Genomic DNA, 72,089 nt, shown 5'->3' on the forward strand with positions numbered 1-72,089 from the left:
CCACCCTCGAACCTCAGACCTTGACTCACCCCAACGCTTAGAAATGCCCACAGTGGATCATCTACACGCTACGATAACACAAGCCTTTAAGGAGGCAACTGCACATTTAAAACAGGCGAAGGAGAAATATAAGAAAGATGCTGATCGGCATAGAAGTGATACATCCGCAGTACCAGATAGGGGACCAAGTATGGTTGGCCACAAAACACATAGCTCTCAAGGGAACGCGGACCTTTAACCCAAGATATTTGGGACCTTACTCTATTAAGGCCATTATTAACCCGGTGGCCGTCAAGTTGGACTTACCTGCTAATATGCAAATTCATCCCATCTTTCATGTGTCACTTTTGAAGCCAGTGCAACCAGGGACAAGACTAACCAAATCACCAGACCCCGTCCTTATAGACGGGGTACCCGAATTTGAAGTTAAGAACATCCTGGACTCCAAGATGATGAAGTCAAAACTTTTTTATTTAATTGACTGGAAAGGTTACGGACCACAGGAAAGGTCTTGGGAACCTAGTGACCACGTGCATGCACCTCGATTAGTGAAAAGATTCCACCGAAATTTCCCAGACAAACCAAAACCACAGGGAAGAACGACTTTAGGAGGGGCCTTGGGGGGGGGGAGTGCTGTCATGATGCCTACCCCCGGGGAACCAGACCAGGTCCAGCAACCGCGGAAGCAGGCATCACGTTATTTTGAGCAAGCCCAAAAACCCATGCTAGGGGCTGTTTGGGTGCGGTCCTGGCGCCTATGGCGCCAGGCTCATATGGAGATTCAGTCCTGGCGCCATAGGCGCCAGGCTCATAGAATGGAACTTACCTGATGCAGACCATGCTGCAAGCTTACCTGATGCAGACCCTGCTGCAGAGCTCCAAGCCAAATGAGGCTTGGAAGGGACTATTTTACCTAGGGACTATTGTTTTACTCGGTGGGGCTGGGGAAGAATACTTACCTGGGACTACTTTGGAAGCTATTTAAACCATGCCCAAAGAGCAGCACACGCTTCGCGTTATTCTGCATCCAGCAGCGTAACGCTCATCGTGTCTGCAAGCCTGTATCCAGTCTTCTGCCACGCCCGCCTCGAGTCTGCAGCTCCTAGAAAAAGGGAGGAACAGAAGGAGAAAAGGTTAGAAGAAGAGCAAAACCTTCGATCCTTACCTGAATTCCGGATCCACCGTGCCTTCGAACTGGAAGAAAGAAGCATTTTATGCGCGCCGCCTCGCCTGCTGCAGCGCCGCGCTGAACTCACCGGCCTTCGCAGCATCCTCACGGTCCACCGCATCCTTCTGCACATTCCTGCCGCACTCTGGCATCTAAGGGGAACACAAGAACAGCAAAGGTGAGCCAAGGGAATAAACAGAGGCAATAGTAACTACCCCCATAGACTTACCTGATTACCGCTGGGGGTACTATTCCTCTTCACGGGTCGGCGCAGACTCCATTGCATCCTCGCCGTACCCCGGCCCCTAAGGGGAACAAAAGGACAACAAGGTGAGACAAAGGGACAAACAAGGGGAACTCTTCTCACTGCAATAGACTTACCTAATTTTACCGCCGGAGGCATTATTCCCCAAACTTCATATTTTCTCTCCAAACCTGAATAAGGGAGCAAGCAACAGGTTACATTCTGGCCTTATTTTATTGAACTGTGTAAGATAAGCCAAATCCTTACCTGAACTTCGTCAGCTACCACGAAGAACTCTTCGCTGGGGTCAAGCTGCAAACTGCAAGGAATCGGGCAAGAGTGAAAGTCAGACATGTGAACTCTTACGATCTACATACTTTTTGGCGTCAATATTGTTCTGGAACTCACCAATTCCTTCGAGACAGTGAAGAAACTGGTTATCAACGTGCCCCTGCGCTCAATGCAGGATGGAGAGCTCATCTTTTCAAACCATCAGGTGAGACTATAAGAGGGGACATCAAAGGTGATCTGTGGGGAGAACAGCGGGGGTGGGGGAATTTACGCTCAACTCCATGGGTGGTTAATTCCCTTTCTCCATTTGCAGAAGAATATTCCTAAGGGCCAAGCAAACGAAGCTAGGTGGGCCAGTCCAGTCCGTCATCTCGGCCCTGCGCGTCACATTGGTGGAGACCGCAGCTGTCCAGTTCACATCGACGCCTCTGTGGGAGCCAGGTGAGCGTAACAGTATCACATAGATTTGTTATGTTTGCTTATGTCTTCCATAGCAGTTACCTCAGTGGCCAGCCTTCCAGTCTGACATCGGCCTTTGTGAATTGCTGCGTCAAGCATGATCCTGCCTGGAGTGCAAGGGATGAGTATTTGTGTACTTGCCTTCTTGTGCTTTGCATCATGGGCTCCCATGACTGTGTTCAGTGCACTGTCCCAATACTACGCATGTGATGGCATGCCTTTTCTTGTCATAGATAGTCTTCCAGGGGTGTCCCGGATTTTTTGGGGGCTCAATTACCTGCATATGTGATGTTTTCTCATTTTCATGCAGCATGATGACTGATGAGTGTGTTGTGTATGTGCCATCATCTTGTGAATGGGGATATGAGGCATGCACATTTTCTGCATGTCATTCAGGGGGACAAGCAGTGTGGGGGTTGTTGTTGATTGTCTGTGTGTGTTTTGTGTGTTTGATTTGCATGCAGTGTGCAGGTGTTGCTTCATGTGTGCTGGGACACATGTTGATGGCTGTCTTGTGAGTTGTTGTTTGCATGTGTTGTATGAAACTGAGGTCTTTAGGTTGTGGGTGCATGGATGTGTTAGCTGCACTCTGGTTCATTTTGTTCATTGTCTGCAGATCCTCCCATCAGGGAATGATGGCTATGTCATGGGATGAAATTTGACTGTCGAGAGCATGTCAAGGGGATAGGTAAGATGTGCATTTATCTTGTTCATTATGGAATGGCTACGTTAGTTGCTGCATATCTGGATGTGGCGATTCTGGTGTGTCGCCCACTTTCTCACAATTGTCAATTACCTCTTGTTAATTAGTGTTTTTGGAATGGGGTTTATTGTGGTCATGTTGCCAGGTTGTGTCAGATGTGGATTGATACTGCACTGCTTTTATAACCCCACAATAGGGGCATGTCTGTGCACATCATGCACATTCTAGGACATGTGTGCATCAATATGCCATTCTGCTGGTTGTATTTTGTGTCCATGTCAATTATTAGAGCCATGTATAGCTTTCAGCTCAGACATGTTTCAGAATTTATCGCTGCTTACACATTTGACAGGTATGTTAATTAGTCATATGGGATGTTTTTGGTGCCAAAGGGGTGATTTCATTAAATGGTTGGCATGGTGGTAATGGTGTCCTCCCTCTTCCATGGGTTTCTTTGTGAAACACAAAATGAAATTTCTTTTTAGTTCTTAGGAATGCACACAAATTTGTACTTCCAAGAGCTCTTTCTCAGGGTGGTTTTGTGGACACAGTGGATTGACCCATTGACATCATTGAATGGCACCTGGGATTTTGTGGGATTGTGTGCACTCCACAGGGCAAGGATTTTAGGTGAAAAAAGATTGCACAAGATGGGTACTTGCAGCCTCTCCACGTGCCCTTTGCCCAACCATACGGAAGTGGTGTACCTGTGGGTATGGATGGTGTGCCACCACCATGTCCACCGGGACACCACGCCATGTTGCAACATTGTGCAGGCCACATGATGCCACAATGATCCTGCAGACTACTGGTGGTGCATATAGCAACACACCACCAGAGTGGTCAACAGAGCGGAAATGTGACTTGAGTACTCCAAATGTGTGCTCTCCTATGCCCCGAGTTGCTAAATGGGCAGTGTTGTACCTTACCTCAGCAGGTGTGTTGGCGTTGCATATGGGCATCATCGTGTATGTGCTCAGAGAGTAGGCACTGTCCCCTTTAGAGGTGAGAATGGTTGTCATTGACATTTGTTGACAGTGTCTATTGGTCTGTGTGCAACATGCATGCATGTACATGGCCATTCATACTCACCAATGAGCCATGTGTTGCCATGATTCCCAGCTTCCAGGGCCCCGTGTAGTGGGGACATCCTGAAGATGTAACTATCATGTATGCTACCAGGATAGTTGCCATACACTTCAGTAATGATGCCCTTGAAATCACACAAACCTGAACATTGATGGAGTGCCAATGTTTCCGGTTGCAGTAGTTGTGCTCTGTTGCTCTAGGTGGACGTAGCACAACATGGGTGCAATCAATGGCACCTAGTACTTTTGAGAAGTGCGCCACCCTATACAAATCATGGACCACTGCTTGCCTTTCTGCTGATGTTCTGGGCATATACATCCGCCGGCAGACAGAAGGATGTGCAGCTATGATTGCCAACAACTGGTGTAAGCAGCAAGACTGCGTGGCGTGGCCTGGGAGATGCCACCTAATATGGCGGTGGACCACCGGAATGAGCCAGTGGCCAAAAAATGCAGAATAGTGAGCACCTTCTGCAAGGGGTTCAATGCTTGGAAGCACATAGTGGGTGATGTGAGGTCATCTTCCAACTCCGTGACCAGGACTAGAATGATATGGGGGGGAGGGGGGATCTATACCTGACATGGACTTGGTGGTTGTGGGGGGTTTCCCCTGCTCTCCTTGGTCACAGTAATGGGAGATGGGGATTGCCGGGGACACCAAAAAATAAAAATGGAAGACCCAGCGGTGTCAGCACTGCCCCACATAAGTGGGGGGAACTGACGCTGCAGGGATAGAAGGCAGTCGGTGGCACACACAGAAGTGTGCAGCAGAAAAGGCCAGTGGGGGTGTGGAAGGGATTGCGGGCAAAATTGAACTATCTGATCACTGTGCCGCACCGTAATTGGAGTCGACATTTTCGTCGGCGGATTTACGGGCAGCGCACTGATCTCATAGATTCACCTTAAGTGATGAAGGAATGACATCTTCTGCCGGGTAATGCCTCAGACAGGTATTGTCATCCTGGTCACATTATACGTTTAAAGGCTCAGGTACTACACCCATACGGTTAGGACGATTGCGCGGGGGAAACGCATGTGTCTTGAAATCAAAACAACGCAAAGCAACACAGGTTCGAATGCCGGGCTTGCTCTTAAAAACTGGTCTCTGGTATTAAGCACGTTATCAAAGAACAATTATAAATATGTGTAGCCTCAACTTGTAGGATGTGCAAAGTTGCCCTTGCCCCACCACATGCCAATAACGCCAATTCTTACCTATAGTTCTAATGCAGGGAAGGAATATAGATTTACACAATGTGTAATGATGGTTCATAAAGGACTCTGTTAACATTTATGTTATCATTCTGTATTCATCCAGTTCCAAAAGATACTGCAGTTTCAAGACATCAGATAAAAAGATTAAAACCATTGTACTATAGTGCACTTAACACCCGAATACCTCCTGTCAAAAAATAGGCACTTAGTAACTATTTAGGCATTTGTCAGTCACACACAATGAGTATACATTGACACATTCATTGCTCACCGCAAACGAAAAATGAAGTGTCCATCACTCAAAGAATAATGCCCTCAAAGTTATGCTGAGCTACCTCCTTCTGAGACAGAGGTCTGTAACCTTTGGCTCTCCAGATGTTTTGTACTACAATTCCCATGAACCTGGCTATTGACTATGCGTGTTGGGAACTGTAGTCCAAAACATCTGGAGAACCAAAGGTTGAATACCCATGCTCTAAGGCGACATCAACCACTTTTTAATGAATAGGCCGATACTTTTTTCTTTTTAACCATCTTTTGGATTAGACGGTTGCACTGAATAAATTGGACACGGGGCAAACATTAACAAAACATGAAAGACATGTAAGAGGCTGTGAGTTCCAACATCTGGGTTTATTGGAGAAGTAAACAAGTCATTCATGTGTGGATTCTCCCAATCATCATGCCTACTGCCCCATGAAAGGTGGAATAAAAAAAAGGAGAAAGAAGGAAATATTCGTGCGGCACCTGTTTAGTCTATTGTTCTTTTTTAGAGTGACCCAGTATAACATACATTGTTACACTCAGGGATCGGCAACCTTTGGCTCTCAGCTGTTTTGGACAACAACTTGCATGCACTCTAGCCACTCTGTTGGATCACAAGCATTGTGGTCCAAAGCATCTGCAGAGTCACAGGTTACAAACACCCATCAAAAAAGCCAAAGGTTACTTTGCCAGTGCGTATTGTTGTATTTTGTGTAACAGAGTAAATGAAAACAAAAACAGACAAGCTCTGAGCATTTGCCATGCGCATGGCATACTGTGATATGGTGCAATACAATGATCACTTTGTGTGGGTGCATGTTGTATCCAATTGCCAATCCAATGCCATGTGAGTAAAGCAGGTGGAAGCATAGATGAGCGTCAACACATCCGCAAACATCATAAAGGAGAAGGCAAATAAATGCTCTATACCGTTAGCTAATGGCACACACCAGTACACAGTTATAAGATCCAGAGTGGTATATTTATTTGACCCCTGAACTTGTGAAAGCCCATGATCAATAAATGGGAGAGGCCCCCTTGAAACAAGTACCCTCTTGTTTAGTTTCCTCAAATCTGCACACAAGCACCATTGGCCATTGTGCTTTAGTACACCTAATATGGGAGTATTTGAAGTACTGTGAATAGGGCTGAACATGCCTCTGGATTCCAGATTTGTAATTATTACCAGCAGGGACTCCATGCAGGCCATGGATAACCTATATTGTCACACGAACACTGTCTCCCTACCACACCCTTGTGGGAGCATGTAAAACGGTAAAGCCGCAATCATAGGCATCTTCAGCAAAAACCTCTTTGAACTCCATAAATATCTTCCCCAACTGATCTCTCTCTTCTTCATTTGTGAAAGCATCTGCAGCTTGGATTTGTTCCTCTGGTATCTTAGAACATTCTGGGAAATACTCCAAAGGAGGAATCTCTGTGATTTCCTCTATTTGTGTGACAGTGTCTCTTAGGAGGGCCGCCACCCTTAAGTATCGTGGAACATTAACCTCCATTTCAATTTGCAGTGTTTCACCTGGCTGCTTTTCTCTATCAGATCCACATACTTCAAATAGGATGTTATTGTCCTGATGACAGCATATCACATCTTTTGTTTCATTGGGGTACACATAATGTATTCTGAAAATCCCCTATGGTTTAGAATCCAGTGACTCGGGCAATTCACTCCGTGAAGTTGCATAATTTTCAGGGATGTTCCCGATCACTGTGTTATTTAAAGCAGCTCTGTAGTGCGGCTTATGTATTTCCATCCCTTATGCTGTATTTTCTTCCGAATTAATGTTCTGGCATCCCTTGTCATTCGCCAGTAATCAAATGGGGCCATCCCCAATCTCTACTAATGGTACATATTTGCATTCCACCCCGTGCTGTTTCACAAATTCATTGAGGTAGATACATGCATCAGGCCCTTCCATCTGTTGTGCTTTCTGTATTTTAATGCTATTGCAAATTGTCTGGAGAAAAAGCAGGAATGGTCACATCATTCTTGGTATCTGGTCATTGCATCTAATGCCATTCCATCAAATGTTTTTCATCTAAAAAATGTGCATCGAATGCATGTTTTTGGGGGGTAAGGGGTTAATTTTTGTTCAGGCGGATTTTAAAGGGTAGAAAATGGGGGAATTTGATGCAATGACCATAAACCATCATTCTTTACTTCAAGCTCAACTGCATGTGGCATCCTTTGGGCACAATGATAAGCTTGTCTTTGGTTCTCAAATTCAGGTGCCGCTCCACTCAGCATAGACCAAACCTTTTGGTTCAAGAAATCTTACACCACACACATTCTGTGCATGATGCACATTCCAAGTACAACTTATTCTTGGTCCCACTTAAAATCCAAACATTGTGGTAAATGCTTTTGGAACCAATTATGATTGTCAACATGCACCTTTCCACAATTCTGTGCCCCAATTCAGGGTCATCCAGCCCAGAGATTTGTTGATTTTGTATTATAAAACATGGTATTTCCTCTCTGTCAAGTATTTGTTTAAACACACTTTCATTAATGAAACTCTCTTCCTGCTCTAGGGCCAACACCGCCTCAATCATTTCTGGATGTCCATTTACACGCACTGGGATAGAGGCCGTCTTCCATGTGTATCTCTGCAATTGTTGAGATATATTTTCCTGATCTGACTCTGCAGAAACATTTGGTTTACAAATTTCCTCATTTAGGTAAACACACATTTGTGTTTTCATCAATCTGTGTCTGCCAATTGTTCTTGGGGTCCAGAAAAATCTCAACAGATTGCTTTTCCTTTTCTCTTTGTGTTTCACTCTGGCACATGAGAATGACAGTGAAACTAGGCACACAGCCATTTTGAAGATCAACATCCCCTGCATTTTCTGATCTAGCAATGATGTGACATTCTGCACTGTTTCTCTGGCTCAATACCTTTTTACGTTTCAGGGTTTTTGTTGGCCAAAGACCACAATAACCCATTTACCCTATCAATAAGAGGTGACAGTCTACTAAGGCAGTTTGTTCCCATTAGGAATGGTATCTCATCTATCAGTGTGACAACCACTTCCTTTCTCATTTTATGTCTCCCTATCTTGATGTCAACTTCAGTGACACCCACCAGTGGTATTTCGTCCCCATTGAAACTATGCACAGGGCCTTCACTCTTCCTCAATATCAGCATGTTCTGTGGGGATTTTCCCTCATTTTTTCCATGGATACATTTTTGGGACATCACAGTTGCCTGGGCACCTGTGTCAATCATTGCCAATCCATTGCACCTCTATTCGATACTAATAGGGACATAATATCTGTCCTCATATTCTTCTAGTATACATAAGAAATGTGAATTGTTACTGATTTCAGGGCTTACTTTCCGTAGGGCTGCCTGACTTCTTACTAGTCAAAGGGGCATATGAAATTACACTTTACCCCCCCTTTTTGCCCATCTTCCTTTGTATCTCCTTGCTTATCTTGTTGGACTCAGAACCTGTTTGCAGCCACTGACTGCCCCCCTATCTCGGAACCACCATTGTTCATTCCCCATTCCTTCATTGTTCTTTCTCCATTGTCTTGGTCCTCTCCACTTACCTCCATTCTAGAACCTAGTGAATCTATTTATTCAGAAGTGTCATGTGGCAGTATGTCAGTATCTGCTGTGTGACACTTACCTACATTTTGTACTGCACCTGTCCCATCTGTCCCTTGTAACATCTATGGCTCAAAATATTCTTCAAGTGACTGGCCTGCATCTGTCTTTTGGGTCATTTTCATTTCTGTGGAGGTATGAACAGTATATTGTTTATCAAGCAAGGGTAGGACACTTGCTTCTTTCTTTTCATTTATCATTGCTGATATATTCAGTGTACCATTAAACCTGCAGTCATCCACTTTGTCACAATCCATTGTTTGTTTGACAGAATGTGTTTCATCATTTTCATATTGCACATTCTTCTTAAATTGCCTTCTAACTCGCTGGCTTTTGGTTTTCCATGTTCATTTCTTTTTGCCCTGTTCCTCATTTTCACACACCTGAATTGTCTGGTTCAAATCTACGTTAAACCACAACCCCTTTTTGTGTGTGTATTAATTTTCCTACCTCACTTTCATTTGTTTGTTTTCTTGGTTTTAAATCGCTAAGCAACTCAGTGTTTTCCTTCAAAGGTAATTCATGGTCATCTGTGTTCTCAATGTGGTAAGTATGACTAACAGATCACTTGTCGCTGCACGTAAGAATACTCCTGTGACGTTCTGCACTTTCATTTGGCTGATGTTTTTGTACTGCATACAATTTCACTATTTGCTCAAACAACATTTAAACCTGGGCCCCTACGCATTGTAACCTGTCCATGTCCCTAAACTCATTCCTCTGTGCTTTAGGCCAGTAATGGTTGGATTCACCCTGTTTAGGCCTGTTCTAGTACCTTTCAGAAGATTGATGATTTTTGTGTGAGTTTCTCCTGAATTCCTGTGACACAGGAGGTGGGGAGAATGGAGTGACCATCCATGGTCAACCTGTGGTGGGGACTGACTATACTGGCTAAATGTATAGTTCATATTCTGTCTCTCATATGGTGGGAATTGTTCCCTCTGTTGACCTACATTTTCAATGAACCTATCTACATATCTTGTTCGCGCTTATTTCCATATACCATAGTGGCAGGGTCAAACTTACTCTGGTCTCCTAATGCCTGAAATGGCCCATTGTACATCTGATTCTGGGTGTTATTTAGCCCAGGCATATCATAACAAAATCCTGTCTTGGGAGAATTGACAAGATACCGAGGACTAATGCATATGCTTCTGTCACTGGGATGCATGGACTGGAACATAGGAGCCTGGGGTGGTTTTCTCTGTGGAGTCACGCCCCTTTGATTGTGTGGTTGTCACTCTTTGCTTGAATTTGGGCTGTTTCTAATGGCATCTTTACAGTCTTTATCTCGAGAACCGCCAGTGTGGATTATTTCGCTTTTCGTATAGGCTCTCTACTCGTCGCTGTCTCTTCCTTCTCATTAGTTGCCTATTCATCGGTCCCTTCTAGTGGCTTTTCCCTGTCATATTCACTGAGTAGCTGAGATACGAAATATTGCTGGAGCCATAAAAATAAGCAGTTTTTAATTCTACTGAATGGGGGTTAAAGGTTACATTGAAATATGAGAATGCCCTTTTTAAGTTTTGAAAGAATTGGTGAGGAGATTCATTTAGATGTGCTGACAAACTGCAAGCAGCCTCTTTGGCCTGTCGCATGGAATGATATGGTGAGAATTGCCATCTAATCTCTTTCTCAAAATCCTCCCAAGACAAGCTCTGTTGCTCATTTAGGCCTTGAACACCACTGGCAGAGTCAGAGTCTAACGTAAGGTGAAAATAGCAGCCATATTGGGCCCTAGGAATTTGGAGTATCTGGAAAATCTCAGTCACAACTTCGATGTGATCTTCAATACAGCTATCTGATCCCTTTTTGAATGGTTTGATCAAAACCACAATAGACTTCATTGGGCCTCATTACGACCCTGGCGGAAAGTGACTGACCGGACCGCAACAGCGTAAATAGCGTTTCCGCCATTGCACGAAGGAGCAAAGTGCGGCTAATTACGACCCATCGGGCACGAGCATTACGCCATGGCGGAATCCGAAAGGCTGCGATGGCGGAAATGACCCCAAAACGGCCCTTACCGCCGCCGTACGCTGCACCAGGTGCAATACCGCCACCCATCTTAGCGGTCACCGTAATGAGCGGTCACCGTAAGGAGCGGGCACCGCAAATTACGGGCACCGTAAATATACGGAAACGGAAGTAAAAGCATGTGGCCGGAACGGGAAACAGCACGCCGCACAACTATAAAATCCGAATCCCAACACAACCATTAAAAATCCGACCCTGACACACATCCCAACCCGTTAGCAACCCCAGTTAAAAAAATAAATATGGGAAAGGTAGCCAAGAAAGCGTGTGATCGCAAGCGGCAGGTCCACTTCTCCCGAGAGGAACTGACCGTGCTCACCGAGACCCTCCAGGAAAATGCCGCCGTCGTCTTCTCCAGTCAAATGACCAGGACGGCCCTTGCCAACAAGAAGGCCATATGGGCCCTGGTGGCACAGCGCGTAAGTGCGGTGGGGACAACACCCCGCACGCCACAGCAATGTCGCAAGCGGTGGGACGACCTGCGGATCCGCGTACGCAGCATACTTTCTGCGAACAGGAACATCGCCACAGCTACCGGGGGGGGTTCAGAGTCGCCCATCAAGTTGACCCCCTGGGAGGATATCTGCGCCTCCACCATAGGAATGGAGAGCATAGAGGGAGTCGGAGGGATGGAGAAAGGAGTGCCGACATCCGGAGAATCAGGTAGGTTGGCCAAGAGAAACAATGCGAAATCCACAAAACACGAACATGTGCAGTACCATGTGACCCCATAGTGCAATACATACTTTGCCCTGACAGCGCCCTCTAAAAGTCAGAATGAATAAACAAATCAATCAAGATGCCATAAACAACCCCTACATGTGCAGCATGCACCCCCTAACTGCAGGCAGCCAAATGAATGCATCCTCAATCCACACGAAAATGAGACCACCTCCAAGGCCCAGTCCCAAATCAGCCTCATGTACCACCCCAATGCATTTGATACGTTGCCATTCCAAATCCGACAGACCCATAACTAACGCTCGCCCCTCTTTACTCCACCACAGGGTCCGATACCAACGACGAGCTGCAGGACACCCCTACCAGCACGCCTGCAAAGAGGGCCAGGAGCAACGTCCCAAGAGCCTCCACCTCAGGTGCAAGGATCAAGACACGGCAGCAGCAGGAATCAAGTGGCAGCACACTGGAGGGGACTGCAACAGGCACCCCAGCAGCCAGCAAGTCCACAACCCCAGCACCACAGGTCCCCCCAAAGAACGTATCTGATGGCACTGCCTCTGGTGGTAGCAGCACCATAGGTGACACAGCTGTCATGCCAGCATGCTCCGACACGGAAAACAGTGCTGGCGACGTAGGTACCATCCATGACCTTTCCCAATCCCCCTGCATGTTCCATCCCCTACACCATGACGAAACCACGCAGGGGCACCCTGAAGACGACGACTGGCCAACCCCCACAAGTCCTGTGCCAAGGCAACATGTGTTGAGCAGCCCCCCTGTCACACCACCGCAAATGTCCATGGCCCAGCAGAGGCAACAGTCCCTCGACCTGCTGATCGAGCAACAGCAGGAAGTGTCCACGCTACTCAAGGACCATGCAAATGAATGCGGGGGTTCCAGGGCAGCCATGGAAACATCCACCGAGACACTCAGGGCACAAATAGAGAAAAGTAGTGAGAGCCTCAGGGGAGAAATGGAGAGAAGCACCGAGAGCCTGAGAGCACAAATGGAGAAAAGCACCGAGAGCCTGAGAGCACAAATGGAGAAAAGCACCGAGAGCCTGAGGGGGGAACTGCATGCGACGTCCAAAGACGTTTGTGCTGAACTTGCTGCTGTGCGCCGTGTGCTCTCGGAGCTCTCACAAACCCTCAGAGACATGCATGGACGCGAGCAGGCAGAGACATCATCCGTGGCAAGTTCCGTCCAGGGCAGCCCCCAACGCAGATCTGGCAGGAACCTGCGCTCCACGGGCAGGGGTGCCCCTGATACCCGTAGAGGGGGCTTGCAATAGCGTCTACCCACGGACAGCATGCATATTTGGACACTGGTGTTGGGGGGGGAGGTAGTAGGGTGGAGGGGGTGTGTTGGGCTTCACTGGGTGGCGGGTCCATAGGGTGTATAAATCAAATCACATTAACAATACAGCACCTCATTATCATCCAATGACATGTGTGGACATTGATATTTGCGTACGAGGCCTTCATAGGCGTACAGTCCACAATGTGCCTGTACTACACACACACAGTGCCACAGGTCCCCTTTCCGTGTAATAGGCACCATGCGTGGTTGCTAGAAGCATGCATCTATGATGCTCTGTCGGATTGCACGTGCATCCTGTGCCTCATGGACTCCTTGAGGTGCCTCCACATCCCCACCCTCATCATCATCATCTTCAGGTGCATGCAGTACAGCGTCAGGGGGCATGGGCACATTCCTACGTATGCACATGTTGTGCAGCATGACACATGCCATGACCATCTTAGAAACCTTCTCATGGCTGTACATGAGTGCCCCGCCAGACCTGCTGAGGCTGCGGAAACGAGCCTTCAGTAGGCCGAATGCCTGTTCAATGACCACACGGGTACGTGAGTGGGCATGGTTGTAGTCCTCCTCATGCTCGTTCTGTGGGTTCCGGATTGGTGTAAGGAGCCATCTCTTCAGTGGATACCCGGCATCACCTGTATGAGACGAATAAAGGGTGTCAGTGGAATGATAGTGCTAAGTAGCCCCCCCCCCCCCTGCAAGGTCATTGACGCATCAAATGGGCCACGATGTCATGCATGGAATGAGACTCACCGAGTAGCCAGGATCTGTGCCCTGCGTGTCGCTCCATGTAGCGTGGTATTCTTGTGTTCCTCAGGACCATAGAATCATGGGTAGATCCTGGAAATCTGGCACAACAATGCGTAAAGATCTTGTTGGAGTCACACACCATTTGCACATTGATTGAATGAAATTGTTTCCGGTTGCGGTACTGGACCTCCATGGCATGTGGGACAACCAATTCAACATGGGTGCAGTCGATGGCACCAATGCAACCCGGGATGCCGCCAAGTGCATGGAATCCCACTTTTGCGTTGGTAATCTCCTGGTACGTGCGTGGTAGTGTGATGTGGTCGTTGGCGTGCTTCAGGAGGGCATCGTGCACTTGGAAGAGTGTCCGTGAGAACAGTGGCTGTGAAATGCCATGCAACTGTCCCACTGTGTGCTGGTAGGTGCCTGTGGCCAGGAAGTGGAGTACAGACACCACCTTCAGTAGGGGTGGGATGGCGGTTGGGCTATCTATCATGCTCACGAGGTCAGCATGTGTCATGTCCACAATGGCGATTATGGTGTCCCCGTCCAAACGGTAGAGGGTGTGGATCTGCTCAGCAGTGAGGTTGAACGGATCAGCTCGGAGGCGTGGGATTGCGGGCCGCCTGCGTGGTGGTAGTGGCAGTGCTTGTGGGCCTTGCTGACCCTGCCTTGCCCTCCTCCTCCTCCTTCTCCTCCGTCTCCCCTGTGCGCCCGGTTGTTGTACCTGTTGTTGTTCGTCGTCTTCTTGTAGTTGTAGCACTTGCAGTGCTATCTGGTCCCCCAGGCCCAACATCGCTAGTCCTGCCGGTAGCATTTTGGAGTGGGAGTGGTTGTGGGAGGGGTTTGGGTCTGCTATATATGTGCTGTCGGCCTGTATGGCCTCCACCTGTGCTGATTGAATGAATCTGTGGCAGATGCAATCCCTTCTGCCCGAGCACGTCCCGCACGTAAGGCTGCATTTGGCCGCATGGCATCTTGGGATTGGAATCATGTATCAAATCCCGATGGCAGTGTGATGTACTTTGACTGATTTTCATGCTATGCTCCCATTGTTACACATGCTATAATTGCAGCCGCTTACATACCTGTGAAGAGTCAGTGGTATGTAGGGCTCGATCGATGGCCGACCCTCATGCAGCACAGTAACGTACTTCACCGACGGGCGTGGCGTCCCATTTGTGATTCCAGCCAGTTAGCATTATGACACACAGCCGCACTACATTGATGTAATTGTGAATGCAAGCGTTCACAGAAGCCTTTTCGACGTAATGTTGCAAGTGAGGAATTCGAAGGCCAGCATTTTTGGTTTTGAAGTAGCGGCGAGGATACGCCCACAGGTCTGGCTGGAAATGTAACGTTCTATTGTAGAATGTCCTTGGGACATGGCCCATAACGAGCAAGCAATGAATGATATGAATTGAATGGGATGCGCAATAGCGTAGTGGACGATAAGGCAGGACGTTCCCAAATCCATCTTGCTTCACAACACTACAGATCCGGCCAGGAGCACAGTGGTTTTTGCAGACTGCATTACGCACAGACGCGATGGAAGTTTCACATATTATGTGAGTGAATATTCATGCGTTTTCATTGCGGGATGAGGGAATGATGAATGGATGCATGGACAGATGATTCCATTTAGGGTCTGCCATGTACATGGGTTTTTTGAATCACTCCCCTTCCCCTGCGCTATGTGATGCAAGGCTGCCATAGTGGGACTTACGTCTATCTGCCCTTGTCGGATCCTCCCTGTCTCGACGCGCCTTCATACACTTGTTTCTAGGCACGTTACTAATCCCATGTCATGGGTTCTATCTTGACGGACGCATGCACAGTAACCGACGTTGCCAATGGTGTATTTACCTCGATTGATTTCGTTATGAATCGATACTGATTTAGGGGTGTGTATATTCCTTTGGAGTGGGCTAGCATGCATATGGGTGTGGATTTGGTGTGTTGAATGAAGATTGTAATGCATCATGAGTCCCGTAATGCAATCGGTTAATTTGTGTTTCATTTGGGTGACAGGTATCTCCTGCCCTATTGCAGATGCCATCTCTACGCCACTCCTCCAGATGGGTTTTACTCTCGACACCTGCAGCTTCGGGTGAATCAGTGGAGCACCATTACGATCTTATGGGACGATCGCCAATGGGCCACATGCCCTTACGCTGTACTGGTGGCTAGGTGCAACATTTCGGCCTTTCAGCTCGACTAGTGCCTGCCTCATGGGACGGACCTGCGGTTCTTGCCGCTTCCATGTTGCCTTTTGGAACGTTGATGTAGGCCCTGTGTGCCATGATGGTACAGGGCGTCACACAAGTGGAAGCTGGTCATTTATTGCAGATGCAGCCCTCGGTGATGATGGATGTTTTGGTGTTATTTTGCAAATTGCTGTGGGGCCTTTGTCATTTGGATGTGCATTTAAATTGTATTCCGATATTTGTCGTGTTGCGTTATTCTTTGCAGGTGATGTGGCGATTTTCGATTTGTGGCGGTATGTATTGCGAGATGATCTGCATTGTGTTCCGCCTTCTGAGTTGAGTTGTGTGGTACAGTACTGGCCGCGTTTGCCTACGTAGCACAGTATGGTCACGGATAGGGGCTGCCATTGTGACTGTTTACATGATGTGCTGTTCAGGGGCGGGGGATTGGCTTTTGGCCGACTGGTGCCTGTCAGCCAGGTCGATTGGTGGAATGATGGGATGTTCAGAATGTGGCTGGTCACAGGTGCCTGTGTTTGCGTGCGTTTGTTGGAGGGGGACTGGGGTCATGTCCATTGGAATAGCTTCTGTATTCATGCCATCTGTGCCCTGCAGCTCCCATCGGCCCCTCTTGGGATGAGCCTGGCTGCTCAGTCACTCTGCCAACTTGTGTGGTACATGCTTCTGCTGATGGTTGGTTTGTTTACTGGCAAGAGTACAGGGCTGGTGCAATCCCCCTCAGGATGCTGTTTTGGATGTTGCCTTGCGCTGGTGGCAAGCGATGGGGGACTACTGTTGTTTTGTGTCATGTGTTCTTGATTTTCATTTTGATGTATTGTACCTTCACATGCCTGTGCTGCATCAGTACGGCTATGGTGACATGCCGTACATGGATGCCCACTCACGGGGCGCTTTGAGCCCCTGCATGCATTTCTACGTTGGCATGCATGGGTGAATTGTAGATTTCACTGGTTGCATAGTGTGAGTACATTGCGCCTGCCAGGAGTTGTGCAATGTGGCCAGGGAGTGGAGTACAGGCACTCAGTGGGCCATTTACGGTTGGTTCACGATGCCGTATTTCTCGCCATGGCGGAATGGTACTTTACGACGTGCTTGATGGCGTTCAGTACATGTCCGCTAGGGTCAGAATTCGCGTACCGTTGCGCCATGGCGGTGATTCCGGTTTTGCAAGGCGCGCGTGCGCGTACTTGGTGCAGTTAGCGTTGCCGTTCACTGCGGTGTCGCTAATGGCATCGTACTTTACGGTGACGGGTCATAATCGCAACGAGCGGTGTTCGATGGCGGTATTGCATTTCCGCCATCATTTTTCCATTTCCGCCAGGGTCGTAATGAGGCCCATTGTCTTTGATTCACAGCATGGTGCATTGTGCGATGTGTCATTTCCCCCCCTGTTTTCTTTTGTGAGGGCATGTGGGTGAGCAGTTGTGGGTGGTTCAGCCTTGAACACTGGGCCATAGCCAGACCTTGTTGAGTGGACAGATGCTGGCAAGTTTCCCTGACAAGAGCTGCGGTTAAATTCAGCTTCAGTGAACGTGGTGCGCTTTCGCTTTTCTTGGGATTCAAAATGTGAGACTTATCACTTCATTATTTTGCACTGAGCATGAAGATGCTGGGTTTCATTTTCATGATAAAGGGCAGAATTCTCACCCCTCACTTAGTAATTACCCCGTGCAGTTCATTAATTTGTGTCTGGTAATGATCAACTGTTTTGGTCTTTCCATCATTTTCATCCAACAGCTTAAATACTTTATTTTCCATTGCCAGCAATTCCTTGACCTTTTCACTACCATGCTTCCTAAGTGTCTGAACTTCTGAAATTGCCACGTCTCTATCTTTTGTCTAACACGGTTTTAAAATGTATTCATTCGTCCTCACTCTCTGCAGCTGTCTTTCCGAATCAACTGTGCACTGCGATCAGTACATTTAGTTTGAAGCTGCGTGTCCAGCACTCTATGTTTCAAATCTGCTTCCAGCTGTATGAACCATTCACATTCTGCATCCAAACTAAACTGTAACTCAGCAATGACATCAGAATATTTCCTCACAGCCTAATAAGCTTATGCAAGGAAAGCTACAACTTTGCACACAACCGAATAATACAGTCAACCTCTTGTTTGCATTATTTTGCGTGAAATAGTCGAAGGAGACACGTTTGTAAAATGCCCCCTTTTTCAAAAATGTCTTTGGGGGTTACTTTCTCCACTTCAGTGCTAATGCTATCTCGCCAAGTTGACACATTTCCCGGGGACCACATAGACCACGTAGAAAATGCAGCTTCTATTTCCGACATGTCAGGACCTAGTGCTAACAAAACAATAAAGAAAAATTCAGCTTGCACACTGCACAATCACTGCCACTTCCCTTGCAATGGACTTCAGGTTGGGGAAAGAGCCCACAATATGACTATGCTATCCTATTCAAAGTCACGCTCAGTAATTGTTTTACCGCTCCCCGGTAAATACACCTTAATTATGTTGGGGTATTTTGTGAGCCCCAGGACACAGGACTACATGGTGTTTTTCTTATATTGGGATCATGAGTGGCAAATCAAAAACAGGACCTGGTGCGCACTCACGCACAATTTCTCCACCTTAGTGGTATTGCATTGGTGGTATTTCATTTGTGGTAGAGGCTTAGAATAGACTTAGCAGGTCACCTGGAAACTGCAATATGGGGATTCAGCTCCTTATTATTTGGACCAGTTCATAGTGTTTTTGTGTACGTTATTTTTTACTGCGGGCAGTAATAGAAATACCTCCTTTGCTTTGTATCTGTCTGTGCGTTATCACAAGTGATTATGGCACACAATAAATAGGCCATTCTGATCTACTTCTTTCAATCACTTTATAAGCAATTGAAATTCAGGAACAGCAGAACAGCATCTGCAATGTAATGAATTCAACATGACAATTTTTGTAATACAGAAATGAAAGCACACCTCGCCATCTCACATTTCCCCTTGCAGTGATAGCAGATTCCACACTTCAGGCCAAACAGAACTGTGAGCACACTCCACGGTCACTGTTATACCCATGATAAAGCCATCTTTCCCACAATAGATTCCAGTTACACTTCTAGCGCTGCGTTCCAAAACACTTCTTTCTAATAGCCTTGAAATGTATTGTTCATTTTAGCAGAGCCTTGAGCTTTCAGTTTTGATATGTGAAATCTGATTTTTGGACAGAGCAGAAAACACATGAAAATAGCTATCTAAATTTGTAAGTGAAAAGGTTTGCTTGCCAGCAGCCGCCCACAATATGCAATCATACAGACACACACCTCACTTAGTACTTTTTCCTCACCTAAAGAACCCTTGAAATATTCTTGGCAGAAAATTCAGGGAAGGATCGGTTCTGTGTGCCCTCGGTCTGCTGGCCTCGGATCACCCCTCCTTCCTCTGCTGCTGAGAGTCTCTTCTCTCACCACCGGCTCGCACATGGAAGGCCCTCCTTATCTGCTTCTCTCCCTTTCGGCAGGACAAACCCAGTAAACACAGTCGGCAAGGACACCCAGAACCTCTCGGAGACAGACCCTTTCTCTCTCTGCACTTCCCTTGTAAGGCATCTCTCTTCAACCTGCCCCTTCACATACAGTCCCTATGGAAAGTCTAATAACTGCCTGCCCCTGACTGTTATTTCACATGCCAATCAGACACCACCCCTCAATTGGCCAAACCTCTAGAAGGTTCCAGGGAACACGTGTTTTGCCTGTCATCTGTCCACAAAGATTCACGGCAGCAAACAGATGCCAAAGAGTTACATTTCTCTATGCTGGCTTCCTGCAGCAGAACATGAAGGATCTATGTGATCACTGAGACCACACATAATTGCGACATCCGACAATGCCGACTTTTTTTTAAATTAAACCCTCTTTGCACCACATAGATATAAAAAGTCGGCATTTTCGGCGTCGCAATTCTCAGGCCGACATTCTTGTATGATTCCGAACATGAACAAAGGGCCTACTTTGAGCAACGTGACTTTTCACATTCCTCAGCTCAAATCTTCATTGCAGAAGCAGCCTTATTTCCTGAATTTTTCAAATAATGCTGCACACCCTGTGCTTGCAATCTCATGCAATGGGCCAATTTGTACCAATGATCTGCACCAATGATTTGCACCAATGAGCTATGGACTGACCTACCTTCATATTAGTAAGGGATTAACATTAGTAGGTTAAGGTATTAATGGATTGTTAGGTTTATGCTTCATTTCAACTCAGTCTATGCTATAGCACGGTGTGGTGCACATTCCTGTAGTATTTGCTACTATATAAAGCTGGGTTCAGACGCCCCTTTTCCCTTGTTTTGTATGAATTCACAGTACTGACTCATACCAGATGCACGTCAGAGTCTCGCACCAGGGTCGAACATCAGAGTCTCACGTCAGAGTGTTTTACAAAATTCTCCCCCAGCTGAAATTCTGAGCCTCGCTTTCCCTACAGTGGGCACCACCCCACCGCGGAGAGAGCAGGGGGGTGCAGTTATGTTGTCTTTTGCCATATTGGCAATGGTAAAAAGAAATTAAGCAGAAGTCACTCAACAAGGCAATGGGTCTTGCATCAAAGCAAAGGGTGCATCTTGTGTCAGACAGTATTACAAATGTCAATGACAGGTACTCCACATTACAGTGCTTTGGCAATGTCCACATTCATACAGTACAGGCATTGGGGGCCCACATCCCAACAGGACATTGCAACATCTGACATTGGCCCTTTCGAGGTGTGATTCAGATTTCGTAAGTGCAAACTATTGATTAAAGCTGTCTTGCTTGAATTCCCCTTTCGTTATCTGACTATTTCATTACCTTCAGTTGTGTATTGCTAATGGGCATCAAACGTGTTACACTTTCTTTGGTAGATTTTTTAACAGCTTTAAAAGAATACACAAGAATTTTTAGTAGAACATATGGCCCCATTTCTTGCCATTTGCTGCCCTTTTTAGCATTTACCATCCTAGTCTGGTCAGTGTTTAGTAAAACAGATCATGCATGCAGAGAAAGATAGCGTCTTAGCCTTATGCAAGGTACAAGGCTTTGTTTGTCGCGATTGCCAAATGAACCATGTTCTTTGAAACTACTTTTAAGATTTAGAGAGCACAAGACCAGTGTTTTTGAACATACAGATGCTAAATAATCATAGTGATTGTGTAGCAGGATGTTCTTGTTGCTTTAAAATATTCCTATTATTTTTTCACCAGTTGCATCAATGTGAAACATGGGAGGAACAACATTACAATGCACAATATGTCATTGATAGGTGTAAAGTGTGTGTGATAAATCCTTGTAAAGATCATATCAATTTCAATGACTTTTGATGTAACAATGAATGCACACAGAGCACCGCAATTCATGCTTGTGGCTACTTTCTTTGGCAAAAGGTGTTTCCCGTTCAACTACTGTCCCTTGTTAAGCTCATTCTACATCGCGCTGACTTAGATACAAGGACCCGCAGGGCATAACGCGTAGTGGTTTGGTAGTGGGTATGAGACAATGTGACAGAAATCAGAAGACGGTTCGGGTAGCAGTTGACATGACAATTAAGGGGCTACTGAGGAGCTAGGATTCTTGTAGCTGGTTGTAAGAAGACTTAGGGTGAAACTTACTTAAGACGAGTGTCTTCTTTGCAGCAAGTGCTCGGGGGATTGTGGGATGCTACACTGTGTATCTGAGATCATACAGCCATGGCGGCAAGTGCACAAGCATCTGATAGCAGTGAGCCCACGGCAAGGCACCCTGTGGGACTTGTTGGTCTGATCCACCGTGGGGGAGGAGCAGAAGCAGACGGACAGGGTGATGCTGCAGTCAGACTGACACCGTGGCATGCCACCATTAGGAGTGGAGACCGTGAGCAACAGGTGTTCCGCTCAGTCACAAGATCCGCCACAGAATCCGATCACTTACCGCCCGGCCAATACACCAGACTGCTCCCCCAGAACTCTACATGTGGAGTATGCATTGTGGAATCATAATGCAGGGAAATAAGAGGGGAGCTGACCACTAAAGGAGTTACGGACCCATTCATAATAAAGAACCTTAACATGGAATCGGCCAGGTGTACACATTGGCACGCAAAGTAAACGTGAATGGGGCAGAACTCACTACAGCTCAAATTAAAGCAGAAAAGCGCCTTTGTCTGTGACACCAGTCATTCAAATAATAAAAAGCACCCAGCCACACTGCACAGGAATTGTCAAAATTGTGCAAAGCATCACTCCTCTCTCATTGTTTTTGCCTAACCCTGACTCCCTAAAGCTAGAATGGATTGGATGGAAGAAACAGTGTAGATTATTACATCGAAGACTTGGCTGGGGAAGTGTTCATACCACAAAGGAAACTAGCACCCTTCTAGGGATGGTTAGTGGCAGAGTAGACACACAACACAACAGATCTACTTGATGTTACAGGTAACCAAGAGGGGGAACATTCATGAGATGCCCATGAAAGAATGCGCTCAAAAACTTCATAGATATGCCCCAAAGGAAAAACAAACCCGGCACTAGAAAGGCCCAGACTGTTTCTGATGAAACAAGGCCCCATTGAAACTATTGATGAGTATGTGAAAACCTTGAGGAGCTTGGCAGCTACACGCGAGTTCACGAAAATCCATCAAGACCAAGTCCTAAGGGATCCGATTCTCCTCTACACAAAGCACAAGAAAGACTGAGAGTGGCATTGGACTGGTTCAAAATCAGCCATTGCAGACCACAGTTTAATTAGAGAAAAGCAATGAAATGTCACCACAAAATGTAAACACTGCAATCACCAAATCACATGAATAAGTATATACCAAATGAAGGCAATTAAGGAACAGCTTCATTAAAGGAGAAAGAAAGACACGTGAATTAATTTTAACTTAAGGCGCTACATATGCAGAGACAGAAACAATGCGTCATCCTCGAGATACGTCCAGCAAAGCAGAAATTGTATGCATTATCCAGGAAAAGTGGACACTCTGCAATGGTCTGCATATCACGTGACAAGGAGAGAACACACGTACAATCAGAAGCAGGTACAGAGACGTCCCTGTTACATGTATGTTCCATTTTCGCCAGCTACCTTTGTAAAGTGTTTCTTTCACTCTCCTTTTACAGCTCCGGTTAGTTTGTTGTAAATCTGATCCTAATTGCCACCCTCATCTTCCTGCAGGGCCACCTTTCCCATGTTCTCTCTCCGGCATATAAACAAACGAAAGCACCATGCTGTCTCCCACATGCACGATATAGGTTTGAAGATACAGCACAACATGCCTCGCCCTCTCAAAAAATATCAACATTCCTAAATAAACAGGGACAAGTGGAATCGACAATGGGAACACAGCAAGGGAAACACACATAGGGTTTCAATGATAAAGCAGAAACTGCACATTGTTATCACTTCTATGACTAGATAGATGACTTGGTACCCATATAGCTAACAACTCCATAAAACTTTAATCCATTTCCAGACTTAATGTGCTTGCTAGATGGATTCTGCACACACACATTCTACTATATTGCAACTGCATTCATTCGATTTCTAGGATTTCAGAATTTCTGTCCCCTCTCTTGACTGTCAAGAGAGGTGTGATGAATCGCCCCTTAAACAAAGAGAAAAGGCAAAAGTTTAACTGTACATGTATTCGCTCCATATGGTGGCTTACAATCAGAGTATTGACCAAATCCAAAATGGCTGACCTGCTTTCTATCAACGAACCTTTCCCTGTCATGTGATGTATTCAGAAAGCAGAGCTTGATGGAAAAGGGGGCAGGGCTAAAACCACAATATCTAATAGTATTTGAAAGAAAAGGGATGGAAGCTTCCGTCCAATCAGGAAGGGGTGGGCCATAAGTGGAGTAAGACTGGTAGAAGACATCAGTGGCTGGAGAAGGAGGCATTGTGCTTATGTGCTGAGACGCAGGTGAGAATAATCTCCGAAATGTTGTATTAAACTGTTATTCTGAGAGGCTGATGGTGATAGCCTATGGTAGATGAGGGGCTGTCACTGTTCCCTGGACTTACCGCTACTCCATTTGGCAGAGGTGGCGAATGCCAACACGTCTGGCTTTAACTGTGGTTCAAACTGCTCCAATAGGTCCCATCTAAGATGGCTGCCAAGCTCTAGCCAAGTGTCTCCTTTCAGCCACAACCAAGATGGCAACTTTCACGTCAGCTGCGTCACTTCCGTTTAATTTCAGAAGGGCTATTTTAATCTGCAGTGTTTGATGACATATGGTCTTAGTTCAGCGCTTCTACTTCCTCTGTTTCCTGGAACCCTTTTCTTCGCATACTCCTGAAAATTCCTCCTATTTCATACTACCTTGCTAGTTCTCCTTCCTGTGTTCATTCTGCATGTTGACTGCCTGCCTTTCAGATTCTGGCTGCCAACTCTACCAGAATCCTTCATTGCGTTTTTCCCTTCAGTGTTTTTCCAGTCCTACTCTGGTGTTCTCTCTGAATTCAATCCAACCTGTGTTCTATCAAGAGCAGGATGGCTTCTAGATCGGATCAACCCTTACCAGCAGCACATTAAACCCCATCACAGATGGCACACTACATCTTCTTCGAGGCTGGAAAACTAGCATCAGGTAAGCCAAGTATCTGACAGGGACATCTGTTACAATAACCTTTTCTGTGCGATTTTGAATGAAGGGAAGGTATGCCTACTGGGGATGCTTTGATAATGAAGCATACAATCATTTACTACCAGGTGTTTTGTCTGAATTTGTGGTAGTGGGCCTGTGTGATGTCATTAATCCAAAATGGTCACCATTTTTGAGCTATAAGTGTTTTTAGTGTGGTTCTATGAAAAGCTTGCTAAGTAGTTTTTTTGTTAAATATGATCAAAGGAACAGAAAAGTTAATATAAGGAATATTTTTATATCTTTTACCATTTCCGAGATATAGCCTCATAAATGATTGCTACTTCATTGCAAACCTTCTACTGTATGGTCACTAAATTAGAACGTTTGAAATAATTTGCAACGTTCTTGTTGAAATATACTATTTATTAAAACAACAATAGCTATTCACATTTGACGAGAGAAATTAAGGTTTCACAGGTCATCTTCTGAGTCCCAGAGTTCATTTTCATCATTTACAAAATCGTTGTTATCTGAGAGCTCTTCGTCGCCACCACACTTACACAGTTCTGTGCACGTTAGGAACTGACTTCGGCATTTGCAATGCACAGCACACTGTCCTTTTATGCATGCACACTGTACCATCTGTATAATTGATTATGGTGTGCATGGAAGCGTACAAATAGAAGGAGAAAAGTGATTATCTGCCTTCACCCACCTGAATTGTGATGGCTCTGGCAGATTCGGGTTCTGTAGAGCAGTGCGTCACCACTCCATCACCTGGTAATGCGTCCTTAATGTGTATGGTATTAGAGAGGATCTTGTCGGCGGCAGATTTTCAGTTTGCATCTCTTTTTTGGTGAACATCCACCAACGCAGTTGACTAATGCCATAAATCTTTGTTCCTGCTGGCAAAGACATGGATTATGCTGGGTACTGTATCCTAGCTACCTTGGATGGAGGCATCTCTCCTTCCATCACGTGAGTGCTGACTGTTTCTCAGTGACCTGCCTCATCTCTCCTTGCCTTTTACCCTCTGCCTTCAAGGCATTCAGATTACTCTATCTCTGTTGACATAAGCACCCTTATACTTCATGGTCTACCCTTAAATTGATGCCTTCCTTTCCTGAGCTCCCACCACGCTGCCAACACTTCTGTACTGCTGTGCTGTAATACCTGTGTCACAATACTCGATTTTAGGTGTGCTTTCTTCCTGCATTGATTGTGACTGTTAGTTTAAAAATTGAATTAAGGACTGTTTGTTTAAAAATAGAATTTAGGTGTGCCTTCTTCCTGCATTGATTGTGACTGTTAGTTTAAAAATCGAATTTAGGTGTGTCTTCGTCCTGCATTGATTGTGACTGTTAGTTTACAAATCGAATTTATGTGTGTCTTCTTCCTGCATTGATTGTGACTGTTAGTTTATTTAAAAAAAATGAATCTAGCTGTGTGTCCCATCCTGAATTTGTTTTGTTTTGCTGGTTAAACTCTTACTTCCTTGCTATATGCTGTTCTGTCCCTTGCTCCCCTGTACCCCCCATTTTTAGCTCCCACTGTTTCTTCCCATTCCTATTGTATTTCCTTGTGTACTTGTGCCCTCCCATCAACTCCCTCCTGTGGGCCTCACCTGCTTAGCCTGGGTAAGTATAGCACACTCTGTGCCCCTTCATAAAATGGCGCTCTCTATCTCTCCTATTTTCTCTAACTGTTTCTCTATCTCCTACCCTTCACAGCTCACCAAGTCTGGCAGCAAGAAACTTAAGAAGGACACGCTAGGCTTCAGCCCAGACCTTCCTATCGCTGATACCTACTTCAGTGCATCAGCCAGAGAGACTTTCACCGACATACTCTTTGTCTTTCCTTCTCCTGACCTATGGACTATTCATATGGTCGCTCTGCTCTCTCCCTACTCTTCCTCACACATCAATTGCGGCACCTATTGGGAGGTCCTTCTTGCCTCCTCCTCGATCTCCAGAGCCATCATAAATGTGTGTCGAACTGGTACAATCTTGGTACAAGGGCCCCAACCCAACCTCCTTCTTTTTTATAGGCTCCTCCCTCGCATCATCAACATTTCATCCTCCTCCACACTGGCTCCCTTGCCAACTTTACCTACAGCCTCCCTGGATCCCTTGCCTGCTAGGCACACCAAGGCTTCCTTGCCTCCACCTGGTCACACCGCCTCTCTTACTATGGCTCATTTGACATCTTCTGATAACCTGCCTCCCTTGCCCACACACTCTGCACTGACATCCTTGTCAGCCTCTCCCAAGCTGGTGCCTTTGCCACACACAGCTGATGCATTTGGGGCTCCCTTGCTCCCTGTGGCCCCTCTTTCACTGGCTCCCTTGCCATCTACTACTGTCCCAGCTCCCTTGCACTCCCAACGCCCCTCTGCCTGCTCTTGCCTCTATCTCTCAGGCACTCGTGACACTTATGGGTGGGACTACTGTCCCTTGTACCCTGCCTCGTAAGTCCTTCAAAAATGGCAAACTGCTCCATGTTGCAACACTTATCTGTCGCTGCACAGAGAAGCACTCCTCTGACATCTGTCACCTCCTCAAACACCTAGACCATGATCTTCTTGCTCTCTCAGAGACCTGGTTTAAGGACAGCTCTGTCACGAGTTTTGACGCACTTCTCCCTGAAGGCTACAAGATCCTCTCTGAGCCCAGGCCCAAAAGGCCAGGGGGTGGGGGGCGTTGCCCTGTTCTTTCTAGAGTGGATCCCTGTTTCCACCATTCTCATTCAGGCCTATTCCTCCTTTGAATGCCTGGTCTGCAGGTTCTCTCTCTGTCCTGTTCCTTTCTTACTCTGGCAACCTTCTATCGGCTGCCAGGCCAGTCCACCCTCTACCTCTCTGAATGGGCTGACCTGGCACCTTCCCTACTTTGCTCCTTGACCTTAAATGCAAGTGCAGGGCAGTGGAACGGAAATGGGAATCTTCAGGTGCACCCTCTGATAAACTGGCCTATAGCCTTTTGCAAAAGCAATATAGACTCTCCATCTGGTTCAAGAAAAAAGTCCATATTCAAGCCAGCATCTCTGTGGCATCCAACAACATGGCAGAACTTTTCAAAGTCTGTAAGAAATTGGCCAACCCTATTACAGCTTCATCCTCTATTGCACACACCAAGGCCCTTTGCAGGGCCCTGGCTGCATACTTCACCGCCAAAACACAGGACATCCTGTCCTCTCTCGCCTCCACACCCACTCATGCACCCTCTTGGCCACCCCCACCACGCCCCCTCTTCTCTCCTCCCTCTCCCCTGTCACATCTGAGGATGTTTCTCGACAAGTCCAGTCTATGAAAGCCTCTTCTAAACAGGTGGACCCTTACCCCTCCAAAACCATCAAGGCCAACATTGACTCTCTAGCTCCAGCCTTAGCAGACCTCTGTAACATCTCCTTTGCCACTGGAGTTTTCCTCACTTCTCTCAAGCATTCTCTTGTGCACCCTCTGCTCAAAGAGATCTCTGCCGACCCTTCTATTACGGCAAACTATCACCCAAATTCCATCACTCCTTTCCCAGGCAAACTCCTGGAGAAGCTGGCTATCTCTCAGCTTACCCTCCACCCTGAATCTGTTGTTTGTCTCCATGACCATCAGTCTGGTTTTAGACCGTCCAGAGGCACAGAAACTGTTCTTCTGAACACCTGTGAAGACCTACTCTCAAACCTTGACTCTAACTCTCTGTCTTCATTCTCCTTGACCTCTCCTCTGCTTTCGATACAGTAAACCACAGCATCCTGATCTCCTGTCTCCGTGATACCCTGCGTATCACAGATCAGGCCCTGGCAAGGCTAGTGTCCTTTCTCTCTGACCATCCTTCCCAGGTATAACCTGGGTCCTTTCTCTATGCTATCACTCTCTCTACTTGTGGTGTCCCCCACAGATCTAATCCACCCCCTTGGTTTTTGAATATCTACATGGCCCCTTTAGCACACAAGAACTCTGCCTTCACCTCCAACTTTCAGTGTTATGTGGATAACACACAGCTCTCTTTCAGGCTACCCTCAGCCTCTATCTCTTCCTCGCTCATTCCTGACGGTCTGTCTGCAATTCAGTCTTGGTGTGCTGCTAATGATCTCTTCCTTAATGACATTAAGACAGAGATCTTCCTCACATGGGCCCCTGCTACCACTTTCCCACTCTCACTATGGCTGGCCTCCTTTGGTCCTGCGCTCTGACCCACCATTGAGGCAATACATCTGGGGGTCATCTTCAACTCTACTCTCTCCTTCTCTTCTCACATCTCGCGCATGGTCAAAAATTCCCACTACCAGCTGCACCTCTTTAGAGGTATTCTACCTTTTCTCACCTTCCCCCAGAGGGTCACCGTCTCCAGAGCCCTGGTTCTCTCTAGTCTGGACTGCTGCAAAAGTCTCTTTCACAATCTTACTACTTCTACTCTCTGACTTATCCAGAACAGAACCGAAAGACTTATCCTTGGCCTCAAGCCCAGGGACTGCATCTCTGCAGCGCTGAAATTACTCCACTGGCACCCTGTGGCTGCAAGGATCAAGTTCAAGTCCCTCTGCATAGTCGACAAGGCTTTCTGGGGCCGTGGCCCTTACTATCTACAACATTCTCTTCCCAAGTACTCTACTTCTAGAGCCCTCTGTTCGGCCTCCCCCAACTCTCTGCGTGTGAGCCGTTTTTTGAAACAGAGATTTGGGGGTCAATCCTTATCCTAAGCATGTGCATTCCTCTGGAACAGCTTCCTGACTCTTTCTGTTTTGAGCCGGACCTCGTTAAGTTCCGGAAACTCCTCAAGACTTTCCTCTTCTCTTCTTCGTTCTCTCTCCCTCTCACCTGATAACCTCCTTTCTCTACTCTCCTGTTTCCCTCCTTCCTTCTCTACCCAACCTACTCAGCTGCTGACTGGTCCCCTGGTGCACCTCCAGAGCCTCACAGATCCCAGGCTCCACCGCCAGTCCTGCGCTTTCCTCTGGGCCTCTGCACTCCGCTTGGCACTACTGCAATATGCTCCATAAGAGGGGCAATCACTCTGCACTTAACCCAAACCCCTGCTGGACTGGGTGCACTTGCCCCCCCCCTTGCACTTCCTGTCCTGCGCACTTGCACAACCTGAATGCACTAGGTCCAGCAAGTTTGTCTGTCCTGTCCTCCCACTGTCTCCCCTCCCTAGCTTAGTTGTGCCTGAATACTAATTCATATGCGCATTAGATGACGAACCACCAATCAATCTTAAATGTCGCCAGGCCTAGTACTGTAGTTTATTGTTCTGTATGTCCTTTTCCCTCTCCCCGCCCTTTTCTCCCTGTCACATGCTTACACTAGTTGATATGCCTCTGACCTAGTATGCCAATTATTGTTGTTACATCATTCAGAATATTCAAGGCCTAAGAATGACGACTGTATTCCCTTGTTTCCTTCCCGCCTTGAAGCGCTTTGAAGAACTTCACTTGTGTATAAGCACTTTACAAATAAACAATTAAAATTTTAAAATTTCTTCAAAACTGCCATTTTTTTGATGTTGACAATTTCTTTTCCATCATAATTCACAGGATTAGTCAATATCATGATCGAGTTGTAGATCTGTTGAACATCTTCCTTTTGGCGTTTTGCTTTGGATGCTGTTAGGTGGTGATGTTATCACCATTCATAATCTGTGATTCCTACACATTTTCTTTGTTCTATGTACAGCCTTGACAGCTCAGGAGAGGCTAAAACAATCATGCTCCACCCGGTTTCTTTTGGTAATAGTAACCACACCATCCAGTATTCTTATTGGCCTGTTTTGATGTTCCAGAGCTTCATCTGAACCTAGAGCACAAAATGGCACTTTTGTCTTGCTTACTACCCAATTTCCTTTCTGAAACTCACTCCACAAGTCCGGTGTTTTCTTTCAAGCTGCTTCATTTCTGCGAAGTAGCATGCTATCATACTTGCATAGTTTATCAAATTGAGGGTGAAAAAGTACTTAACGAACTCTTGAAGTGATGCAAGGCGTAGTTCCCAGTTTGCAGTTCGGATGGATCTGATAAATAAAAGTATTGTGTCCGCCATATGAATGCAAGGAAGAGCAACTCTGAGTGTTGGTTTTTCTTGAGAATCTTTAGCCTCAAATGCTTCCATGTTGGCCAACAGATTCCAATTTGTCAGAACTGTCACAATGCAATTATGGAGTGATTTTGTTCTCTTGGGGGCATTACCACATGCGTTAATGGCCCGAAGTCTCTGCGCTTATTGCCATTACTACCCAGGACCATTAGACCAGGGTACTAAAAGCATTTTTGTCTGTTCCGAAATGCTCCAGCGATTCGGAACAGAAAAAAATAATGGTTGCCGGGGAAGGGAAAACACAGTCCCTTTTCCCTTTCCATGGCAGCCATTAAAAAGATACGGAAAAGAAAATAAACAAATAAAATGCCCGCCATGGGAAGGGAGAAGGGACTACACATAGTCCCTTCTTCCTTTCTCTGACGGCCTGTCGCAGCTCGGGAGTGGACGCACTGGGGACTGAAGTGTTCCCAGCGCGTCTGCTCTGGAAATGGAAAAAAAAGAAGGTATGTGGGGATGGGAGGGCGTTCAGAGAATTCGGGGGAGGCGTCGTGGGGAAGAAGACTTACCTGATTCCCTGGCGACGGGAGATGCTGGCCACTGGGCATGTGGTAATGCCTGCATTCTGAACATGCCCATTGGCTGAGAGATTGCCACCCCCCATCTCTGGGTACTAATAAAGAATAAATGGAGTAAAAATGCCTCACTGTCCGTGCTCGGCTGAGGATTTCCCTGCCTAAACAAAGCTTAAGGGAAACACTCTAACACAGGATGTCTGGCCCTCACACTAAACAACAAATTCACTAAGAAAATATATGGCAATTCAAATAACATAAACAACATTCACACTTTCTAGAAAACCTCTCAACCTGGGTGAGATCCCTTTACCAGGATTCAAAGTACTTTGGTTCTAATGTTCAACCAAAGAAAAGAATAATGCAATCCTTGTTGGTAGGACAGTTCAAAACAGTTCTTGATATTTCAATGTTAAAGTAAAGTTTTCTTAACGAAAGTTCCACAAATAGCAAATCTTTTCTCCTTGATGAAATATGGACTTTCCGGTTCCTCAGAACAGCACCACTGGTAATCCCAGCCACAATACTTTGTCACCACTTCTAGTAATCCATGAAGATTTGCCAAGGTTCTCAAGAGATGCAACAGGTAAACTTTGTTATTGTTTAACAGTTAGTACGTAATTAGTTACAGGATTAGAATTCACAAAAGGTATATTTGTCAGGATGACTTCAAAGTGCTACTGCTTCGACTTCAACAACTTCAATTCTACTCATGTTTACCATGGGAACAGTCTCCTTTGCCGCATAGTGCTCGACTTTGTTAAGGCTACTGACATATTGCATCTACTGACAACCAAATATACCACCACAATCTCAATGTTTTGGACTACCATCACAGGTTCAATGCTTTGGACTACTACCAGAGGTTCAGTAATTTGTGATTCAAGGCAGGTTTTGACAAGATTCACTTTAAAGTACTTCAACACCTTCAAGCAGGCATGGCACTTTTCCTCTAAACATATCTCTTAACAAAGGGGCAGACTCTTTGCCTTTCTTGTCTGTCAGCCACAACAACAACCTGGATTGGCCTTTATGACCTACTTCTCACTTTCCTTCACAGTCTTTGGCAATACAGGTTGTGTCAACTTCAAATAGTCTTTAGAAGCAGCAAGTCTCCCTTCCCCAACTTTGCTTTCTCCTTTCTGACAACTGTTAAACCAAATAATTACCCAGCAACCTTGCTGCCACTTTCTTGGCTTCAGGTAATGCTTGCACACTTGTATCTTAAGCAAGGTTGAACTGTTATTGGGTTCACAGTAATGGGTAGATTGCTTCTTGACTCTGTAATAGGCTACTTTCAATCTTAGTATGTGGAGACTCTTTTCTTGGGCAGTGCTTGCTCTTTTCGTTCAATTAATTATACACTGTTTCACTGCTTAGCTTTGATTAAATGTAATGAAGGCCTGTGTGAAATATAGGGTAGAGTTAAATCTTCCTTTGGAAAGCACAATTGGGCACACGCGACCTCTTCTTGATTTTGTTTTGAAAGGTTAAAGGTTTAACAATGTTCTTCGTGACGTTAAATGTTCAGCAATGTCCTTCACATCATTTGCTCTTCATAAGGAGAGACACACAACAACTTCTTGATAAGCTTTACAGTCTTTTAAGGGTTTAACAAAGGGCTTTCGCTGTGTTTGCTCTTCACGCGAGTAAATGGGAATGATCCAATACATGCAAGAGCTACTTTTCGATTGTTCCCTTATGCTTCAACAAACAGCTTTAGCTTGTATCTGACTATATGTGAATGAATAGGAAACTGGATACTATTACCGGCAGCGCTCACGCAAGGAATCAGAATGGCAGGTTTCACTCACTGGCCAGGTTTCACTCATGGCCTTCGCAATATTTGCTCTTCATAATGAGAGACACGCAACAACTTCTTGATAAGCTTTGCAGTCTTTTAAGGGTTTAACAAAGGACTTTCGTAGCATTTGCTCTTCACGCGAGTAAACGGGAATTACCTGATACACACGAGTGCTACTTTTTGATTGTTCCCTTATTAATACTTCAACAAACAGCTTCAGCTTGCTTCTGACTATACGTGAATGAATAGGAAACTGGATACTGCTACCCACAGCGCTCGCACAAGGAATCAGAACGCCAGCTTTCACTCACTGGCCAGGTTTCTCTCATGGTCTTCCCATCATTTGCTCTTCATAATGAGAGACACGCGACAACTTGTTGATAAGCTTTGCAGTCTTTTAAGGGTTTAACATAGGACTTTCGTAGCGTTTGCTCTTCACGCGAGAAAATAGGAATTACCTGATACACGCGAGTGCTAGTTTTCGATTGTTCCCTTATTAATGCTTCAACAAACAGCTTCAGCTCGCTTCTGACTATACGTGAGTGAATAGGAAACTAGATATTGTTACTGGCAGCGCTCACGCAAGGAATCAGAACGCCGGGTTTCACTCACCGGCTTCTGCAGTCCTAGATCTCCGTTCCACGACTTCTGCTACTAGCTCTAGTGCTTCTGGCCTCAAAGGGACCCAAACCCTTCCTCGTTGAAGGTGTCACCAGTCTGGTCACTCATTTAAGGAGCCCCTCTCGCTCCTGAGACCTGTGATTCACCCACAGCTCCTCACTTCAGTCTCCGATACGTTCTTTACACAGCAACCTCGGCAATCAGGCTCAGATGGAGAAAGAAAACCTTTGTGCATGCCTTCCACTGCACAGCCTCTGCATTTTAGAGTTTGGGGAACAGGATCCTCTTAGAACAAGCAGGTGAAATCTACTGCATCCACGATCCAGCATCCCTATGGTACTCCCACTTCCGCTTGGTTTGCCAGATCTGTGCCTTCTTCTTTCTGTTTATAGTATTACAGCATATACTCCAGTCAGTTCTAGCACCTTCTGATTGCCTGTACCTGAGGGGGCCTTTTATGCCTCAGGTGTGGGCTGTTAGGCTTAATTGCCTGACTACTGCTACAACATGCCACCTTAGCCCTCTTCCTCGTCCCAGCACAGCGATTATGGGATTATGGGACTCGCAGTCCCCAGCAACACAGTTAATTCTTTTGACTTCCGCTGTTTGGCAAACAGCCATCAAAAGTGTGGGGTTACGGGGAAAGTTAAAAAGGGGGTTTCCCGGTGTTCCTGGCCTGTCCTCTCCCCATGTGATCCTCCTGCAGCGCTCCACCGCCAGGGTTAAGATCAGGAAGTGTTTGCCTGTCCTTGGCCACATGAGAAAGGTCCCATGCCAGGTTTCTGGAACACTGATTCATCACATTACGCACTTCCCTGATACAATCATCGGCACAACATTCACATTATATGTACAGTTAAGGTGGCCTCAATGCCCATACCATCCAAGTAAGAACCAATAGCTCGAAGCAACACCATTATTATATGTACAGACAATTGAATAAGCTCAGTGGGTTTGATATAGTTAGTGTGCGCTAGTGACCACTCTGGATTTAAAAAAAACACTACAAAGTTCTTGATCGGCAGCGAGCACAGTGGTCCCAAAAACCACCCATTAGGGTTTGGAGTAAGTAAACAAAGGATTGAATATCTGGGTAGGTGACTCACACTCAGACTGTTAGTACTTCTAAAACGAAATAGTTTAGCAAATGAGTATAAACATGACAGGTCATTCCATATTATTAGAAATTAATTTTCTGTGGTAAACAGCCGACACGTGTTTCAACCACTTGGTCATTCTCAAGGCTGTAAATAGTTATGAACAAAACATTTGACATGACACAAAACAAAACAAAATTAAGCAACCAATTTGTACATAAAGCAAAACAATACATTATCATTATAACGTTAAAGCCAAAATGTAAAACATAACAAACGTACCACGTTTCAGGTCAAAAGCAGGGAATGGAACCAATTGATCAAAATAAACAGAAAAACACAAACTTCCAATTGAGAGGAGAGTGCAATATTTATATGGTCATTATACATGAACATTTAATTTGATTAAAGTAGCCTCCAATTTATGAAATCATTAATCCTGACCGATGCACCAGATACATCCGTAAAGACTTGACAGTTGTCATGAGCATATTGGCAAAAATTACAGTTACCACATTTGAAATAACCACTTGTTCTTCTTAGCCAATTCTTATTAGAACTCTGTTGATTGTATTAAGAAAAGATTTGATTTGGTTTGATTTGATTTGTTTATTTATAGAGCGCTTCACACCAAGGCGCTGTACAATGGAACAACAGATTACAAATAACAACAACACTTAACAATGGGAGCAAAATTTACATCTTGAATCATTCAACAAAACAGTGCAAAGAGCAATTAACTGAGGGGGGTGGAAAGGGGTGTGGGGAGAAGTGGGGGGGGAGTAAAAGATGGACAGGGCGAGGGAAAATGGAAGGGAGAGAGAGAGGAGTAGGAGAGGGGAAAGAGGAATCAGGGAGGGGGAGGAGTGGAAGTGGAGAGGGCAGAGGGGAAGTTTTCAAGGGGGAGAATGGAGGAGGAGGGATTTAAGGGAAGTGCGAAATGAGGGGAAGGTCTGGGTAGAGCGGATTGTAAGAGGGAGTGAGTTCCAGTGGAGAGGTGCAAGGAGTTGGAAGGAGCTGAAATGGGAGGAAGCGCAGGGGGAAGGAGGTACAGAGAGAAGAAAATGGTCAGCAGAACGAAGGGAGCGGGAGGGGGAGTAGGAGAGAAGGGAGGAGAGATAAGGAGGAGCAAGACCATGGAGGGATTTGAAGACAAGGAAGAGAAAGTGAAATTTTAGCTGTAAATGGAATGGTAGCCAGTCAAGGTGAGAGAGCAAGGAAGAGATGGAGTCACGGGGGGTAAGGAGACAGAGGGTATGAACAGCAGAGTGGTATATGGATTTAAGAGGGGCAAGCTGTGATGCGGGAAGTCCAAAGATTAGTGAAGAGCAGTAGAAGAGGCGGGAAAAGATGAGAGAGGAAATTAGGAGTTTGGTGGCGTGGAATGGGAGGGAGGGACAGATTTTGCGTATGATGTAAAGGTGGTATCGGCAGGTGCGGGAGGTGAGTGAAATGTGCTGTGAGAAGGTGAGAGAGGAGTCAAAAAGAACGTCTAGATTACGAGCTTGGGGGGATAGGGAGATTGGAGGGAGGAAAGTGAATGAAAGGGGGAGGAGAGGGAGGAGGGAAGAGAATTAGAGGGGAAGAAAAGGACTTCGGTTTGATGGACTCAATTTCTGTTTAATCATGTGAGCCTTAGTGAAAGTGAATTTGGGTTTGTCAGTCAGAAAAGGTAACAGATCCTTATCCAGTCTGAGGATGTGCCAATGCTTCAAAACCAATTGATATTAAGTAGAGGAATCCTGGGAAAATGTTGTAATTATTGCAATGTGTTGTTGTTGCGCTCTTCGCTTGCCCTTATCAACTAGACGTTCCGATTGCTTAGTATTGGCCTCTTTATTGGAAGCTTTCTTAATGTCAGGCCGATAACCTCTATTTAAAAATTGTTGTGTAAATATGTCACATTCTTTGTCATAGTCAGTATCCAGACTACAGTTCCTCCTTGCCCTATAAAATTCTCCCCCTGGTATGTTGTTAATAGTAGTTAGTTGATGACTACTTTGGGCATAGAGCACAGGATTCACTTCTGTAGGTTTTAGGTAAGTTCTAGTCTGCACTGAGCCTTCTTCAATAAAAATATTTAATTCCAAAAAATCAATATGTGATGAGCTGGCATGGCCAGTAAAGTTGATACCAAAGATGTTATTGTTGGTGTGACACAAAAACATTAAAAGAATCTTGTGATCCCTTCCAAAAGATCAAAATATCATCAATGAATAGTCTCCAAGCAATCAAATTATGACTAAAGGCTTCCTGATTATAAATGTGTGTCTCCTCATATTGTGAAATAAATAGATTAGCCTGGGATGGTGTAAATGTAGCACCCATGGCCATTCTTTTTGATTGCACGTCATTAAACAAACACACATTGTTACACAGAGTAAATCTCAGGAAGCTTTTAAGCATGTTAATATGTTGAAGATACGATGCAGATGAGTTGCGAAATGTTTAATCAATGGTTTTCACTGCAAATCATGATCGATGCTGGTATACAGAGATGACACATCTAAGGTTGCTAGCACAAAGTCAGGTTTCTATTCCAAAGTCTTCAGGATCTGCAGTACATGTGTACTGTCTCTTATATAGGATTTCATGTTCAGAACATGTGATTTAAGGGCCTCGCCTAAATACTGACACAGCCCTTCCATAGCCCACCAAATGCCGCTCATGAGCGATCTTACTTCTGGCAATTTTTGAATGGTTTGCTAATTTTTATAGAAAATATAACATCTGGATTGTTGGTTCAGTAATGGTTAGGAATCTCTTCTCGTCATCTGTCAGGTACCCCTTATTATGCCACTCTTGTATTAGATGTAATATATCTGATATGACCCTCTTGGTTGGATTAGATGTGAGTGGTGTGTAACAATTAGGAGTGGCTAGATGCTACATACCCATTTTGACATAATCTGATATATTGAGAACAACTATATTCCCACCCTTGTCTGCCTCTTTAATAGTAATATTGCTGTCCTTAGCAACATCTTCCCAAGCCTTGGATTCCTCTCCACTTAGATTAGATCTGTGCCTCTTCTTATTATGATAGGATTTATCCAGATAGGCATGAATGTTTTTAGTAATTGTAAGGTTTCAATTACATTTTCCAATGTTAATTGAGGAGTACATTTTGATTTCAGTTTCAGTTCCTTAATTTCCAAATGTCTGGCTTTGACATCTAGAACATTGCATATGGTTTCTAAGCTTGCAACAGTGTCTTGGTTAAAAGACATAACGGTTTCAGTATTTGTGATATCTGATATTGTGTATCTGCTGAGGGGGTCGAGTGTGGGTTTAGACACAAATGATCGAACTTCTTTTGCAAAAAACTTTTTCAACTTTAATTTTCTCAGAAATTTGAAGAAGTCAATTTGAAAATTAACAATATGGAATTATCTGTCATAATTATACTCATTTGCAATATACTATTTAGTATTAGAAGTACTAACTGTCAGACTAGCAGACTCTTTTACCGGATTGATCTCAGAATCTGCTATATCCTCTTCACTGCTAGAATTACTGCACAGCCCCAAAAACCCTTCCTCCTCCTCACCTGATGAGGTAGAATAGTTTAGCTCCTTTCTTCGGGATTGCCGCGCTGGAGTCTTCTTCTTTGTGAGCAGATACGGTCTGCCTTGAAAGGAAGCCACCGTGACTCTATATAGAAAAATTCACAGTGACTCCTCTCCGCGACAGCCAGATATATTTCAGGGGAAAAAGCCACAAAGGCATAAAAAACCCCACGATGTTTCGAAGAGGACTGTCGAATAGGCGGATCCGATGAGAGGTAATCTTTCCGTAAATGAAGCAGAAGTCTCCGGAGGAGCTCTCCAAGACGGAAGTGAGGATGGTAAACAACCTCACAAGCAGAAAACAAAGAAGAAGGAGAGGTAGTGATCCAGGAGGAAGTGGCAAGTAACAACGGATAGACTTGAAGCAAGGAAATGGAAGAGGGAGGAAAAGGGGAGGAAGGTGGAACAAGGATTACTGAATAAACACAGAATAGAGCGCACGCAACACGGGAAAGCACAGTTGCAACGCACTGATCCGTCGAGTAACTGACGGTTATATACCTGACGGCGGCCATGTTGGAAAAAGACTAGACCGCAGTGTAGCGTTTCAATGAAACGTGGCGGAACAGTCTAATGGCGTCAGAGTTTCCACCTCCGCCAGACTCGCCAGCTGCCAGCAGTCGTGACACTAACAGTCTGAGTACGAGTCACCTTCTCAGATATTCAATCCTTCATTATTATATGTAGCTCACCTGGTATAAGCATCCAGTTCTTTGACAAGTATTTTTGAGACATAGCTAATTTTAAAACAGGCTTGTAAAGTCCAAGATCCAATGTTACAACTGTTTTTCGATTCTGGGGTGACAACAGATGTTATTTTCCCCAACTTCTTCAAGAATGAGCTGTATTTGTGTGCTTGTTGGGCTGGCATCTATGAGTGGGAGTACACAGACTCTAGTTTCTTTAGTTGGAGGATCACTTATAATAGGATTGTAAGCTGGCCAAGTTCGAACTGTAGTGAGTGGTCCTGACTCTGTCTCACATTCATCTGTCTCAGATTCTTCAGTGAGATTACAATGTGTATCCAGCAACTCTTCATCAAAACAGTCTTGAAAATCACTCAACGGAAAGACTTCCACCATCATCCAAAGTAGGTCCTCAAGCTTGTTGAAATCGAAAATAGCCTTATTTCTTTATATATATTTTATTGGCTTATACAAAACTTTAAAAAAGAAAAGTAAAAAAAAAAAGTATTGCTCTGTATAATCAGTGATTCGACTGCTTACAGGATTCTGTGGACTACACCCTTTCGGAATGTTGCAAGGTATGACCTCAGACAGGGACTGAGGAATCTTCTGAAGTGATTGCAGATGATGGTCCTGATATTTCATTTGGGTTTAGGACATCTGACTCCTCCTTCTCCTACTAGACGACCATAACTGTACCATGCAAAGTTCCTTTACCCTGCAAAGTATCCTCATGTTGTCATCAGCACAATAGGCAAATCTGCCTCTGACCAACTCTGAGAGCAAGGTACGATCCTCCACACTCATCCATGCATTTTATTACCTCTCTGGCTATCTCTGTCTCAAACCGAAGGACTCTGACCTAATCTATAGAAGCTCCCATGCTATTCAAAAAATAAATAATGAATTATTTGTGGGTAGCTGTGTGCATTGTGAGCTCAACTGCCACTTGCAAAGGCATTTCGCGGATATGCCGTGTGGTAGAACTTGCGAAGGAAGCTTGTTGTGCTGATAGCATTTCATATATAAACATCTGTGACAATTTATGAGCACTTTTCATTATAGCGATATCTGAATTACCTTTCATATCCATCTGTCCTTGACAGCACTACTTGTAAAAATGAACAACCTCCTTTGGAAGGGTTCTTATTTTTTTCTCAGAATCTTCAAATACTTCTTCTGCATGAGATACTGCAACATCTGCTGTTACTTTCAGTGTGACTCGTTATGGTTCTTTACCCTTTTGGGATTACTAAAAAGAATGGCAATTCTTTCTTTTTTCTTTTTTATGGTTTACTTGAAACCTTTACAATCGCATCAGCATACATATAATCCAATATTAAGAGACCAAATCAATAAAATAAATACATACCCTCATTTATTAAAACCTCTCTCATTAAAAAAAATAAACAATATAGCATTCCATATATCTCCCACTAACTCCAATAAAAACATTTAATTATTATTTATCAATGCAAAGCCCAAGATATAACTTCAAATTCTTAATACTGGAATCCCCGAAATTACTAAACTACTCCATCATTATGGTCCTGAACCTAATTGTAATCTCTTCAAGAAGCTAGTAACAGCAATACCGATAGAATTTGGTAATACCCCAGACAACATAACCACAATGATTCCCCATCCACCTGTGACAAAGTGTGAACAAATTTACCAAAATGGGCAATTTGAAATTTCTGTAAGGCTGGACAATCAATGAATAAATGTTGCAGCAATTCTATAGTGGTTGAAAACTTACAAAACTGTCAGTGGGAACTTTCAACAATGATACATTTGTGTCTCAGCTGGATTTCCCTAGTATATAAAAGGTTTCATCTAATCCGGAAAAAGACTTCCCTAGGTTGACGGCTCGGGAAAATATTAAAATAGGAAGCTACTATTCCTCTCTTCTTATGCTCCAATAAAAATTGTCTTAAAGATGGATACATATGAAAGTCTTCCATAGTAAGACACCAATACAACTGAAATAGCATGTGTTTAACCTTACCAGGGTTGTCCCCAATTCGAATACCGAACACCCAAAGTCTTTAAGCAAAGATTCAGAGTAGTTTTGGAAGATGCTAAACATAGGGACATCTTTCTCTACAAATTATTTTTTAACTACTTCATTAAGAGGGTTTGGTTGGAAAAAACAAACACTACGGTAAAAATATAAGCGTCTCCATTTCATCTTAGCCTGAAGGGACGCCAGACCAAGTTTGTATCGAATGGCACAGACTGGGATTGCATTTGGTACAGCTAATACCTTGCGCCAATTGAACACCTCGATTTTTCTAGAAACACGGAGACCCACATATCCCACAGTTCTAGGCCATATAAATGTTTTTTTACGATTTTCCCTTCATAAAAAATCAGGGGATCAGTAAGTGATTTTTACCATCTGATTGCCTGATATCATCGCTTTCTTCTTAAATAGGGTGTACAAGTTGGTCCTATTAGGTCAACTGGTTAAGGGGAGCATAAATGCAATACATTCTCAGTCCTAGATATCAATAATGCCACTACATTGAAGCTGTTCTTCTAAGAAACCTTTGATTTATTTTCTTGTTTTCACCTGCCCTTCTTGTAAACCATTGTTAGCTGCAATTTTCCTGTAAAGCTTTTCAATTTGTGCCAATGCTGTTACGCTGCCTCAAAGGAGAAAATCACTGATTGAAGATACAAATTCAACATTTGTTGCTTTGTAAAACAGTGAATTTGGTGAGATTGTACTGCTTAGTGTAGGCTTGTGCCATAAGACATTCACTGCATGTGTGTTCCAACATAGCTTGTGATATGTAATTTTCTTTGCGTGCGGGTCTCCAGGATCTGTACAATCGCTAAAATACACCTTCAATGTGTCATTGTTAGACAATTCTACTGCTCTCTTCAAACGGATGCCTGCTGAATCAGTTGCTATCAAATACAATTGATTTCTTTTTTCATTCTTTTATTCAACAGAAGCATTTATTTCTGTTGTTGATAGGTTTTCTTGATCTTGTAGTGTAGCTTTGTTCTATTTTTTCTGCTTCTTCATGGCTGCAGATAGACTGCTTTGGCTCACATAACTGCTCTCCATACAGTCTTTTGCTTTGATCCATGTTTGCCTTATGAGGACATTGCTTGTAGCACTCTGCCTAATCATAGACTAATGTTCAAATATTCATTATTGTTCCACTCAGCCTTCTTCTTAATACACTCTAAAATCTTATGACAACATTTTGGATTAACCAGGGGAGATTTCTTCCTTTGTTAACATAAGATACACAAGGAAACGTCTGCTATACTTTTTCATTTTTTGTCTTATGGTGGAAGTTCTACTTTTAAATGACTTTCGAAATCTGGAGATATCAACATTTATCTTTATATCAACATTTATTTATCTTACAATTATTTTACTGGAAGATGGAATCAAGCTTCAACTGCTCTTAAATAGTTTTCAAATTTTCTTGCCAATTACCAGAAACTGTAGCAAAAGAGAAGACGTTTGTTTTTAGAAATCACAAAAAAACAAACTGCGAACAGAAACTTCTAAACAATAAGTGATATTAAATTGTTTCTCTACAAAACAATTTCTCAGAACTGTATTATAAAGCAGAAGTCTATGGGCCTCACTAGGAGTTTGGAGGAAGCCATGCCCTTAATAAGGCTGCCTCCAAACTCGGGTCCGGGTTCCCTGAATGGGGAAATACCGGGCCATTCCGACCTTTGAGGGCCCTGTATTTTCCCATTCAAGGAACCCGGACCATCCCCATTCCCATAGGGCTCAACGGGAATGGGGAGGGAGCTAACAACGGGCCCGTTCACAACGGACCCATTGTTAGCTCCCTAGTCCCCTCGCGGGACCCGCAAAGGACGTCTGATCTGACCTGATAATAGGGCGGTATGGGTTTAACGGCAGCAGCACCTTTAACGGCACCGTTAAACCCATACCACCAGGGTCCTAATGAGGCCCAATGTCACTTTACCATCCATATGTTAAGGGAATGGTAAAACTGTTGAGAACCCTTATAAATGATGTGTTGTAGTTGATATGATATGATATGGTATGGCATTTATAACACGCCTATACACAAGTGTTTCACGGCGTGAGTTAGCGGGAACCAGTTTGTTCGTTTTGAACATTTTCAAAGAGTATTTGTTATCCTATAGCACAACACACTGATCAACAAAAAATGAATTCCCTTAGAGCTGATACAAAAGTGATTAGCATATACCTTGCTGTGTCCTGAATGGTTGAAGTACAATGTCTGAAAATTGATGAAAAGAGGGAAATCTTACATAGGAAGTGCGCTCAAGACGGACAAATAAGGGGCAACATGTATACTGGCTCTAAACGCAATGCCAAGCGGACTCATATCAATGTAGGCAACATGGTGAGAGAAACAATCTAGGTATGCTGAAAATTGAGAATCGAAATTCGGCACTCCCAAGCAAGCCAAGAGAGTCGGCAGAAATTCTGTGATCATGGAAGATGGTGCTGACAATCATTTGTATTATGTTAGTCTCCATTGGAATCTCTGTGTCAAGCATGAGAAGTGTGAAAAGAGGTGGAAGGCACTGTGCTTCGTGATCCACATAGTTTCAAGGACCCTTTAGTTATCAGTGAACCAATTCAGGTGCCAAGTCATAGGTCTGGAAGTGCTTTGGGCAAACCGGTGCGATCTTGAAGAATGCTTGAAAGGTGAAGAGATTGTGTGGCTTATTACAAATTTAGTGGATTTTAAACTATGCATGCAGTGAATACTGTTACTGCCGTAAGAGTTTCCATAACATCCAACCTATTACAATGTAACTGCTGTCATGGGTGTAATGCTATTCCTGCATGCCAAAACATAGCCAAATCAAGCATGTGGCAATAAGGAAATGCTGTTACTGCATGCAGATTTTTGACAAAACCACTTCTGTGCTTAAGCAGAAGCAGAAGTTTTGTGGTGGCCATATTTCAAAACAGAATACACTAGTTCCACCAGCCATCCACGTGAAATGACTCACCAGAGAGGGAGAGGAGGCAAAAGCAGAGGTAATGGAGGTGACAGGGAGACAGAAGACTAAGGAACCCCAACCTCAGTGAAAAAAGAACTGGAGATGTTCGCCGATGTGGTCGCCAAGGATCACGCTACTTGGAAGCCTGTTAAAGAAGACTAGCATCAGAAGCATGACTAACTAGCATGACTAGCATCACCAACTGGCTTTATCTGCCCACACATGCATTCGGAAGGACTGCAAAAAAAGTTGAAGTTACCTCAGGTGTGTGGTGTCAGCGATTACTCCAAAGAGAGTGCCACCACAAGAGAAGATACTGTTCCACTGCTTGCCCTCAGACCGTGGGACCTTTTGGTCACTGACCTATTTGGGATCCCCAGTGTTGGAACTGTGGAGGTGCCAGTGAGTACAAGAACACTCCCTTGTGCCAAACACAACCTGTCCCCAGAACAACACTCTGTGCAGGTGGTGCACTGGGGGATGCAAATCCTTATGTAAGGGTGTCGACATGGAGTGCCATCTACCTTGCAGAGTAGAAAATATGCCTTTCCTACAAATAATATCTAAATGGTTTTTATTTATTTATTTATTTATTGGGCCTAATCAGCAACAAGGTGTTTCAAGGCGCAACAAGACAAAAGAGGGAGGGGGGAACAGGGATGAAAAACAATAAACAATCCTACTAGGCCTTGTGTTATTAAGATTGTGCAAGCGCAGTAGTAAGAAGTGCAGGGGAGAAGTGCCGGTCAGGGGGAAAATGCCCATGGGTTATCCTAGTGCCAAGGGGAAAGCCAGGTTGACAAGCCATACAAAAAAAGGCTCAATACCCTCTTTTTTGGTAACGGGGGCCTGACTCATGAGGGTGTGGCAGAGAATATGTGGAACAAGGTGAGTCAAGGCTACCTCTCCCTTTAGCTCTAAGTGGGACTTGACACAAGCCCGGGGTCTAATGTAACATAATTAGATTACACTAGTGGGGCACACATATAGTTAAAACAAAGTTTATTCTAAAAGAGAATAAAAAAATGGTGACATCAGAAAACAGAGGAGAATATCATCTGCATGTGCAAAAAACGATTTAAATTCACAATTTTTCACAATGCTCAGTACATAGATGTTTTATGAGCTATACATAAGAACATAGCACATTTTAGAGGTAGCCTTGACTCACCTTGTTCCACATATACAGGTGGACAAGTGCTAGGGAATGCAGAGAGTGTGGGGTGAGAAGGTCCAAATGCTGAGTGCGAGGGAAGTGGCTAGAAGGAGGAAAGGGGTACAGACCCAGCCAGGCTAGTGCATGGGGAGGGAGCCCTGCATGGCACTGCAGGATGGGGGTGGGATCAGGCTCGACCAAGTGCAGGGGTAGATTGGTCGAGGAGGGCCTGGTGTCAAGGGGTAGATTGGTTGACGAGGGCCTGGTGAGCTGTAGACCCTGAAGGAACCAGGCAACCAGTCAGGAGGCAGGGAAGACTTTAGCAGGGGAGGGAGAGAGGGAAGTAGGAAAAGGTACGGAGGGTCTTGAGAAGCTTCCAGGAACTTAAGGAGATCCATCTAAAGTCTGAGAGGGGCAGGGAGGCCATTCCAGAGGGAGGCGCCTGCAGAGGAGAGAGATCCACCTTCCATTCTCTGCTTGGAAAAGCTTCTGATTTGCAAAGAGTTGGAGCTAGAGACCCAAGGGCTCTAGCAGGGAGGTATTTAGGGAGAGATAGTTGGATTTAGCAGAGTCCCAGGGCCCAGAAAGCCTTTTGGATGATGCAAATGATTTTGAACTTGATCCTCGCATCAACCAGGGGCCACTGCAGAGATTTTAGGGCTGAGAGATACGGTCCATGGGTGTTAAGATGGATTTCTAAACTCTGACCTGGTGGGTAGAAGTTTAGGAAGCCCCCCTAGTTGAGTGGAACAGTCAAACATTCTTGACAAACCAGAAATATCTACGGTAGTTTGGCAGGCAGTCAATACTAAGGGCCTCATTACGACCCTGGCGCTGACGGAATGAAGGGGGCCGGTACGGGACCGGGCCCCTTTATTCTGTCAGGGCCGATTACGAGGTTCATTTTGCTGGACCCAGATCAGACATCTGGTAAAACCAGGCGTCTTTTCCGGGTCCCGCAAGGGGAAGAGGGAGGTAACAACGGGACAGGCGCATTACAAATGCCATATCATATCATATCTTATCATATCATTCCCTTGAGCCCTATGGGGGCTCAAATGGGAATGGGGAATGGTTCCTGCAAGGAGGACTTACCGGGTCCTCCTATGTCGGAATGACCCGGTAAGTCCCCATTGCAGGAACCTGTTAATGGAGCCCGGTTTGGAGACAGCCATGGTGCTAATAGCTCCATGGCTGCCTCCAAACTCGTAATGAGGCCCTAAGTCTCAGAAAAGCTGAGAGTGATCGGAAGCCTATAATGAGCACACACAGTGAAACTCCACAGAATATGCTTAGAAAAGTGTATATGAAAAATACATATACATTTATTATAGGCCTTAATAATTCAACACAAATATAGCAAAGTAATATCAAACAGTTATCACACACGCCTTTCACTATTTAACATATATACAATTATGTTTCGCCTAATGCGGTAAAGGGGAAAACACAATCACAACCTGCAACAGAAGGGTAAGTTAACACAAATGCAGCATTGGGCAGTTCTTCAGAGTCGATCCCTAACTTAAGCAGTCCAGCCCTACGAAGTGGGGAGCCTTATGCTCAAAAGTACAGTAGTGCGTTGAAAAAACGTGCGTTATGAGCGAAAGCAGGTCATCTTCAGGGAGCTGTAGCAGTTCAGGAAGGGGCTTGAGGTGATGAAGAACAGTGTCCTACTATTCGAAGAGGGTCTACCTTTGCAGGCCGAGTGATTTTTGTGTTTTGGGAATAGCTAGGGAGCGCACGCTAGCCCAGCTAAGGTGACTATCTTTTTAGGGATTCTCGTGCGTAAAGAACGATGGCTGTGCCGGGTGGCTACCCTGGTAAGTGATGCAAGTACTCACAATCCTCGACACAGTCCGGGGCAAACTTTGTTAGTCTAGGCAAGGTTGCTCATACGATCAACCCCTTCAGTTACCTGTTGCTCCGGTTCTCAGTGGCTGCGGGATGGGACATTCGTCCGTGGTGGGACAGTAGCCTTTTCTCAGCTCTGGATGAAGGAAAGAGGACAGTTCCCGTGCAGCATGTCCAAGGACACAGGGGGGCAGGTAGGCAAGTCCCCTACCACAACCGTAACCTCAGTAGGGCAACACAGGGACCACACATGCTCGTAAAATGGTACACTCTCTTAAATCGTGATCCAGGGGAGCTAGGACTAGGAAATATGACGGGAGAGGGCCAAGGACCACAAGCTGCCGATTCCTTAAATCTCGAGTGTCAACTCGGGATGGCAGCGCTCCTAGGTGATGCCCCTGGTTCGAGCTGGTCAGTTCACTGATTGGCCCAGGAACACTTCCGAAGAGGCTCTATTGGAGGGTAATCAGGAGATGCCGAGAAAAGTTGTTCCCACTATTGCAAAGGGTCGAAGCAGTTCCACCTGTCTACTTTAGAGTTTCAGGATACTTGCCTCCTTCTGTAGTTCGATGTGAACTTCAGGTGATCGACCTCAAATGGGCGCAAAACCCGTTCTCTTATCCAAGATTTGTTTTGCGCTCAAATCTGGGCTAACCAATTGAAGATCTGCTCTCTTGCATTCACACCAGGTGTGGGCCAATCATGGCCCACAGTGTTTCCATTCACTCAGGCATACCAGACATACTGTCACCAGTAGTGTGGATTGGGACCAGACAGTCCCAACTCCCGTCCTGGGCAAGAGCACACGTGACATGCAAGAGCCCACCAAAGTTGCGTTTTTTTTGGGAGGCTGCATTCCTAAATAAGGAATTCATGCATCGGCTCGGCCTGGTGGAAGGCAAAGAGACAAAATGGCCAAAAGACAGAACAAATGAATTTGTGGCATGGCTGTTCTGTGCTCGGTATGTTTTGTTAAAAAGAAGTAAAAATACTATAAAAGTAAACTGCTGCTGCCAGTTCGTCCTACGCAAACTTGTACAATCACCAAAAACATCCTTAGAGGCTGTTTAGGGCCATAAAACAAAAGGAGCCCTATGTGCGGTACTGAAAGATACTTTGCACATAGATAAAAAGAATTACCAAGAAACAATTTCCCAGTACTGACTGTCTGAAGGACGTGTCAATTTCCCCAAAACAGATGAGCAAAAGCCCAGGGGAGCACAGCTGAAAGCTGCGCTCCACTGGAAAAAGTCAGCTTACGATAAAAAATAGAAGCAAAAAGTTTGGGGGACCATAAAAATGGAAGGAAAGGGGCAGTAAGGAGAAATATTTCCTAACACTGAGCTTGAGGCCAAGGATAAGTCTTTCAGTCCTATTGTGGATCAGTTGAAGGGGGTGAAAGGAGGATAAAGGCAGATTGAGGAAGAAGCTGTTGCAGTTGTCCAGCCTGGAGAGGATCAGAGCTGTGGAGAATTTGGGTTTCTTTGGGAAGGTGAGGAAAGAGAGAATGCCTCTGAAGTGGTACAGCTGAAAGTGGGCCTTTTTTGGCATGGTCCGTGATGTGGGGAGAGAAAGAGAGAGGAGAGAGAGGAGTCAAAGGTGACACCAAGGTTTTTTTGCCTCATAGAAGGGTGAGGCGAGGGGGTACATGAAGGGAGGCCAGAGTGCAGGAGGCAAGGAAGGAGCTGTGGTCCCAATGAGAAGGATCTCAGTTTTACTAGCATTAAGGCAGAGATCATTAGCAGTGCACCAATCCAGAATAGCACGCATACAGTCTGGAAGGAAAGAGAAAGAGGAGGAGGCATGGAGGGCCGCTTGAAGCAGAGCTGCGTGTCATCAGCATAACACTGGAAGTTAGGAGAGAAGGCAGAGAACAAATGGGCTAGATGGGCAAAGTAGATGTTGAAATGCCATGGCGAGAGGATAGAGCCCTGAGGGACACCACACGTGGAGAGTGAGATGGAGGAGACAAAAAAGGGCCCATTGAACCTGGGAGGGTCGTTCAGAGAGGAAGAAGGTTAGCCAGTCTAGAGCCAGGTCTGTGATGACAAGGGTATCACACAGCGGATTTATAAGGGTGGCATGATTAACCATATCAAAGGCAGAGGAAAGATCAAGAAGGTTGAGAATGGAAGGAGAGTTGGAATCAAGATTAGAGAGCAAGTCTTCACAGGTGTTCAGGAATGCAGTTTCTGTGCATGTGGCTGCTCTGAAACCAGACTGGTGGTTTTGGAGATAACCAACAGATTCAGAGTGGTGGATAAGCTGGCAGAAGCCAGGTTCACCAAGGGGTTGCCCAGTAAGGGGGTAAGGGAGTAATGGAGATAGGGTGGTATTTAGCCAGACAGGAGGGGTTGCAGAAGTAATTTTTTTAGGAGAGGGTGCGCAAGGGAGTGCTTGAGAAGTAGCAGGAAGGATCTAGTGGCAAAGGAGTGATTGCAGAAATCAGCCAAGGCTGGAGCAAGGGAGGTAATGTTGTCCTTGATAGTTCTGTAGGAGTAGGAGAGCACCTGTTTGGATGAGACCGTCATAGAGAGGACTTGTCTAGCGATCACATCAGGTGATATGGGAGAGAAAGAGGAGAGAAGGATGGAGGGGGTATACATTCCCATTATGCACCATGCAATTCCAAGTGAATTGAAAGGGGATCATAAGCAAGGATCCCAATAGGGTATACCTTACGCCAACATGTGAATGTCAGCTCCTCCATGGAATTGAATTGAATTGATTGCTTATTTGTGTAGTGCCTATACACAATGTGTTTCAAAGCACTTCAAGGAGGGTGGGAACATGGGACAATATGGTTACATTCTTACAAGTCCTGGAAACAAATCAGAATGTGAGAAATAACTATCATATCATAACAGATAATACAAGTGCATGGAACAATAAGAGAGAGGTGAGGGAGGAAAAAAGGAGACAATACTAGCAGTAACATTACTATGCCTGAAGGCAATTGTTGCAGTGCAAGAATGACAAAAGGAGGGGGAGGAGGGGAGGCGTGGGGGAGGGGAGGGAAGGGAAGAGGAGAGGAACAAACAAGTGACTATCTTATAGGGTCAGCGACTGATCAAGGTAGTGCTGGGGGGTGGAGGGGAGAAGACAAGAAGGAGGAGGGGGAAACAGACAAGCTATTATCAGAGGTCAAGGGCCAGTGATAGGAGTAAGTTCTTATATAATAGAAGGAAAAAGGATGAAGGGTAAGGGATGATGGCTGCAGAAGGCAGGCAACTGCAATTACTATGCCTGACAGCAATTGGGGTAGTGCCGGGGATTGACAGAAGGAGGGGATGTAGGGGACGGTGGGGTGAGGGGGAGAGGGAGAGGAAGGAGGAGGGAGAGGCACAGGATGATAGAGCAGGAGGAAGAATGAGGAGGGAGAGGAACAGGATGATAAAGCAGGAGGGGGCACCAAGATGGTCACAGGGGGGGCACATAGATGGACAAAAGGGCAAGGGGACAATACAAATTGACACAGGAGCAGTAGGGGCACACAAATGACATTGGGGCAATGAGGTACAACACAGATGGACACAGGGGAAGTGGGGGGGAAATATCGATGGACACGTGGGCATTGGGGACACACAGATGGACAGGGGGCACGCAGATGGACACAGTGGCAGAGGGGGCAAACAGGTGGACACAGGGGCAAAGGAGCCAACACAGATGGACACAGCGGGAAAACAGATGGACACAGGGGCAAAGGAGCCAACACAGAGGGACACAGGGGCAATGGGGGGCACACAGATGGACAGGGGGGGCAGAGGGGTGCACACAGATGGACACAGGGGCAGAGAGGGGCATACAGATGACACAGGTGCAAAAGAGTCAACACAGATGGACAAGTGGGCACACAGATGGACACAGGGAGGAGGGGAACACAAAGATGGAAACCGGACCTCATCTGGACTACAGGGGGGTGAGAGGTCACAAAGAGACACACAGGGCATTGAAGGTGGGTGGGGGGAACATGGAGAGACACCGGGGCATCAGAGGTGGGTGGGGGGAACACGGAGAGACAATGGGGAATCAGAGGTGGGTGTGGGGAACACAGAGAGAGACTATGGGGCATCAGAGGTGGGTGGTGGGAACACAGAGTAACAACAGGGCATTGGAGGTGGGTGGGGGGAACATGTAGAGACAACAGGCCATCGGAGGTAGGTGGGGGGAACACGGAGAGACAATGGGGCATCGGAGGTGGGCTCAATGCAGAACTGTCACAAATAGGAAATAACCATAATCACAGTATAAACCCAATTGAATGCATGTTAATTCGGCTGCACCCTCTTCATGGTTTAAACCTCATGTATCAGACATTCATACATGCCTCCGACCATGTATGTGCATGGCAGGATTCATTCGTATGGATACAAGTGGATTTCAATGCTTTACAACCAACATACAAATTTGATGCAGCTGTAAATCCATATGTCTTTAGAGGGCTGCCTGGATAGAGGTATCTGACAAACAATGTTGATCCATGCACCTGTTCCACCTTACCAAAAGTGGAACATCCACTCGGGAGATGAATCGTGTTTCGAAATATTTGTGCAGCAGAAAAAACACGTTTTTCACATGATGGAAGGGGATGTAGAAGAAGGAGACTGACACACAAGTGACATGCTTTTGACTATAGACTTTTACTGGTGGGGAAATTAAAAACAAAATCCTGTCTGAGGGTTACTCTGCCTCAACTAAATACTAAGGGATCTGCAGGATGTCAGTCTATAGCAAAGAGTCCACCGTCCTGTGTCCCAAAATCTATTTCCAAGCCTTACACTTTAAACTCACCTAAGGAAAAGGGGTGGTCTTCTTGGCCCAGAAAAATGGCCTACCTTCTCCTGGATGGCAGCCAAAAGTTCACTTCTAGGTGATGCAAATGAAATGTTCCTCTCAAAGGATATACATCAAAATGTCTCAAAGTGGTTCCTTGGATTGAGGTACAAGTATATTTCTTCTCCTGGTCTTTATCAGACTCTTCACAGTGCCAAGAGAACAACTCCCCCCTCATGGCTCCTGTCACAATGTTCACAAACTCCATGGGGTGTGCCCCACTTCCCCTGGCCTTTATCAAGCTCTTACAAGGCCAAAGGAATGACTCATTCCTCTTGGCACCTTTCGCAATGTTAACAAACACCATGGGGTATGTATCCCTTCCCCTGGCTTTTCTTACAATGCTCACCATGTTCACAGCCCACCCACCTGGTTCACTATCCTGCCAGGTACTGTGACTATGAGGATGGTTTTGGAGGCAGTTTGTTATTGGGTGTGGATCTCAATCCCTACTTAGCTCTTCTTGATTCTCAATAATTGGACATGGTTCACTATGCCACCAGGTATACTCTTTTGTTGGGTCCCAGACCTCTTTGGTATTGGCTTTTTTCTCTCTGGCCCAGACCCCTTTGGTTTCTTTCTCTCGGTCCCAGACACTTGTGGTTTCTTTCTCTTGGGTCCCAGACCCCTTTGGTTTCCTCCTCTCGGGTCCCATACCCCTTTGGTTTCCTCCGCTCGGGTCCCAGAGCCCTTTGGTTTTTTTCTCTGTGGTCCCAGGCCCCTTTGGTTTCTTTCTCTTGCTGGTGATCTAGGCAATCCTGGTCTCCCACTCTGCCAGGGACTGCCATGAGGAAGATGCCTCTGGATGCCACTCCTTATTGGATGCAGTATGGTCCAACAGTGTTCCTATCGAGCCTCCCAGTCTCCTAACCCTCCTCTGATTGCTCACTGGTCTTCCTAGGCTGCTTCTGGGTACCTCCATCTCTGTCTGAGCTCTGCGGCGGTGCCATATCAGCTTCCTGCTTTTGGGTGCTGCGTCCCAGGCAGGCCACGCTCTCCAGCTCTCTCGACCAGCTGGCGCTTCATTCTCCTGCTACCAGACACGGCCCAACCAAGGCAGAGCTCTCTGGAACGTCTCTGCCAACGAGTTTAACAACTCCTGGTTTCTCCAGGCAGGATCGATCTCTGTGTTTGAATTTCCTTCTTCTGTTTCAGCTGTGCCTTGCCCAATAGGAAGTCTCTAAAGAGTAGACCGCTCAGTATGGTTTATAGAGGTGCTCTTTATGCTTCTGCAATTATTCCAAATCGAAGTACTGATCTGGAGGACACCCTGTGAGTCAGTTGGTCTCTCCCTCATCTCAGTACATATGGGATATTAGTCTCTTGAGGAGGCCACATTCTTCCTCGTCCCATTACTTCCTACCTTACTGGTTTTAAGGAAACAGATAGGAATGGAGTTGTAGGGTGTTGGTGAGGAAGGTGGGTGAAAGTAAGGTGGCCATGGGGATACTGCTTTCTCCCCTGGTCGTCACTAATCCCATAGTGGGCTTCCCTCCCCATGAGATCCACCGTCTGAGTACCACCCCCAGAGGGACTATTGGGTAGCAACCTCACCTCCCGGACCTCATGGGAAGAGGCTCCCCCTAGGGTAGAAGTCACGACATACGGGAATTTGTCGCGTGAGGTACACCATTCAGAGTATTTTGAAAATGAGCCCCTTTGTAACTAATCTGCCCTCCCCATCTCTGCGCCACACAAATGTAATGTCTCAGGAGGATAGCTCAGCGGCAACGTTCTCGCCTTGGAAACACAGACGACATGGAGAACCACAAGTTCGATCCCCAGGTCCGTGCTTCTGGGTATTAAGCACGTTATTAATAACCTATCAAATCATATCACATCATATCAATGGGATCTCTGCCCACATCTGAGATTGTTGTAATGATATTCAGAGGAGCAATATTAAATCTCCATGTCTAGACAACAGCAATAACCAGGCAGATCACCTCGAAATCCATTAAATCTCTGCTCGACATACATTAACATTGCAGGTTGAATCCATTGTCTGCATGGAGTGACCATGAGAGGAAAACCAGTTTCACATGGATTTCCATTTCAACATGCACCCACTAACAATACTAATTTAAACAGCACAGAGTATATAATGTTGGCATGCGTTTGGTATCGTAAGCATTGAGCTCTGTGCCATCCGCCGGTTTAGCCAATGAAGAACAATAATGTAGCCAAGGTGTTGTAAAATATGCTATCAGGAGAGCGTTCCATCACACCTGCCCAACGTGACACTAAGTACAAGGCATATATGTGGCTCAATCCTGGGATTGAAGTGCAAAATGATCCCCTCTAACATTTCTGCACACACATATTTATGTTAATAATCCACTGACAAAAACAATTACCTATTATAATCTGGCAGGCAGAGCGACACACGCGAGCACAACTCGTCGGATGCACCGGCACCATTCATGAATAGTGCCGGTGCATCCGACCTCCCCATTCCCATTGAGCCCCATGGGGCTCAAATGGGAATGGGGAGTAATGAATACCAGCACCCGGCAATGGGGATGGACCGGGTGCGCAAGGGTCGGAATGCCCCCGCACGTCCCCATTGCCGGGTGCCAGTAATTTCACCAGTTTTACTGGCATGGCTAAGGCCAAATTCGTAATGAGGCCCATTGTCTCACCATTGCGTTCCTATACAGTCAGCAGCCCCCACTCTTGGAATATCTGTCTGGTTGCCACCTGGGCATCAACCAGCCTTGTGCATTCCTCCTCTGAGATATATGCCACATTGACAATAGCAAACAGTGCAGATATTCTCAGTGCAGCACCCATTCGTTAAAGTAATAAAATCACATGAATTACATAAATGTACCATGCTCAATAGATGGTATTAGGTCGAATGTCCATTTTAAAAAGCGCAAACAAAATTATTTAGAAAGACCATCTTTCAAAATCGAAACTGTCAGCCCCAACGACGTACACGAGTGCGCGCAGTAGCTGACGGGCACACCAGGACCCAGAAGCGCAGTCAGGGGAGAACAGGTGTTTGTGTGTTGTGTGGTTGTGTGCGTTTTTGGTGTGGGGGAGTCTTGGGTGCAGAGGGAGGTGGTGGGGGATGAGGGAGGAGGGTAAGGGGGTGAAACCCCTCGATTTGAAAGAAATCTGGCAGGAGAGCGTGGGGGGTGGGGCCGAAGGAATGTCATTTGGGGATTGCCTAAAATCAGTCTTTTTGTTAGGTGACCTAGAAAAATTTAAAAAATGACATAGAACCAAATAGGCAGGGCTGTCACGCCCACATTTGCTCAGAGCGAATGTGAAGCCTCCAAATGGCACGGGTGCCTGGCCTGTCCACAAGCCACAAAGCATGTCCACTTATCATGTTCCTCTTGGCATTCAAGCAGGTGCAGACAGAGAGACTGCCAGTGATAAAGAGGGGACATCAAGAGGGTAACATCGGCCAGCAGAGACTGTACAAATATCATCCACAGCTCGACAACCACCTGACCCACAAACACTACCAGCATCTCTGTGGCTCCATTGTCCATGACCTCTGCCCCCACCCTAGATCATTTCCCATGACCGCTCCTGCAGCGGCCATCACCAGCACTGCCTCTACTCTGATCACCTTCCTCGCCCCTTCAGTAAAAGGCAACTCGGTTGGCTCTGAATCCTGTTAGGACCTGTGTCCTGGGACAGTGCATGGGGTAGCTGACATAGAGTATGTCAGCTGGATCCTCTCCGGTGCCAAGTATGCTGGAAGAACTGGCACGTTCCCGGCCCAGCGTGCCCTGAATTCATCCACCTTACTCCCTCTCTATCCAGCACCCTTCCTTCCTGCCACCCCATGCTCCGGTTGCCTATCCACAATGTCCTCTGCCTGCAGGCCTCCATGCTAATGTTTAAATTATGTTAAAAAGAATATTCATTTAATAGAATTGTCCTTTTTTAATTAAAGGAAATGTTCTCATGTAGTTTCCAAACACCTGGTGTTGGTTTCTTGTTTAGTTCATACATAGTGTACTTCCAAGATAAATATTGGAATGCATGATGTTGAGAAATCTTGAAATGTTTGTTTTGCCCATTTATTTTTGATGGTGAAATGGCTGCCATGTATCCAGTAAAGTCTAGTAGAGCCCAATGAGGTTTTCTGAGGCCAGTTAACAGATATAGTCCAATGAATAACTGTAAGTCCCAGCATATATACTTAACAATCATTAGCAAAAGCAACAGTTTAGCCTTTTGTGTAGGCATAGAAAAGGGATTTGCCTACCATTGCCATAGTAAGGTTAACTGTCTTTTCCAAACAGCAGATGTAAGATTGTGTAAATACATGGCCATGTAATAGCAGTACCTGTAAAATGCCTAGTACATATACACAACCCAAAGCAGTTAGCTTTCTCAATGCATGTTTTTAACAGGACTTCAGAGAAGAACAAGCATAATGCTTAAACATCTAGTGGCTGAATACAGACCTGGTTAACACATTCTTATCACACCATCAGACTGTAACTCTCATTACACTGCTTTCAAAAAACACTGTCACGCACTTCAACCACAGAAAGATGCAAAATGGTGTGAATACATGGTCCTCTAATCGCAGTACCCACACAAATGCCTAATGCCTATACACACGCCAACACAACACACACAGTGCTCATAAATAGAGTGGCTAATGGGATCTCATGCCGAGTGCACAGCTGCCTGAACAGAGAAAGGCCTTTATGTCATCTGGGATGATAAATCCATGATGCGTGCAGAATAGATGCAGTCCGAGATTCCGAAGAAAGGGTTTTGCAAAGTTAGACAATATGAGCACACATAACCTCAAATCCCACGGGGATCGTCAGCCACCCGGAAAGCACGGAGAAAGATGACGAGTTAGAAAGCAGCACACGGTGCTTCAAAAGTCATGAAGAGATCTCATTTGATTTAAAGTCAAATTCGCAGCAAACCTAAACAAAAAAGATAGATAAGGACCCTTAAGATGCCAGGGAAATGTACTATTGCTGGCTGAATATCATGCAGCTCGTAGCAGGCAATCCCATCATGAGGAGGCGGCTGATGAGATACGCAGGAGCATGACACGCCTGCTTAGCTAGCAGGAGTATGACTGAATCCCAAAGTCATGTGTAGGTTCGAGATGACAAACCCAGAACCGCTCGAACGCAAGAGTTATGTATCTTTTGGCTTGGTGAGGCGTGTGTGCCTGACAAGGAAGGCAACAGGCACTCAGAGCCTGCATCCAACAAAAGGCATGAAGTGGACAGAACGTCCATATTGAAAGGGAGCTTATGACCGCAAATTGGTGGAATTAAAAGGTTTGTCACAAATGCTGCTATTTCTGCATGCCCCGCACTTACCCTTCCCTCTGTAAAGTGCATTAGCTCTGTAAAATATGACCATTGAGGCAAAGTACCAAAAGAAGCTCTCAGACTTTAGACATTGTGGCGAGGATCCATGCCTTGTTATCATGGGCTGTAATTTTAATATTTAAATTACATCACAATTGGAAACCAGCACCCTAATACATGCACCATCACGCAAAATGGCCTGTGAACTACACTCAGCTGTAAATAAAAAACAGGATTTGGTGAAAGAAAGCACCCAATCAGATCATGCTGACATCACTAACATACTGCACATCCAATCAGGTACTGCTTACATCACAAAACAATGACCAACACCCACAAGTAAGTACATGGACATTTTCAGGGGCATTTTGCAACAAAACGTATCTTTAACAGTAATTTGTTTATTTTTAATACAAAATAAATAATAATATATTACATTACTTAAAAGCACTAGTATATATTGGGTTAAAAAAAAACTTTTTTATGAACATTAACATATAGCAGCCACCATTTTGGAAGTACAAATGGATGCCACCTTCAGCACACAATACACTTGCATGGAAAGAGTGCAAAAGAGGTGTCATTTTGGGTTGTGGATGGGTGGGAATGGGTGGGAAATCATATAGATTTCACTTAGGTTTGGGTGTTATGTGTCAACACATAACCAAACAACATGAAAAGCCTATGTATCCATCCTCATATGACAGCTCCTATTTAAAGCTCTTATTTTAAAGCACCACTTAATAGCCCAAACTAAAAATGATTTAATGGCTTGGTAGTTTGTTGGCTTAGGGTTGGCTGTTGTTTCTATTGGCCTGGGGCTGGGCGAGGAGAAAGTTGGGTAGATGCCTATGTGTGTGCTGGTTGTTGGGGTGGGAGTGGGTATTGTTTGTCAGAATGCATGTGGTTGAGGGGAAGGTTGGTATAGGTGTCCAGGAGATTGCTGGTTGGTTGTTGGAGCAAGGTGTGTACTGTTTCTCTTGGAGTGGGAAAGCCAAGGGGAAGGTTTGTGGGAGATCTCTAGATGTGTGCTGGTTGCAGGGGGTAGTAGGGGTGCATTTCATTTTCTTGGGGTGTATGTGGGGAGAGAAAGGTAAGGATAGGCATCAAGATGCTTGCTGCTGAGGCAGAGATTATTCAACAGCAAAACTCCAGCGCCATCTCAGATTTATGCAAGCATTTGCTTGAGAAAAGAAAAATCCTTTTGGCAAAAGAAAATATTACATACGTATGTAATTTTTTAAATTAAAAATAAGTGATGAACTAAGGGAGAAGTTGCAGGTAGCTCTGTGTTTCATAGAGCAGCTAAAACTACAGTTCTTTAACGTTCTTCTACAGTGTTCAGTGTACTTGTGAGGTTTTGTTCAATTAAACAAGCCATTTAACACCAAAAGCTAAACAATCTCTGAGATTTCATACAAACTAGTAAACCAGCCCATGTAACATAGAGAATAAAGTGCCTTTTAAAGTTTGGTGCTGTCATTTTATTTAGAAATATGTATCGAAATATATAAATGACAAATAAAAAATACATCAGACCTTTGCCCATTTACAGCACTCCTTGCAGTGGACAGCTCTTAGTAATGTGGGTTCCGCAGAGGTGCCATGGGTGGGTCCTCTATTACACTTGCCTTCCTCTTCCTCATGCCAGTAATGCATTGCTCTGCCTCCCTCTTCCTTGTTCCAGTGTCCCTTACGCCTTCTCCCTTCATCTGTGCCCAGCTTCCTGATAACCCCCACCTCCCTCACCCTTGCCACAGTCCCCATTAACCCTACTTCACTCTTCCTTACCCGAGAACCCATTTGCCCAAGTTCACAGCACTTCCTAGCCTAAGGAATTTGTTCAAATCCTTTGTTTCCTGGCTTTTCTAAAGAACAAACCTATGGTGATGCCTTTGTGAGTGGTATTTGTTTTCTAGCTCTCTCGGCCTGACGTTTATACAGCATACCAAAAATAAAAGATTAGACTTCTCCATCTACCCTCCCTATTTGTGAAATTTACTCCCTGGTTCATCTCTGACCATTTGGCTTTAAAGAAAGCGTAAAAAACCTTATTATTCACTATGTATTTCAGTTTCTTGTCTTTCAATCTTCTCAGTCTTAACAGAAAGAGACCTTATGTGGTAGAGAGCTCTAGATATACATGTTAATGTAACATAATGAACAGAAACACCTCATGTTTACCATCCAGCATGAATCCTCCACCAACATAAAAAGGGCACTTCATGTTGTAATTTAAGATTCTTTAAGAGATAGGGAAAACATTGGAAAATCAATGCACTGCTGTTTCCTGAACTGCACAGTGAGTTGAGATACCATACAATCTAAGGAGACGAATGAGAAATATTTTGGAAATATGTATAAGAAACAAGCATTGGCAAAACAAACAGTTTGGGCTTTTTTATAGGCATGGCATCCGCGTTGTTCAGGCACTGCCATAATGGTACTAGCTAGCCATACAATGGCAACATCTGGCCATTGGTGCAGTACCTGGACATATGGCAGGGCGTGGCAAATGCCTATCTAATGCCTAAACAAGAGCCAAAATCATTGGCTTTGCCAATGCTGGTTTTTACCAGGGATTCAGTGCAAGGACACATTCTGTTCATACATCTAGTGGCTAAAGGTACACTAGGTTAGGACAGTTATATCACATTTCGAACTGGTTTAACTGGTTTATTGCTTCAATTCAGCCATTTCCTGCCAAAAGGCTGCTCATTAAGCACAGAGCTAGACTCAAAGAGATCCCAAGGTGATGTGTTTTGGGCAGTGAGAGTCAGGTAATGAGTGGGAATGGCCATAGGAACTAGCATGGCCATGGGTGTGTAAATATATCAAACAACATGTAGTAATATATAGCGCTTTATAGTATGTGTAGCGCCTTGGAGTGTGTAGCGCTTCACTGAATGTGATGGCAACATTTTTTGGTTGCCAGCAATAATGTGGCACACACATATAGCCATCTTTATGTTGCCAGTATAACAGGTGTATAGGTTGTGGGTGGCAAGTAAGTTACAGGATTTATGATGCAGCAAAAAGCTCAATGTGAATCTGCAAAGAGTAAAAGTGCACCAAATTGTTTTCCTCATGCATAGAAGACTACATTATTGAACATTATTTATATAACTGACTAATTTAATTAACAATTACTAATCACTAGTGCTAACTCATTAACATTATAATGTAGTCACATGTACAAAATGAGGTGAAAATACATATTCTGAAATTCGTTTTTCAAACGTGCACTTGATTTTTTTTTTCTCTCTTCTTTCTCTTTCTGTGTTTGCAGCAAGAAGAAAATGTGCTCGAAAGGAAATGAAAATTGAAACAGTTGCTCCCTGAGCAAAAATCCTATTGTATAAAAGTGAAGGGTGATGCTGCCTTCCAACCTGATTGGAGCAAAGTGTCTGCAGATAGGTCACGTAGGCAAAGTGGGTAGGTGTAGAGTCCTGCTGAGGGGAAGACTGTCAGAGAGAAATTAGTTTGGGATGACTGGGCTCTGAGACAGATGTTATTACGCTATAGAACTACGACAGAAAAGTTGATACTGTTTCCCACAATGAAAGCGAAATGTGATTAATCTCACCTTGACAGAATGAGGAGACCACCAGGAAACAATCAAGTGCAGCTGTGAAAGCTACCCTAGGACAGCCCTGCCCTCTCCGACCCGGAATGAGATTAACCAGGGGAGAGAACAGGGTAGCCAGGGAAACCCTCAATGGGGAAGAAAACCCTGGTCGAATCTGGATGTGTTGAGAATCCGGATGGTAGATAACTGTCTTCAACAAGTGGCTGTGGGCAGGAAGGCTTCGTCTGGAGAAATGAGAGGACAATGATCAGAGAAGTAGAGGAGAGATGGGAATGAAAAGTGGAATTGAAAGGCTTAGTGAAAGGTTCTCACCAGCGGAGGGAATGAGAGGATAAATTGTTTAAGGCTTCGAAGGAGAAGAGATCGGGAGATGAGAGCTAGCTAGCGGGTGTATCAGCAAGATGAAAGTTGATTTTGGCGAAACCGAGACGCCGAAGGATATCTGGAAGTGATGAGAAATCCCGAGAGAAAGCGAGACCGGACTGGGAGCAGGAGCCTGGAGATGGGAAGGAGCGTCTGTAGAAACAGTAGCGACGCGAGGAATCGCCGGCTTCCGTGTTTGATAAAGGATCACGTGAGCCAGCCGGAACGTCTCGGAGAAACGTGAAGAGTCTAGACCGCTACTTTCAAAACGGAAGTCATCTTGAGAAGGATTATCGGGATTAGCGTAGAGAATGTTACTACACAACTGGTTGCAAAACAACCGATTGCGAGCCCATATTGACCACCTCCCACGATGTGTAACAGATGTGCCTGGTCCCACTCAGCGCTGGCTGGAGAACCCTCTGTTCTCGCTGCGCATTCCAAACATCCAAGATTAACAGGAGCAGTTTGTTGGCTGGGGCTGCTCTTCTGAGGCGAGTGAAGGAAGGGCGTGTGTGGGAGAGAGCTACAAATCTTTCGGGTAAGCAGACAGTTAAGTGAGGTCACTCTGTGCTATTGTGCGAATGAGCGATCTAAAAATATAATTTAGGCAGAGTAGCCAAAAGAAATCCCCTGCATTTAATTTGTCATGTTATACGGTTACGAAGTGAATTTGCTCTGTCCCTGTATTTTTTCTCTTCTTTTTTGTTACAGATAACGATGCAATGTACATGGTAAGATGTTTATTGTGAATTGCATTTGTTTACAATACAAACAATATACAAAAGCAGGTCGTGTAGAGAGTTTTTTTTTCTTTCTCTTCTTATTGCATTTGGAATAGCATTTGTGACACGGGGAAGATTCATTTTTTTTTTAGGTAGTGCATTCGTCAATTTGCCCATGTAGATAGACTAACAAACAGAATAAGCTGTTATAAAATAAGTGTGTGTGTGTGTGTTCCCCTTGCATGTTGTTTGGGGGATTCTAATATATATATATATATATCTGGAGGTCCATGAGCCAGCAATGCCTATGGGCATAGATCACTGGTGTAGATAAGCCTGTGATACCAGCCACAGATGGTATATGACACTCTATGTAAAAGTGTTGTTTTTTTTATGTAGGTCCAAGGCTCTCTATAGATCACTAGGAGTATTATAATAGTAAGGAAGGTTTTGTGTATGATGGGGTTATAAAGTAGGGAAGGAAAACTATGCTCACCACTAAATAACCTATTACTACAAAATACTGCCAGTAGTAAATATTACTAGATTCTCCAATGTAATGCAACAAAGTATGGTCACTAGAATGATATGAGGCCAAACCCAATCTAAACGCAAGGATAAGTATTACCAAACTACTGCTCATCTTTTAGCGGTAAGAAAATACCGCCAAACCCCAAATTTACACAAAATATCCTACAAACAGCCGCAGACTTTGTCCCTCCACACATCGCATCTATGTCCCACCTTCACTTCCCACGACAATTGTTTTAGCTTACAGGCTGCGCTTATAAAGCCACCTAAGAGCCTAAACTAAAAATTCATACAGGGCCAAAACAATGTAGTCTGCATTTACAGCTCTGTTTTTGATACAAAGCAGTGCTTGTTGTTAATAGTTTCCAAACATACATAAACACAAATACATCCCAGAATCATATTCAATACTTTGGCTATAACTGTTCATAAAATAATTTGCCTATGTGCAGATTATATAGTTTGAAAAAGTGTTATTCATGGATGTGTTTTGAGAAAATCAAACATTTTCTCTGCCTCACTTGGAATTTAGAGGAGTGCTACAAAATTACACCACCACCAGGTAAATCACATACAAAATCAATACAAAATGTGTACTGTAGGACCATGTGTACATTGAATAAATCCTCATTATCACCACATCCCTCTTCCACATCCCAGTTTTTACTTGTGAGGTGACTCACCTCACCCCAGGAATCCCTTCTCTATTTCTTTTACCCCTTGACCTCTACGTCCCATCACTCCCTGGAAGCTACAACCTTCCTCCTGCCTGACAGCCCCCACTTAAAACAATGCCTTGTGACCCCTGGCTTCTCACCTGTGACTCCCGGACTGAAGCTTGTGTTTTAAAAGAAATAGTTTGTTGTTTTCAACTGGCCTGTTGAAAGCAACTAACTATTTGTTTAAAAAGTGCAGGCTGGGTGCTGGGTGGGTGTGTACCGCTTGGCACCACTGTGTCTGCACTGGAGTTCTCAAGCTCACTGTTGTGAAGCAACCATGAGCTCAATCGACATCCCTGCTACACACACTGCCCACAATCTCCTCTGCGTACTGCTCACTGTACTGCATCGGCTAGGACTGGACTGGCCTACAGGGTACTCTGGAGATTTCCCGATGGGCCTCTGTACCTTTGGCCTCTTTTGTATTTTATTTTAACATTCTCTCATAGGAAAAGGTTGGGCTTGCTCAAAATGTGTAATATGGGGCCACTTTTGAAAATGATTTCCAGGGCCTCTTTTGGTTCCCAGTCCACTCGGCTCTGGTCAGGAAGTGTTCAAGCTGATCCAGCTTATCAGTCTGCTCCTCCAGGGACTTCTGCTGCCATATGGTTGACCTGGGCCCTGGGCTTCTGGCACTTTTGATGCTGATGTCTGTGGCATCTGCACTGCGCCATTTTACCTCAGTGGTTAGCTTTCTTACACTACAAAAATGTATTTTGCTGCTGAGCCAAGATTGGGGCTCGAGCAGTGTCTGTCCCTCTTCCCACCTCCCCACACTGAGGGAAGCAGTGACAAGGGTGGGTTGAAGGGGCGGGAAAGGGCCGTGGCTACTGACACGATACATACCTTAAATAGCAAGTACCGAAATAAGCTAAAAGGAGAAGGAGTCAGAGGTGGACTGGGAACCAAAAGAGGCCCTGGAAATAATTTTCAAAGTGGCCCCATATTACACATTTTCAGCAAGCCCAACCCTTTTCCTATTGGGAACTTCAGAAATACCACACAAAAGAGGCCCATGGTGCAGAGGCCTACAGGGAAATCTCCAGAATTCCCTACGTGCCAGTCCAGCCCTGGAAGGAGTTGTGTTAAGGAGGTGGCCGTCTGTATCTTTAGGTCCCTGTACACAATAGTTTTTCATCCCCAGGCAGCCATTGATACGAATTGGCCCTGAAGTATGGACGAAGGAGGTGTGTGATGTACCTTATATAAAATACTCAGGCTTCCTCAAGGCATTCCAGCGATCAGAGTGAAGAGCTCGGAGAAAGACTTGCGGTGGTAGCCCTCGTGCAGCATGGCGACGGCCTGCTGGTGCGAATTCTGGTATCTAGAAAGACGGAGCACAGTGTCCTTACTACATCTATGCAACCCTGTCATCAGGAGCAGCGCCAGCCAAATGTGCCACAATTCTGAAGAAAACCAATAACAACATATTCTAAAAAGGCTGCGCGTTCCTCAGGTTCGTTTAGGGCACACAACAGACATTTACAGCGTGTGGGTAAATAAGAGAGTGCCATGTTACAAAAATATAAGACTAGCAAAAGTGCAATTCTAACTGGCGCAAATACATAATGGTTCAATGCATTCTCCATTCTGGGCAATTTGCGCCCCGTTGCAAATGCTGCAAAAACATGTAATGAGACAGTGCACAGTTACTGTTATACAGTGGGTATACAACTGGAATACACATGTGCAATATAGTGCCACAATACTTAAATACGGTCAGTATTGTAACACATCGTTTTCTATATAGATTTTGTATTCCTCTATGGCAGCGTTACATGGGTGCGTGTTAGAAAGCACAAGAAAGTTGTGGCACAGGACTTACGCCTGCTACCTTATTTAAATTCTTACTTGCCGAGAAAGACCTAATTGGTTTAGTTTATATTTCATTTAGACCCTACAAGAGAAGTGACATGAGCTTGGATGAGTAGGTTCCTCTCCTGACGCTGTGGAATTGTACATTTCTCGTGTAGCATATTTCTATAAGGGTTTATATATGTGTGTGAGTACTTTACTGTGGTGTGTGTACTTTTCAAGTTCTCTTTATAAAGCAAAGTATTGTTGAAAGCCAAACATGGGGGTGAGAGGGCAAGTCTCCTGTTTGGATTTTGTTTTGCTTGGAATATTTCATTATAAATAGTTGGGTTTAAAGGGTGGGTACCTTTTATACGTTGCCAGCATAGTTATTGGCAATTCTCCTCTCTTAGGTAATTTTTCCAGTGTTGATCACTTTTTTTGAAAGGCAAATACTAACTTGTCTTGTGCACTTTATTCTAAAAGGAAAGGTCAATTGAACTACATCTGTATATTTCACTTTTTTTAAAAAAATAACCCGCAAAAAAAACGTATTTTAAGAGATGTTCACTTACTTTGCATATATTAATGGATTTGATTTTTGCTACAGGAGCAGAGATTCCCACACTGAATGACGCAAGGGAGCTGTACTCATCCTCAGGTCGAAACAACACATTTTACAGCACGTTTTGCAGCAGGAATAGAAGACAAGCCACACGATTTAAACTCTCTCAGCTATCCAATTGTGACACAATATGCTGTAGGATCAACTGAATATGGATGAGGTTATCTACCCACCAAACGCACGCGTCTTTTAAAAAAATATATAGCACTACAATTATCAGCTTTATTAGTGTACCATGACATATACCAGCTGCTTCTAAGCACTGTAATAATGAGTGTTATGTTATCGAGAAATGCAACCCACATAGCCAACGTATTACCAAATGCTGTGGTATGCACATCTAAGGATAAAAAGATGGTAAGATAGCTCAGTGGGTTAAGTGCTCACTGCTGGGTCTGTGTGTTCTGCCCATCATAGGTTTGAATCCTAGCAGGGTCTACTCAACAATATATGCCATTGACCGAATAGCTGAGACATGTATGGTTAATAACATATAAGGTCAACTGCATATAGGAGTACAATGTTGTGGTGTCAGCCTCTTGGTCTGCCTGATGATGAACCATGTATGTATTCCCTTTCAGTTTGTGTATGAATGTTCGATTTAAAATTTGATTGATTATGTTGCCTCTACAAACTTGACCTTAATATTTTCTTGATGGCATTGTTTTTTTTCAAAATTCCTACCAAAACCAAGGGAATTACAGAGAGTCAATTAGCTGTCGCTTTTGCTGCATACTGCTTTGCCTCTTTTTTTTAGGTGCATGTTGCATTAGTTTAAGTGTACTTGTGCACCATGACCACGCATTGCCACTTTCTTCTTTGCCAGGTTCCTGCATCCTGTGGCACAGGACTGCGAGCAGGTCAGCCGGAGCACACCAACACCAAGCACGAGCAGCTTGCATTGCCTTGTCCGGAACCTCTAGATGACCGTAACTGCAGGTATGCTTACATTCACAGTCATCTGGTAATGTGGGCCTATACGCAATGACAGTAACGCTGCATATGGTGATCCATTCTTGTATGAATGTATATCATATTACAGTCAAAGAAACAGATAGGGAAAATCTATTTGTAGGGCAATTGGCTTCTCAGCCAATATAAACAGCATCAAGCGATAGCGCACACAAAGTTTATGGCGAAGCGGAGAGTGAGTATTATTAAATATTTTGACCAATCATCGTGTGTAAATCCAATATAGGTTAGAATTGCCGATCCTGACCCTAAACAGAAGCACACTCTATCCCTGTGAGGGGGTGCTCTGCCGCCTATCTAAAAGAAATGGAAGGAAAATTGTCCCTCTATTAGGCAAGGAATTTTGTCTACTGTTAAAAACACTGACTAGCCCGCAGTTAGGAACCAACAGATCACTTTTCGCCAAAGTCAGGAAATTCCAAAGGGGAATTTATGTAATTTAAATTCCTTTATTATTCACCCCCATTGTAGTGTGTGCAAACAGAGCCAAAACATCCGACCCTTTAATAACAATAATATTAAAATACTCTGTTCCCCCTATGCCCGCACACAAGCACAGGACCATGATAATATAACCCACCAGTATGGGTAAATGTGTCTAATTACTGGACACTTAACAACCCTATACAGAATGGGCCTCACAGGGACAGGGTGTGGTTCCCTTTCGAGTCAGCATCAGAAATTCTAGCCTCAAATTATTTAATAATACTCACTCTCCTCTTCTCCGTACATTTTGTGTGTGCTATCACATTACAGTGATATCATAACCATAGTTTACTTAGTGTACTGAGGAACAATGCTATGTGATGCCATTTCCTGTTTTGTCAAGGGGTGAAATGTCATGTGCCATCACTTCCTGTGATGTCATCAGAGGTCAAGGTTCGTGTGATGACACTTCCGCTATCCCTGGCTTTTTGGTGAAATGACGTCCTTGATTGCCTTCAGTGGAATTCGTCCACCTCTTCTATCCGAGCTGGAAGGGGCAAAGGTGACACTTTTTCGTGTTAGGCTCCATTGGTCTTCCACAGGCTGGACTTCTGGTAGCCCTGCAAAGCAAAGGGATCACAGTTGAACAATTTACGGAGGCCGAGCTCCTGCTGAGTTCTGGGCCCTGCGTTTCGGTGTTAGTACATCCTATTATGGAACTGTGATGCATCAGAGCTGAGCATCTACTTCCAGGGCAACATTATCCGGATGGCATCACGCATTGTGCTTACACTTGGAGGGAGGAGGTGACCCCTGGGTAAGGAGAATGGGGTGGTTCAGCTTCCAGAAAGCGGAACAAGAGGCAGCTCCAGGCATGAACGCATTGGCGCCATGGACACGATCCACATAGAGTAGGCTGGGTCATCTCCATGGTTACCACGGTCCTTTCCCAGGGTCCTCTGTATGTTTTTGTATATATGTGTGTGTCCCTGTAATCCACGTGCTGCTGTTGTTGGTGCTTCCTGGCTATTCACCATGGGGAAGCGCACGGAGAAGAGGAGACATATCGAGACATCCTCCTCCAGTTCCTCCGCATCAGAGAGGCCCAGGAAGAAAAGGACTGGGCTTTCTGAGAGGAGACTCTTACACATCTTCCAAAATGCCATACAGGAAGAAAGTACCAGAGGGAGAAGAAACACAGAACCTCCTCTCCCTGTCCTGAATCCTCCTCTTCCACGTCATCATCTTCTGAATCTCTGGAGTCTATGGGGAGGGGGGGGGGCAGAGAGGAAAGTACTTAGACAAAGAATCCATAACTTCTGTGCTCATCCGGGTATCAATCTGTATGGGCTTCACTGTGCCAGCCAGATCCCCCCTATGTATATGGCTGCCGGAATTCCCCCTCTCACTGAATACAGGTCGCCCTCTCCTAAATGAAGGCGAGGAAGAGATCCTGTATGAATGGAGGGATCTGGACAGAGTAGGAGTACCCAGATTCCTGGCTAAACTCTATCCTTTCCAGGGCAACGAGAAGCTCATGCTGCAGACAGTGGAATGTGACACAATACTGCAAAGCCTGGTGGGTTGCTCCTCCATGGTCCCCGAAGGAACCGTTAAAGACGCAACATATAGAAACGTGGATGGCGCAACATATTCCCTTGGGCACTGCTACGTATTAATCCTAGATCCCAAGAAATGACGGGTTGCAGGTTTTGAACAGATCAGAACCACTGGCACTGCTCTGGGAATCCTACCACACCATCGTTTTTTAGCCCATCTGGCCATTGCAAAGGGTTACAGCCATATCAAAATTAGTCAGGTACTGTCACCATTGGGAGCACCCCAGCCCAAACTGCTAGGCCAGGTCCCCTCTGCATGTAAACACAAGCAACCCCAAACATGTTCATTCTATACTGTTGAAACAGCGCTGAGTGGGTTGCGGCCTGTCTCCAAGGCACTTCAAGATGGAACAGATTCTGCAACCCACATCCAGGCAGTCATGAAACAAGATGAACTTCTGTCGGACTTGGCCTATCTGGCAAATACCTAGATCTTGTCACTTCTTTGCGAGGGGATCCCCTTCCCGATGAGGTCAGGGAGGTTAGGCCGCTACCTGAATCTGGGGTACTGCACAGCAGGAGGATCTCATGGGGAGATACTCCCCCTATGGGCACAAGGGAGGACATATCAGGAGAGCACAGTATGGCAACCGCCGGCGACACCCTACACCCTTCCATAGCCCTCAAGACCCAATCCAATATCCCACATGTCCATGTATCTTTGTAAGTCAGAGGACTTAACATATACTGGGACAAGGAAGAGTAGGGATTACTTAATAGAGACCTACTTAACAAGTACTGGGACGAGGAGGAGGTACGGAACACGGAAGAGCGATGGCGAGAACAGGAAAGAACAGTCTAATCTTCTGTGCCTGCTTATGATAAAAAGGAAAGAAGGGTTTACCATGTCTTCGAGTCATCACTTGAGGATCCGCGAGTGGGGAAGTGGTGGGGTGTGGAAATAAGAAGAGACTGCTGACTAGGACACTGGTGTAGAGGCAGAGGCGTCCCTAATCAGTCTGAAGTGGAAGGACCGACTCGGAAGCTGGTGAACCAGAAGCCCAGAGCTGAGAAGAAGCTGAACCACACAGTCAAAGCCAGACACGCAGACTGGGAGGAACCGGAAGCTGCGGAGCCGCCGCAGGATTTCAGGGGGGCGAGGGAAACCCTGGAAAGAGAGGTAGAGAATGCCAGAGACCGGTCGGAGGAGGCTGGTGAGAACCTAAAAGGTATATGGGTTGCCGGGACGGTTGGTGGGGACCTAAGAGAGTCAGGAAGACTCAAAAGAAGAAAGCAGATAAGAACCCACAAAGCAGGGGCAAGCAGGGGAGTGAACACTGAGAGATGAACACAAAGAAATAGAAACACGGGGCTGGGACCTGCACCCACGAGAGAGAAGAAGTTCAAATCATCTTCTTCCTAGCAGCACCTAGCAGGAAAGTAACCAGGTCTTCCAAACCAAAGCAGAACTGAAACACGGCTCTGGGACCTGCACCGACTAGAGAGGAGAAGAACAAATCAACTTCTTCGGCGCAGTACCTAACAGGAGAATAAAGCAGGTCTGCCAGAACAAGGCAATACAGAGACATGGGTCTGGGACACACACCCATAAGAGAAGAAAAGCAGAGGTAATCTTCCTTGTGGCAGTACTTGGCAGGAGAGTAAACCAAGTCTGCCCCAATACAGAGACGGGGGAGTCATTATCTGAAACCATCCGAGTGAAAGACTTACAGTGTGTGTAGTTGTAAAGTTGGAGTGGAACCAGGGGAAGGGAGTCATTCAACCTGGTTGTGTTGAACTGTGAACACCAGATACCAGGAGGAGGGAGTCATTCTCTTGTTAATCAAGGCCAGGGCAAGGGGGTCATTCCCACAGGTTGTGTCGTACAGTGGACCCAAGATAGCAGGAGAAGGGAGGCATTCTCCTGGTAACCCACCTTGGAAAAAAACTTTCTGATACAGAGTGTTAAAAGATAGACAGTGTGCCTGCCGAGGAGAAGTGCTGGAACTTTTATCTTTTGTGCTGAAGGACATTTCTGATCCGGGGAAGGGGGGCATTCGCCTAGGAAGGAGTAAAAGCCTGGAAACAAGCTCCTATCCACAGTCCAGAAGAACAGAGTCATTCTTCCGGACCAAGAAGGTCTACTTTGGCTTTAGTTTAGTTTTAGATATAAGGACCAGAGGTTGGGTATTTGACACAGGACGGTGGACTATTGATTTATACTGACATTCTGACAGAGCCCTTAAAGTTTTAGTTGAGGCCAGGAAACCCATCTTAGAGATAGGGACAGCTAGGCTTTTATTTGGTAAAAATAAACGTCTATAGCAACCACTATGCCACCTGTGTGTCAGCCTCCTCCTTCTGCACCCTTACACCTATGGTGAAGTTAAAGCTTCCCCCATGTCTATGGCATCCATCATTACATGTCCCATCATCTACATATCAAAGATTAGAACACTGACTTCCATCAAAAGACGGTGGCCATGAAAATCACGTTTGAGGGTCAAATGCTGTCTGGGGCACTGTGGAGGAGAACGTCCACAAGGTATTTTGGGCAGATAAGCATGCTGCCAAACTCAGAAAGAAGTCGGGGTCCAAGACCAAGCTACAGCTCTCTCCTAAGTGAAAGCCTTAGCCTTCCAGCTCTGCCAATCACAGACCTGGAAGGGAAAGAATTAGGTGGACTGCAAGGAACAGACACCCATCCCCCTCTCAAAAGCAACTGAACTCCTGAAGCCAGGACTGTTGGGGGTGCCAAAAGTGGTTTTAGCAAAAGTGAAGTCACAGATCAAAGGATCCGTAGGCTCATCGACCTGTGAGATAGGGATAGCATGGAGAGTTCATAGCTCCTCCAGACCCATTAGGAGGAGTCAGAACCCCCCCTTCCAGAAACAAGACCAAGAGAAAGGCGATGCATTTAGCCATCTGCGACTTATAAAAGAAAGGCCATCTGGCTAGTTCCTGGTGCGAAAGGGGTAAGGGAACATACCAATAGTATTCCAGGTACCCAAACCAGGGGAAAAGCTTAGCATCATAATAGATCTGAAAGCCTTAAATCGCTCCATGGAACCCTGTATTTCAAGAGGCAATGCCTTCAGAAAGTGATCCCCCTGGTACAAAAAAGGAGATTTCCTGCTTCCCTGGATCCTCAGGATGTATATTTCCATCTTCCAATTTGAAAGTGTCATCAACAAATCCAGGGGTTCTCAGTGGGGGTGGACATTATCAATTCAAAGGCCTACAATTTGGACTTGAGTCTTCTCCCAGGGTTTTTGCAAAGAACATTGGTCCTCTGGTGGGGATTCTACATCTTCAAGGCATCCAGGCATTTCCCTACCTGGACCACAAAGCATCAGTCGAGGTCTGCATTGATCTGGCAAATTCGTCTGACTTGCAAATCCTTGGGGAAGATGGGATTCCTCATCAATTGGGAGAAGTCACACCTGTCCTCATCTCAGGATCTCCAGTTTATTGGAGCCCAATTTTGGACCCAGCAGGGCAGAGTCCTCCTTCCAATGGTGAGCGCCAACAATCTACGGAAGCACTCCACACTCTATTGTCATCATTCGTAGGAACAGCAAGAGAGTTCCACAGAACACTAGGGAACATAGCCTCCTGCACA

This window comes from Ambystoma mexicanum, chromosome 14 (assembly GCF_040938575.1).
Source record: "Ambystoma mexicanum isolate Mex_15411 chromosome 14, UKY_AmexF1_1, whole genome shotgun sequence".
NCBI lineage: Eukaryota > Metazoa > Chordata > Amphibia > Caudata > Ambystomatidae > Ambystoma > Ambystoma mexicanum.